A 72,089-nucleotide genomic window follows, 5' to 3' on the forward strand; every position below is an offset into this window, starting at 1 on the left:
TGGCATGGTATTCCCTCAAAATCTGCCTTCACCCATCTTGTTTTGCTGGATTTGCTTTTGTTGGCGTTAGAACTATGTGCACCTTTTCAGTGCCAAACAGTGCTAAAGTGCCTGTGCTCTCCCCTTCAAGTATGGTAAAATTGGTCTACAGCCTATTGGCACATTTCATTTACTTGTAAGCCCAAGGCCTTTACATTAAATGCAACTAGGGAACCAGCAGCAGTCATTGTGCCACCCACTGAAGTAGCCCTTTAAATCATGCCTCTGGCCCGCCACTGCAGCCTGTAGAGCAGCTTTAAACTGCCATTTTGACCTGGCAAAATAAAGGTTTTGCCTGGCCTAAACCTTCCTTTATCTTAGTTGTAGGTCACCCCCAAGATAGGTCCCAGAGGCTCAAAGGGCAGGGTGCATTGTATTAAACAAGCATTTGCAATGCAATAGGTCTCGCATTTACGAGAGTTTAAGATACTGGCATTGTAAATGACAATGCCTTTTATTTATATGTTTTCAAAACCAACACATAGATAAAAGGCGTAGTCATTTACAATGCCAGTAGCTCAAAGTCTCGCAAACGCGAGACCTATTGCATTGCAAATGCTTATTTTTATTGCTATCAGAGCGTGCAAGGTGAGCGCTGTAAATTCTGCTGCCCACAGTGTGGACTCAATCTGTGCTGCCAGGGAGGAGCGCTTTTCCTTGCCCTACCGCAGGGGCAGCGCTGCACTCTACTCGGTGGCCGAGCACCGCGTTGTTGCAGGCAGCAGCGGCCGCAGAAGGCCCAGGCCCAAGGTAGACCTTTACTCCGTGCCGTCCCGCCCCAAAAGGGGGCCCGACCGGAGTGCAGTTTTGTCCCCTGCAGCAGCTACGCGTGATCGTGGGCAGCTGCCTTTGCTGGGGATTACATGTGGGATGGGGGCGGCTAGGTCTCCCTGCAACGCTGCGGCCCCCTCACGTACTGTGCACATACCTTAGGGGCCTTCTCCTGTATGGGAGATTTATACCAGGGGAATCCTCGACGGAGGCCCCTACTTCGTGGAGTAGGGAGCCTTCCATGAATTACTACATTGCACCTAATAGGAGATTTAATGTTTTGGAGAAGAGGGGCTTGAACCCGCCCCTCTTCTCCCCTCTTCTCCATTGGCTGGCCTCTTGAATGCTGGCCAGCCATTGGAGAAGAGGCTTTGTCACTCCGAACAGGCCCCGTCCTTTTCGGATTCGGGGGCGTGTTTTTTCGTTACTTTTCTAATTATCTCCTCCAGCCAATGGCAAGAGGAGAACACGCCCCCGAATCCGAAATCGCTGCTGCCTTTCTCCGAGGCATTTCTGCTTCGCCTCGGAGAAAGGCAGTGGTGTGCTTGTTGTGAGATCTGCCCGGATGAACACCATGGAGCCTAATGTCAGCACATGTGTGGGAACTGTTTTTAAATATCCGACGTATGTATCACGTCAACATATGGCACATGCATAACTCACGGAGATTCTGGATCGGAAGCCGAGTGTGCAGCTCTTTGGGTGTGTCACGCACTTTTGTTTACGGTGGATTTGCGTATTTTTCTGTGTTTACGTTCTATCACTTGAGGATGCTTGATTTATTCAAGCCCCATGCCTGCTTCTTTCGAGACAATAGTAAGCTTCCTGCTTTGGATTTTCGCTTTGCCGGCCAAATTAACCAATCACTTCACCTGACCTCGGGGATCTGCATTTCAAAGACAGTCTAGAGACAGGCTTAGGCCTGCTGCAGCGAAGAATTCCAAAATACCCAATTACGGACCTCAGAAGGAGTCAACATTTTTTGAGATTAGAGTCAGACGGAGTTTGCTTCACAACCTCGCATCTAATCATATGCTGTGCTACACACACTTTTAACCTGCTTGTTTCAGTTAGCAGCTAAATCTTGGCTGGAGGCAAAATGGCGCCCATCCGTCAATGGACGGAATTACACCTTTAATTGGAAACAGCATCATTCTGCAGAGAAAAGAAAATACACGGAACTACAAAAGTATAATGAATAATAGTGGTGAAATAGAGAGGTACTTTTAGCATGCTATGAGATCACGGCTGCAGAGCAGACACGAGGGCACTGGTGATTCTGACGAGCATAGAGCCTTTTGAGGGCCAGGACAGCCACAGATGGTAAATGTTAGCAGACGTCAATTCATAATGTTGGCTTAAAGCCCGGATACTGGCTGTGGCTGGAGATGATATTTATCGTGAGGTCGATTTAAATTGTGGGGCCGAGTGATAATAGTCCAATTTAGGTCGAAGTCACATTTCGCATTTATTAATGTTGATATATTGGTTAAACCAAGTTTGCTTCCCGGCCCGAGTTTATGATACATGCCAAGATTTTAGAACAGGAAAGTTCGAGATTTTGAAAACAAAATCGGGGGAATGTTTCCCTATTGACTTCTATTAAAGTAGAGGCAATTTCAGGCGGGAGGCACCGAAAATAAGGCCATTTGTTCTGCTGCAATGGCCGGGAGTCTCCCACTGCAATCAGGTCTGTTGGCATGTATGGGTCCCGAGTGTGCTAAATGACGGAAGGTGAATTGTTTTTTGTTGCTCTGCATGATAGCGGGCATTTGCTACAGTGCCCCACATAGGGATGGTAAGCGCTATACAGGTACTGCAATGCACTGCAATTTGTTAAACTTAGAAATATTTTCATTAGAAAGGTCCATTTTGTTTTTGTAGTCTTCAGTGAAACATTTACAGTGGTTTTAAACTAAGGAAAAAGCATAGAGAGCATTGGGGCCTAGAGAGATGTTCGAGGTGGCTGGCTAATTTGGAATTGTCTGTAAAGGAAATAGCGATTTTTCAAAGAGAGTTTGTAATACACGCCAGAAGATCAGAATACATTTGTTACCACAATCTTGAAAAAGAGTGTGGAAGAAAAACATGCAACTGGAAGCCTAACAATTGTACAGAGCAGTGTCACATAAATGGTCTAGTGTCTCTAAATTTGGCTATTGTCATTATTGGCCAGATCATGTAAACATATGTGTCAGCTGAAAATTTCAGAGGGCTTGATGTTAGCAAAACATGACTCATAGATTGTCTTTCCCATTTTTAGGTCCTGCCCACAAACAGCTTTTAGCTGTCTGTTGTTGAAGTCTCATTGTGGATTGTACCAATATTTACAGTGGGCGTAGCGTCAGTCCATTACTTACTATTGGTTGGTTTTCTTGTGAATATAATATTTGCTTGCATCTTATTAAATGGTTTTCCTTCCTCTTCTTGTATTTTTTACTATTATGGGGTAATGCTTCTTTACCATCCTTTTGACAGGATGAAATGAAATGAAATGAAATGAAAAAGGTATTTAATAAAGCGCACTGCGACCAAGCGGCTTCCTGGCGCTAAAACCTGATCAAGACTCACATAAATCAAACCGAAGAGTTTAGGGAGAAAAAGCCTGAGAAAAAAGGAAGGTTTTTAAAGCTTTACGAAAATGGGAATAGATAGGGATAGAGCGGATGGATAGGGGAAGACTGTTCCAGAGCTGAGGGGCCAAAACCGAGAAGCGAGTGCCCCCGGTTCTGGATTTGCGGAAACGGGGGATGTACAGGAGAGACATGGAAGAAGAACGAAGAGTGCGACAGGGGGCATAAGAAGAGATGAGGGAAGTAATGAAGAAAGGAGCGGACCGAGAATGAGCCAGAAAGGCTAAACAGGCCAGCTTAAAAATTGAACGAGATTGGACGGGGAGCCAGTGAAGGGATTTGAGTGCAGGAGTGATGTGAGAAGATTTAGGGAGGGAGAGAATAAGGCGGGAACCTTCCACAGCTCCGAGGCATTTCTGCTTCGCCTCGGAGAAAGGCAGTGGTGTGCTTGTTGTGAGATCTGCCCAGATGAACACCATGGAGCCTAATGTCAGCACATGTGTGGGAACTGTTTTTAAATATCCGACGTATGTATCACGTCAACATATGGCACATGCATAACTCACGGAGATTCTGGATCGGAAGCCGAGTGTGTCACGCACTTTTGTTTACGGTGGATTTGCGTACTTTGCTAAGAAATGCTGCATTTTTGTGCTCACTTCCATGGCTCTCGGGTTAAAGAGAAGGGCTCTACACCATGCTGCAGAGGATCACACGTGCATGCCAGAGGGCCAGCCCTGCCTCGGCAGCAGTCCAGCGCGAGGAAGCAGATCCAGGCTGCGCCGGCGGCCTTGCACGTGCACTCACCGCCACACCGCTCTGCAAGGTTTCCAGAAAAATCGCATACCTAGTTTCCGCTAATACTTTGCAATCTTGCGACTCCACCTGTGATGCCTTTTCTTTATGTTCTTGGGCAGACAGAAATGACCAGGCAATAGGTGATAAAGGTAACTACACTTACTAATTTGAATGTTCAGGCAGTGCTTTCCTTTGTAAAAAGAAAATGACTTTATGAAGTAGTTAGTATAATGGTGCACTTAAAACTTCAAAGAAAACCTGAAGGTCCTAGAACCTTACAGGTCAGAAATCGAACCCTAAATGTTAATATAGCTCCCTCACACTAGGCACTAGAAACAGTTTAACAGTAAGCTATTTGGTATATTGTGTATGATTTTGAGTGTCTCGATCTATTTGTCTGTCCTTTTCTTTTTTTTTTAAGTTATCATGTTGCAAAAAGGGTTAATTTGGCTTGAAACATTTCAGACACTCACCCCCAGTCACAGACCTGGGTTGAATCCATCATCATTCTTTAGCTCACTTTGCAACCTCAGTTCAGACAAAGCTATATGCAAATCACTCTTGACCCTGTGCCTCACGGGAACAGTCCAGCCCTAATTGCCAAGCCAGGTCTTCCCTGAACTAGAAACAAGCATTCCTGGGACCGGTTTATGGGTAATTCAAATGGAGAGGGGGGGACTAGGAGCTATTTAGAGAAAGGTCCTGAACCAATGCTCCCAAAATCAGTACATTTAATCACAATGGATGGTTTCAGTTCCTATAGGTGGTGGGGGATACAGCCACTAATTATGTGCTGTAACAAGAAGGGGGGTAGTCTCCTGGGATAGGTGAGTGTGCAAAGAAAGAGGAAGGTACTCCTTAGTTTGGTACATAGTGCCCTCACACACCCTTACGAGTGTATAGCATCATCATCGGGCAAGGTTGCTCCTCGTGGGGGTGGCGCTGCAGTCCCGGCAGTACCGCTGGACGGGTAGGTTACCGGTTTATGGGTAACACCCTTCATCATCCAGGCTAGCTTGAATCCAGTGGCAAAGTGAGCAAGGGACCCACGTCTGGGTATACCCTGCCAACTTAGGGCAAACAAAGCAAACACAAGGAGATGATGGACGGAGCGCTGAAACTTTTCAGACACTCACCCCCAGTCACAGATCTGGGTTGAATCCATCATCATTCTTTATAAACTAGTCAATTTGTTGTGGAACCTAGAACTAATTGCAATACAATTTCTGTGAGTGGATTGTTATTGAAATTTTTCCGTAGAAAACGATGGTGAAAAGTCTACCACTCTATCATGACGCGTTAATCCAATATGGCGGATTTTTCAAAATGGCTGCCCATTATTTGAGATATAGGGTATAACTGTTTATATGCCCATGTGTGGTATCATTTTATATGTTTTTAGGGACGGGAAAGTCAAAAATAACATCAAAAATTGTTTCTGATGACTATAACATCAAATTGGGATTAATACAATAAACAACGATAATTATATGTTAATATGCCAAACATAGTTTTGACATTATTTTTTATTTACATTTTTTTAACATCATTTGAAAAGGATAAACAAATTTCAACTAGATAATATAGCACTTCTAAATATGACACTAACAAATGAAAATTGTTAAAGAGATAAATTCAAACAGCACTCCTCAGTATAAGAATAGTATGATTTCAATCATCGTCCATGTCCACTTCCATGGAATTGTAACAGCTTATTCCTCGACAATCCGTGCACGCATCTGTGCACACTATTCCCTGTCTTCTGCATATACATTGCAGAGTCGCACATTGACTCTTGCTACAGCCACATTTCACAAATTTTAATAAATGATCTGGTGCTGGTGCTTGACTCATTCTTAATGGGAGCCAATCTTCCATCTTTCACTTCAAATCCCCACTGTAATGTATCCATATGAATACCCATCCACTGCTGCACCTGATGATATACTCTGAGTGAATGAAATTTGCAGGCATCCTCTGTAGGAGTCAAGACTTCCGGTTTCACATGTATTGTTGATTTTGTTGCCTTTGAAGTGAAAGTTCGAAGTCTCATATCATGTAGTGTGCTGTCTCCTGTTATTCCTCCATACAACTCTATAATAGCATTAAGACCAGCATTTTCAATGACTTCTGTTGGTTTTTGTGAAGTTTGGAATACGGCAGCACTTTCTTTGAAGCTGCCTGATTTTCTTAGCAACTTTATGGAATCACGTTTTCCTAATCCAAATGATTTGGAGGTGGTATCACATCCTAATACGGCGTGAGCAAATAAGATGTGAGAGCAGACGTCATTACCTAAAGCTTTTACAAATTTCCTAATATCATACATAGTTATGTTTTTGGAAGATTTTTAGGTTCTGGGCAAAGGAAAATATCAAATTGGTTTTCTTGAAAATGATGAAGGAGTAGTATGAGAATGAGGTGTCCTCGCCAACAATGGCTGTAGGATGAGTTTTGGCTGACTCAATAGCCTCCAAAACGACCATGAAATCTGCATCACTATGAGCTTGCTTTGTTTTACACCCAGCTTCTTGTAACTTTTGCGATAATTGATCAATGAAGGCTTGTTTATTCTCATTATTACTCTGAAATAATTGTTTCTGGATGGCGATGGAGGTGGAAGTTATCAAATTTACTTTAGGTCCTACAATACCTCTGTTTCTATTTAGATGGGCTTCTGATTTTGTAGAAACCGTATCTCCATATCCGTTGAATACTATTATTGCCTGGCCATACTTTGTTAGCACATATCTCTCATAGGCACAAAGCAGCTCATGGAATGTCTGATTGAGACTCCAAGGAAGGCGGTGTAGTAACCACCCACCATCAATGACGAACTGCATATTTTCTGGCATGTTAGCAACGGCTGGTACTTGCTCTTTAATATAATAGTTCAGGATCCATAACAAAGGTTTCTTCTTTCAATTTAACAGATTGAACTGATTTCATTACCTTCACCTGGTTGCTTTTTCTGAAAGAGAACTCAGAGACTCTTTTGTCCGTCATCTCATTAAGAATTCTATTTCCAATTTCTTCTGCAAGTTCAGGATTAACATCACTGCCATAAGTAACACCCGTGACAATGTTACGCAGGTTGCTGTCTCGCTCAAAAACATTGAGCTGTTCTACATATACCAGTACTTTCTGTGTATCTCCTTTATCGCGTTCAATTCTTGAACTGGTCATAGTAACATGTTGCTCACTTGCTGCATGCTTCACTGAAGCAAAGTCCTGCATGGATTCATTCAAATGGGCGCAAATAGGGTGTGACATAACCCAAACAAGCTGCTGCTGTTCTGTCATACCTTTTCCATGGGTCATACCGCCGAATCCTTTTATATTCTTCATTAGAACTTGTTCAATTACCAAATCAGTGGAAAGGCCACCCCAAAACCTATCACTTCTTCGGACAACATGCAGACCATTTGTAAATGCCGTGTATACATCAGGAGCTTCAAATTCAAGCTCAACCATTCTCTCATAATACAGTCGTGCAGAACTGGCATATAAATTATGGCCACATGCTGCAAAAAAAGGTAGCATCTCCTTTACCATTGCAAGATGTAGATGCCAATTTCCTGTTCTTTCAGCTTATAAGAATTGTTTCAGGATGTTGATCATTTGCAAATATTGCAACCAAAGTCGAGGAGTCCTGTAAAATTTAAGTTCATCTTTGGCCTTCAGCAGTTTGGTTGCAATTTCGACAACAGCATTATGTGTAACATCCTCAACAGAAAGCTCCCCATTAAGAAGATTATTAAACAATGATCTAGCTGCCTGTAAATCATCGTTATCATCTAGGGCTTGCGTTGCTAAAATCGTGTTGAAAACTGATGAAACAATAAGATGACCACGAATCGCTCTTGCAATAGCTTTACCAGATAGCATGTGCTCTACAGAATTTCCTGCATATATGATCTCAAGTATATCAACCAAGCCTGCTCTACTCATCAAAAAACCGATGCATCCAAGAAAACTCATGATTGTGTGCAGGCATCCTAGTCTCAGAATGACCTTCTTCAAAGGACTATCCTGTGATTCATTGGCTATGATGCTAAGGGGCATATTAACAAGCCAGGCGATAAAATTATCGCCGCTTTAGCGGCAGAAAACTGCCGCTAAAACGGCGATAATGGGCTTGATAATATGCTCTATGGAATTCCTGAATCTTATCGCCTGGCTTGTTAATATGCCCCTAAGTGCTTTGTGGAAAAGAGGCTGGTCAAATGTTATAATAGGGGTCTGGCTGTATCTCTTGGCATGGTCAGAAACAAAAAACAGTGTTGAGAGAATACACGTCTCATTTGTTGGATCCATGTTAATCATTGGCAGAAAGATGACAGATGATACACCGGGATCTTTACCTTTATGTAGTAGTTGGCATATTCCTTGCCATCCTGGAACACTGTTGCTGAGTAGATGTGAGATGTTCAATAAAATATCCAGGTTTGCAGATGGGTCACTGTACGCGATTTCCTTAAAGGTATTATACTTTAAGAAACGCATCCCACTGGCCTGTGAATTATATGTTTTTATTGGGATTTGCCCCAACCTCCTCAGTTCTTCAAATGAAACTTGACGTTTCTTAATGACCGTTGAAAATTTTCCAGTTGGAGTCACAGTGGCGATAATGCCCATCCCATGAAAAGTACCATGGCCATCTATTGTAATAATATTGTGATCAACATTATCAGCTGCATATTGAACGAATTTCTGAGGACTTTCAGAAGGTTCCACAAGGACAGGTGTAGTATTTCCTCTTTCTGCTGCAGCTGACGTTCAAAACGAAGAACTTCTGAATAGGAGCTGCAGAATCCCATATGATTTACTGCTTCAACTACAAATCTCGAGCTTGTGTTGTCATGTAATTGAACTGCCAGCCCATCATTTGCCTCCGTTGTTCCATTTATTTAACTACTTGAAGAAAAGTTTCCTGGCGAACTGAGTCCTCTGGTCGACCTGAAGATATTGGAGGGTTATCAGTGAACTGCCTGGGAATGAATTTCCCAGTATAAAAATTGACGTAACACTGTTTGTGGTAGCATCCATCTACAGCATGTAAATCAGACACATTTTGGATACGTCTCTTAACTTTGTCTGCCCATTCATCATTGCGTTCGTTGCATTTTTGTAAAACCGATGATTTGAATTCAACTGTTCGTACATTAAAGCACGCATTTTTTTTCCTCTCCCTGAAGTATAAACTTAACTCAGTACCACAGAAAAAACATTTTTTTCTAAAATCAAACGGGGTTTCATATGACCATAGAACACGAGAAGTTGTGGGATCTGATTCTTTCTCCTGGAACGGAGTTTTCAAGTTAACAAAATGCGCTCTACATTTCTTGTGAACTTTCTGCCCAACACAAACGTGAAACTTAGATATTTTTCTCTCCTTGCATGTTTTTTTAATTCCAGTCACTCCTCTTTCAGTGAGTACAGATACATCGTCATCTTCTTGAAACAACACATCACAAATGAAACACTTTTCTACGTCCATTTTCACTGTCTCTCACAGCAACTCGCAAGAACCTGTAACACATAAATGAAACATTTTTGATTAACAAAAAAACAAACAATAACAACAAAGTTACAAAACAAAACACAAACAATAGCAAACTTTTTTATTTCAAAAGTTAATTGTAATATTTAAGTTCCTTCACACTTTGTCATATAAGTCACCGAAAAAATTATACAAACTTTGTCTATCTGACATATTCCGCGATTATTTGATATTATGGTCATCAGAAACAATTTTTGATGTTATTTTTGACTTTACCCTCCCTAAAAACATATAAAATGATACCACACATGGGCATATAAACAGTTATACCCTATATCTCAAATAATGGGCAGCCATTTTGAAAAATCCGCCATATTGGATTAACGCGTCATGATAGAGTGGTAGTCTTTTCACCATCGTTTTCTATGGAAAAATTTCAATACCAATCCACTCACAGAAATTGTATTGCAATTAGTTCTAGGTTCCACAACAAATTGACTAGTCTATAAAGAATGATGATGGATTCAACCCAGATCTGTGACTGGGGGTGAGTGTCTGAAACGTTTCAGTGCTCCGTCCATGATCTCCTTGTGTTTGCTTTGTTTGCCCTAAGTAGGCAGGGCATACCCAGACGTGGGTCCCTTGCTCACTTTGCCACTGGATTCAAGCTAGCCTGGATGATGAAGGGTGTTACCCATCAACCGGTCCCAGGAATGCTTGTCTCTAGTTCAGGGAAGACCTGGCTTGCCAATTCGGGCTGGACTGTTCCCGTGAGGCACAGAGTCAAGACTGATTTGCATGTAGCTGGGTCTGAACTGAGGTGGCAAAGTGAGCTAAAGAATGATGATGGCCTCCACCCAAATCTGTGACTGGGGGTGAGTGTCTGAAAAGCTTCAGTGCTCTGTCCATCATCACCTTCTGTTTGCTTTGTTCGCCCTAAGTTGGCAGGGTATGCCCAGACGTGGGTCCCTTGCTCCCTTTGCCACTGGATTCAAGCTAGCCTGGCTGATGAAGGGTGTTACCCAGAAACCGGTCCATGGAACCTGGCTTCCGGTTCAGGGAAGACCTGGCTTGGTAGTTTGGGCTGGACTGTTCCCATGAGACACAGGGTCAAGACTGATTTGCAAATAGCTGGATCTGAACTGAGGTGGGGAAGTGAGCTAAAGAATGATGATGGATTCAACCCAGGTCTGTGACTGGGGATGAGTGTCTGAAATGTTTCAGTGCTTCGTCCATCATCTCCTTGTGTTTGCTTTAGTCGTTGGGGCTAGGGCGCATTATGTGGAGAATTTTCTACAGGTGGTCGTTGGTCAGCCGAAGTATTACGACTTCATATCAATTGCTTGAAGCATCTAGTAGGTTTTTTTGCCATAAGGTCAATATCTCCCATCAAAAACAATTGCTGCATCCTCTTGCGGATGGACAATGTTTTGGCAGTACGATACATCAACCGCTTGGGGGGCACTAGATCACGCCTATTGGCCAACATAGTCCGAGACTTTTGGCTCTTTTGACTTTCTCAGAAGATCATGGTCCTGGTGGAATATCTTCTGGGCAAAGACAATCTAGTAGCAGACTGGAACTCCAGATTCCTGAGAGACTACAGCGATTGGAAACTCCATACTTCCATCTTTCAGGAGACAATGTCAACTCGAGGCCTGTGCCATGTGCATCTGTTTGCGTCCCAGCTCAACAGTTGGATACCTTGGGGACGGATACCTTTCTTCACTTCTGGGGAGCACAGACAAATGATGCCTTCCCTCCATTTGCCATGATTCCCAGGGTGGCGGCCCAGGTCAGACGTAAATCGACAAATCCGTTGTTAGTTACCCCTTTGTGGAAGACAACATCATGGCTTCCGAATCTTTTGGAATTGTCTGTGGCTCTTCCCATCCTCCTTCCAGTTTTTCCTCAGTTACTCCTGGATCTAGTAGGTTCACTGCATCCTTTAATTCTTCAGGATCAATTGACCCTCACGGTCTGGAAAGTGTCAGGAGACATGACTAGATTGAAGGAATTTTGCCGGCAGCTGCTAACTTTATACATCAAGCTTGGGCTCCTTCCACCTGCAAACTATATTCTTCTGCATGGAAACGTTGGGTAGGTTGGTGCCTTCAATGGGAGGTGGATCCCATGGGATCCAAATTGAAAGATGTCCTGCATTTCCTTTCCGAGTGTGCTGAATCTAGACTCTGTAACAGGTCAGTAAACAATTTTAGGTCAGCGTTGTCAGCTGGACATAACCCTATAAATGGCAAACCCATGGATGTCCACCCTATGGTGTGTAAATTACTGAAAGGTATTAGAATGGCTCTTCCCCCGAGACCTTAGTACACTCAACTATGTAACACATTTTTTATCTTCGTTAGAGTGTTGGCCTGGTAACGATTTGTCATTAAAACACATTTCTGCCAAATTGACTCTGCTTTTATGCTTGATTTCGTGCCGACCAGTGTCGGATGTACATGCTATGGACCTTGCAGGTAGGTTGTTTTCTCTTGATGGTGTTTTTTTTAAAATCTCAAACGAACAAAGACTATGTCACATTCTATTGACTATCCTGCTTATCCACACAATGCTTAGTTATGTGAAGTGAAATGTTTGAAGGTTTACAAAGAAGGCACTTTTTTGGTCCCTTACTTTCCGCCCGGTATCAGCGGCGACCTGGGCCCATTGGGATTGTTGGGTCATGTCTGAAGCTGGGATTGACATTTCCGTGTATGGTGCTCATTCTGCTAGAGGAGTCATGGCTTCCAAAGCCTTTGCTATGGGTTCTAGATAAGAAAATATTCTTCGAGCTGCGGATTGGTAATCTGATTCCATGTTTAAGATCTTTACAAACTTATTGTGCATGCTTCTTCTATTGTTGTTGGTGAGCTTTGAACCAGCATAATCGGAGCCTCCGGTCATGCCATAGAATAGAACATTTTCTAGCTCTTTCAACAAGAATTTTAGATTCTATTAAGGATACCGAGGCGAGGATTTTCCCCCCGTTGGGTCAGGTAAGAGTGAAATCTTTATGCTGTCATCGTATCATATGGTTGATGTATGATATTATTGTCCCTCGCTTCTTTTCATGAGTAAGTTATGTTGCGACTCGATGTTCTTTTTTCAGGAACAGATTCAAAACAGATTTCACGCTAATGGCTTGGCAGCTTCCAGCAGTTGGTGTTCTTTTTAAATTGGATCAGTGGATGTTGTACTTCTTTTTGGATTTTCTTCCTCTTGGATTCTGGGAACTCTCTGTTGGGAGTGTGGAACTGCGTGCTTGTTCTCTTTTGGACTTTGTCCTTTCTAGTGACTGCTTATTCGCAAAGAAAGAGGCAGGAAGATGGGCCTCTTTACTTTGTATGTAATGTTCACTGTTGATTGGTGGCTTTGATAGAGGCGTGGTTGAAAGCCTCATGGGAAAAGTAGTGTGCTATGTTTACTGTTTTTTGATTGTCTGCTGATGAAAACGAGTAGTAAAGATTGAGCAGCCTAATCAGAGTTGCCATATAAAACTGTCAAACAGTGTGTTAGGAGCAGGGGCGGCTGGTGACATTTGAAAGTGGTGGGGTGTAAAATGATTGGTATACTTCAGCGTTGCGAGCGAGCATAGCGAGCGAGCCTGAACCCCTATAAGGAGGGTTCGGGGGGTTCTCCCCCCGAGAAAATTTTGAAAAAAGAGAAGAGAAATGGTGCATTTTCAAGCAAATTTGAGAAAGCAGGAAGGTTAATAAAGCAATTGTGAAAGTGCAGTTATAACATTAATAAAGAGATGTCATATAACATAGGTAGCTGCTTATTCAGTATAAGGTCCCGGCCTGTGAAAAAAGCACCCTGACATTGGCATAACAATAGCACCCGCAGCACCCACGATGCTCCAGGGGACCCCCTCAAGCACTGTTCAGAATTGTGGTCTGAGACATCCTGACAGGGTGCGAAGTGTGGGGGCCTCCGCCATGTACTTTGCAAGGGGACCCACCTCTAGTTTCATTACGCCACTGCACTTTGAATACGTACCTCATTATTTAAAATTTGCATTATTGACAGTATAAAATAGGCTGCCATAAAGTGCACACAAATATGTAGTTTTAGATTTTAAAAAACGAGCTTCCAAAATATCTAAGTAATGTGTATACTGTACCTAATGCAAACAGTTTTATAACTGTCTATTAAAAGAAGCAGTCTACAGCTCATCTGATCACCTTCAATATCGCCGAAAAAGAATACTCTTTAAGTGACTTCATCAATAAAACCAATACGGGCTTCCAAGGAGCCTTTACATAAGCAGATTAACCAAAATAAAGCATTCACATTTGTTTCAGGGAGCAGACACCCTGACAAGAAGGTCTGTTCCATGTTCCTTCCCTGGGTTTTCACAGCACATGTGCCTCTCTCCCCTCCACTTCAAATCAGGCATCTCAAATGTCTGAATCAACCGTCCCAGGACGGTTGCATTTAATATAAAGTAGGGGAACTGTTTTCTGTCAACTTACTGAGTATGGTGCATAGCGTGCCCCTCCGATCCCACCCTCTTCGACCTCTGGTTATATACCTAAAGAGAACAAGGCATATCGGCCAGCATAGCAGGGTTTGCAACTGGGAAAAAAGGTTCGAGTCTCGGTGTTGGTTCAACATCTTATGATTCTAGGCAATCACTTAATCTCCTGTGTCTGAAAAATGAATATACCCTTTTGTAAATGTAACTGGTGCTCATGTAAAGACTCCAAATACCTTTGGGTTGAATGTGCGCTATATAAAACTGTAAAAAAAAAAGCTTTTGCACAAGATCATGCATAGGCACGAGACAGTTCGTAAACGCATGATGCTCATGACTCCTGATTTCAAATGTAACATTTCATAATATTTAATGAATCTTCACAACAAACGCGTCTATGGCCAATGCGCCTTAGGCTTCCTGATTTGATGTATCATTTATATAAAATACATCACATGGGACAGGGCCTATGACAAGGAGGCCTGTATTCCCGGAAGTTAATTCCGCACCAGGCATTACCGATTCCGGGGGTATTGTTACTACCAGGTCTTAGTTCTAATGTGCATGCTGATTGGAATCTCTGGAAAGCTGAATCGGCCCTTGCACTGCTTTATTATAGGGTTGATGGTTGGAATATGGAAATGCACTAGCGTCACAGACTTGCGCGCGCGTGTATTCTCATTCCGAGTGTCGTTAGAACGTTAATAATTTAACACTGATTTGAAGTGGCAGTCACGTCGGCCAATAGTGGAGGTCAGAGTGACGTGTGTAGGGCCGAGGTCGAGCTAGACGGGTACGGGCTATGGGGGCGTCTCGGATTAAAGTAAGCACATGAACCAAGATACAACACAACAGCATGACGGCAGCCGGCTACAAAATCTGGGGCGCACTATGGGGCATATATTATCAAGACAGGCAAATTCTGGAACTCTTAATCTGACCTTGCTGAGCCCTCGATCAGTGTTGCACGCTTCCTAGAGACGACACGACGGGTCCGGGAGAGCTGACACACACTGTATGCAGACCGCCGCCATGAGGTGTGTATGCAGCAGACAGTGGCACCGTGCGTGATGACGCGACGGACTGCAGAGAGTGCGCTGCGCACCTCATGGCCAATCACTGTCACTGTGTTCAGAGTTAAGCCACAGTGATTGGCCATAGTTGCGCGGCACCCAATACAGTTTCTTCATAGGCTGCCGCACGGGGTCTGAGACTGTCTCAGGCTCTCAGCCAATCCAGAGACGCTGCATTAGCAGCACCTGCCCTGGATTGGCTAAAGAGCACGGATAGGGCTCGCCCATACCGAGAGATGGGTCTGCTGCATGAGGCAACCCTTGGCCTCTCGGCCCCCTCCCTCTCAGTACATAGAAGTGCCTAGCTGGCTGGCAGACAGTGCGGCGAATGCGCATGCTCGTGCTTGTCGAGAGCCAAACTCGAACATGCGCAAATAAATTGCGAGCCGCTGTCAGTGCAGGGCGAAACTGAAACAAGTTGCAACTGAACAGACTGTCACTCAACCTTCTAGTGCTCGCCCCCCGGCCCCACCCCCTTCATGTCCCGACTCCCGGCTGGCGGCCGCTACACAGTAAGATTTGAATAAATAAATATTCATTGCTGGATTTGCTGCAAGCACACCGCGTGCGGTGCGTTAAGTGGGGCTCCGCCCCTGCGCCCTAATGGACGCACCGCCGCTGGTTAGGAGAGGGGCTGATGCGTGTTGTACCAGAATATTTTTCTCGACATACCATCTGACAGAAATATTGTGGCCAAAAATACTTTACAAGAACATCTTCCTATTGCAGGTAATAACGGAAAATCCAATCAATTAGCTTTATTCGGCAATTAAGTCATAAAAGCACATTTACAGACATTACATATAAATACATATAAATACATATAAATTACCTAAAAAGATAAAATTGCAATTAAATTTATGAATAGCCGACGAGCTTGGATTATAAAAAATAAAAGTTAAAAAAGCTAAACATGTCAATTTGTAGTATACAGAAAGTAACTAGACATTGCATTCACAACCCAGCTTTCCAGCGGTCGACATCAAGATATTTCTCCATGGAAAATTTGCAAGAATAGATGCTAGTTCAAAAGAAAGGAGCTGGCAGCTTGCCTCAGGGCTTTTGTTCTTATACTCCAGGCCCACCCTAGAAATTTGGCCACTGCTATACATGTTGGGGGAGTGGGATCGGTGCACAGAATGCGAAGAGCTATGGCATATCTTCTGATACCCAAAAACTTGCAGATGGGTTGTATCCATCTTTTGCGAGGTGCCACATACATTGGGCAGAAAAATAGTACGTGTCCGATGTTCTCACATATTTCAACACATCTGTAGCATTTATCATTATTGCTGCCTAGCCTCCCCCATCTAGAGGTAAATTCTGCTATGGGTAATGTGCCCACCCGCAGCTGGAAATATAGCTTACGATCAGAAGTTTTTTCAATAATATCCCAGTAATCCTCTAAGTGAGGAAGAACTTTTAGATCAAAAAACCGGGCTGTTAAATGGGTCGAAAGGCCTTGCGTGATTTCCAGCTTGTAAACCCATTCCCAATACATGTTTTTCAGATTTTCTTTAGATGGGAAAACGGTGTTTAATCAGTCAATCAATCAATCAAAGACACTTATAGAGCGCGCTACATACCCGTAGGGTCTCAAGGCGCTGGGGGAGGGGGGGTGCCGCTACTGCTCGAACAGCCAGGTCTTCAGCTTCTTCCTGAAGGAGAGGTGGTCTTGGGTCAGGCGCAGGTCGGCCGGGAGGGAGTTCCAGGTCTTGGCGGCCAGGTAGGAGAAGGACCTTCCTCCTGTAGTCGCTCTTCGGATGCGGGGGACGGCGGCGAGGGCGTGGTAGGCTGATCGAAGGTGGCGTTTAGGAGCGTAGAAGTTGATGCGGCTGTTGAGGGCTTTGTGTGCGTGGGTGAGGAGGCGGAAGGTGATTCTTTTGTTGACGGGGAGCCAGTGAAGGTCTCTCAGATGTCCGGAGATGTGGCTGGTTCGTGGGATGTCGAGGATGAGTCTGGCTGAGGCGTTCTGGATCCGCTGGAGTCTCTTCTGGAGCTTGGCGGTGGTACCGGCGTAGAGGGCGTTGCCGTAGTCCAGTCGGCTGGTGACGAGGGCCTGGGTGACGGTCTTCCTGGTCTCGGTGGGGATCCACCAGAAGATCTTCCGTAGCATGCGTAGGATGTTGAAGCACGCCGAGGAGACGTTGTTGACTTGCCTGGTCATGGAGAGGGAGGAGTCCAGGATGAAGCCCAGGTTGCGTGCATGGTCTGTCGGTTTGGGTGCGGTGCCCAGGGCGGGAGGCCACCAGGAGTCGTCCCAGGCGGAGGGTGAAGAGCCCAGGATGAGGACCTCCGTCTTGTCAGAGTTCAGTTTCAGGCGGCTGGTCGTCATCCACTCGGCTACCTCTTTCATCCCTTCGTGTAGGTTGGCTCTGGCGGTGGCGGGGTCGTTGGTCAGGGAGAGGATCAGCTGGGTGTCGTCGGCGTAGGAGATTATGCTGAGGTTGTGTTGGCGTGCGATGGCCGCGAGGGGGCTCATGTAGACGTTGAAGAGGGTGGGGCTCAGAGAGGATCCTTGAGGGACGCCGCAGATGACTTCGGAGGCCTCTGATTTGTACGGTGGTAGGCGGACTCTCTGAGTTCTTCCGTCGAGGAAGGAGATGATCCATTCCAGCGCCTTGTCCTGGATTCCGACGTTGCTGAGGCGCTGTACTAGGGTGCGGTGGCAGACAGTGTCGAATGCCGCGGAGAGGTCTAGGAGGATGAGGGCCGCTGTTTCTCCGTTGTCCATCAGGGCTCGTATGTCATCGGTGGCGGCGATGAGGGCGGTCTCGGTGCTGTGATTGGCTCGGAAGCCGGACTGTGAAGGGTCGAGGGATCCATTCGTCTCGAGGAAGGCGGCCATCTGCTTGTTGACGGTCTTCTCGATGACTTTGGCTGGAAACGGGAGGAGCGAGATGGGGCGGTAGTTCTTGAATTCGGTGGGGTCCGCTGTTGGTTTTTTGAGTAGAGCGCTGAGTTCGGCGTGCTTCCAGCTCTCAGGGAAGGTGGCGGTGTTGAAGGATGTGTTGATGATGTCTCGTAGGTGCGGTGCGATGACAGCGTCGGCAGGGTTTTTCCAGAGATCTATCAGGCCTATACTTCCCAAAATAGATTTTATTCCTGACAGCCATGGTATTTTTTGGGACCTGTCAGATTCTATGATGTCCATAAAGCCACTCCTATAATGAATTAATTCGTCGGTACACCAAAGACGACGCCAGTATAGTATTGGACGTAGCCTCGCCAGATGTTCCAGGGTTTTTTTGCCCAAGTCCAATAATAGCGGTTGCAGTGGTGTACTGGAAGGAAGGTTTGTGACTTTACTCAAAAAAGCATTTTCTAGAGCTTTCAGGCTATCAAGTTGTTAAAGCCCCAGAGCTCAGCCCCGTAGAGGCATGAGCCCAGGACCTTGGTTCCGTAGATTTCTAGAACTGGGGAAATTGGCTTAGTAAGTGAGGTTTTGAATCTAGCCAACAAGGCCCCTGCTTTTTGTTTATGTTGTAGGCCGGCACGATCTAATTGACAACCCCAACGCATGTCTTTTTGCAATGTTATCCCTAGATATATAAATGATGTCACTTCCTCCAAGGGCAACTTGTTCATGTATATTTTCCCTTTAAAGGTTTTTGATCCATTAAAAGACATGAACTTCGTCTTCCCCGTATTTACCTCCAGGCCCCTCTCAGTGCAAAATTCTTCGAAACACCCAACAGCCTTCTGCAAACCGCTAGGGGTCTTAGAGATTATCAGCGTGTCATCCGCAAACATGAGGATAGGGATACGCACTCCCGCCAGAATCGGCGCGTCGGTGGGGGTCCGCGAGAGCCAACCGGCCACCCCATTGACAAAGAGCGAGAACAGGGTCGGCGCCAAAACTCACCCCTGCCTCACTCCCCTGTCAACCGGGAAGTCGTCGGTCACCTCCCCCGGGCCACCCCAGCGCACCCTGGCAACGTTTCCCTCATGCAAGCGGATGATCACGGTGAGAAGTTCGGGTGCAATTCCCAGTTCCATCAGGACCTGCCAAAGCTTGCTTCTTGGGACCAAATCGAATGCAGCTTTTAGGTCCACGAAGACCGCATAGAGGGCGCCTTTCCCCAAGACCACCGTCTTCCAGTTTAGATTGACAAAACGGAAGACTTGGTCGATTGTACTTGTCCGGGAACGGAACCCTGCCTGGATAGGACTTAAGATGTCATGGTCATCCATCCAAGTTTGAATTATGTAAAGAAGCATACGGCCTACGATCTTTTGGACCGAATCAATCAAACTGATTGGTCTGTAATTACTTGGTATTGATTTGTCTCCTTTTTTAAATACAGGGACAATTTCAGCGCCCTTCCATGAGGGCGGGATTTCCGCTCCCTGCGCAATTGCATTGGCAAGTCGCATAATATAACTGGACCAGAGGCTTCTGTCATCAGTGAACACATCGGCAGTGATGCCATTCATTCCCGGGGCCTTTCCTCGGACAACTCCGTCTAGTGCTCTATCCACATCCTTAAGTGTAAATATGGCCTTTTTATAAAATACATGGGGAAAGGTCTCAGTAGGGGTATTTTGGGAGGGCGCGGCATATTGGGGTTTGAAGTGGTCTGTCCAAGCGTTCTGTGGCACACTGTTTTGGGGACGCTCTGCTATACCACCCCTATCCCATTTGTATGTGTCCCAGAAGACTTTACTGTTCTTGCTTTTTGAGGCCTCGAGGAGATCCTTCCAAATTTCGTTTTCCCAGGTTACCTTTGCCTCTTTAAGAGATTTCCCGTAATTGTATCTGGCAAATCTTACGAGTGTTGGGTCTTTCTGCTTTAGCGCACTACCTAGTTCGTCCCGGGCTTTCCTGCACTTGTTATTATACCAGCCCACTTTTCTTTGGGGCATGGAACTCCTTTTAGGGGCAGGTTTGAGGAAATATTTCCGCAGGCCCGCAAAAAGCCTTGCGTGAATTTCCACTATACGTTGGTGGGAGTCCTGACCCTCAGTTCTTCCAATGCAAGAGTGACTTCTTCTTTTATCGCTAATTGGACCCCTGGGTCTTCGGCGACCCGATCCCATTTTAGGTGGCGCATATCGTTAGACAGGTGATGCTCTGGCTCGTGTGTAGCTTGTAGCTGTTCAGTAACGCCAAGTAAAGATGAATTAAATGTTGAGACTAGCGGGTGATGGTCACTCTCAGTTCGGTTAACTACCTCCATATCTATAAAATATGGCCAGAGTTTAGCATGAATCAATAAATAATCAATTCTGCTTGCCCTACGGCCGTTATCAAATGTATTTGAACCGCATTTGTCAGACGGGCTCCTGCCATTGGCTGCCCTCAAATGACTCCCTAGACATAATCCGCTTAGCTGGATTGCTGCCCCAGACCACCTTTTTACTGGGGCAATCTCAAGGGGTGGAATTCCCCAACTTGCGTCTTCTTCAACAGTAAGCTGGGATATGTCATGGTCCAAGGGCTCAAACGAGGCATTAAAGTCGCCTTCTATGATGGGTAAATAGTTTGAGGGCAAGGAGTCGATTAATTCTTCCAGCAATTGTACTACTGGGGACTTTTTCCCCCCGGCAGACCTCGTGCGTAAACGTTAAAAATTTCGAGGTTTACCCCGTCCTTTGAAACAATCTTTACAGATAAGATATCTTCACTAATGTTAGAACTTTGAGTGACTCGACATCCTAGGTCTTGTTTAATCCATATAGTTAGTCCGCCTGATGGGCGACCTCTTCTTCTTTTTGAGGCTGGTATATAATAGTTAAGGAATCCACTGCATAACAGGGGATCTATCAGCCAAGTCTCTTGAAAGAGACACATATCAAATTTTGATATGAAACCCAGCCATTCAGGATCTACTATTTTTTGACCTAGGCCTGCTATATTCCAGGACATTATTAACAATTGTCCTCTTGCTAACAGTCCATCCTTGTAAGGTCTTGGGATCCCTTGTGATGGGCTTGAGCTTTCCCTTGCTAAGGAAGTCAAATTGTTAGTAATACTATTACTCACATTAGTTAGAGTGCCAAGCTCGACATTACCAGTTATACCAACTGCCACTGTGGCAGAACTCAGTGGGGCTACAAGTCCGATCCCGTTTGGTGACCGGTGTTTTTCCCCCACCTGGCGCAAGGCCGGTAATGTTTGGTTAATAATAATGTTTATGCCAACATTATCGTCCTCAGTTGGGGTAAAGCAAGCTACCTGTTTTTCTACAAGGGATACATCTGCGTTGCTTAGGTGTTTCCTTGACCTACAAGAGTTTGGTCGTCAATCGCAGTCTTCCAGGCCAGAGGACCTGATACCGTCAGACTGCATATTAGGGCGTCTGTTATTTCTAGGCCACGTATCAATGCCTCTGTAGCCGAAATCCACTATATTGGGCTGTTGGCAATTGCCGTAAAAGAATGACAGAGGCAGAGAAAGAATAGGAGTACAAGGGTTTGTGTTCGGCCAATGGCGAATGTGCTCAACTGCCCTTAAATCTCTAAAGTTGATTATTACACAATCTCCTTCTATGTTTTTCTTTTTGGGGCCCACCCAGTTGACTCGGCGCACAAAGAGGATTTCTGTTGATACATTCTGGGGTATGGGGCGATTGGAATTTAGCCAATACACACACTTATTCTTCAGGTCCCTGTGGTCCTCCCTAGAGTCTAGACCCAAGGGCTTAACTCCTTCCAATATTATCACATAGGGGCTTGACTCAGGGGGGAGGTGTATGTTTGGATGTTTCCTTGTTGCTAGGAGGCTATGAGCTTCCCTTTCTGCTTCTTTTGTCGCCTGTTATGTTATGTTATGTTAAATGGGACTTTTATAGCGCAACGGCTACTCCAAAGGAGTGTCCCGGCGCTTTTGTGCTCCAGACCAAAGAAAGAGCTGGAAAACATAACAGTAAAAAGAGCAGGGGCCTAAAGAGGGGGCAGATTATCCAGTGAACAGCCAGGTTTTTAAGTCTTTTCTGAAGGCAAGCAGGTTAGCGGTGTTTCGCAAGGACACCGGTAAGGAATTCCATAGCTGCGGAGCAAGAAAGCTAAAGGACCGGCCGCCTAGCCGAGCCCTTTTGATGCGTGGCACCCGAGCCAAAGCCAAAGCTTCTGACCTGAGGGATCGTACAGGTCGATAGAAGTCCAGCCTCCTCTGAAGATATTTGGCACCATTGCCATGCAAGGCCTTATGAGCGAGAGTCATGGCCTTGAAAAGTATCCTCTTCCGCACCGGAAGCCAGTGAAGGGATACGAGGAGATTGGAGGCACTGGTGCGGCGGTGCAGGCCAAAAATTGCACGAGCAGCAGCGTTCTGAGTAACCTGCAAACGCTGGAGGAGGTATTCAGGCAGACCCAGATATAGGACATTTGCATAGTCCAATCTGGACCCTATGAGTGCCTGAACAGTGATCCTCCGATGTTCCTCCGAGAGAAGGGGAAAGAACTTGCGCAACATTCTGAGTATCCCAAAGCATGTTCCCGTAAGAGTGGAAACCTGGGATTTGAGCGAGAGCTCGTTGTCAATTTTAACCCCCAGGTTCTTAGCCCACTTAGAGGACTGAGTGGGAGGGAACATGTCAGCAGGCCACCATCCCTGCCAATCTGGTTCTGATGGGCATCCGAAGAATAGTATTCCGGATTTGTCCGAGTTGCATTTGAGGCTGTTGTGTGAAAACCAGCTAAAGACAGCCCCAAGGCACTCGCAGATCCTTTCTCCATCGAACTCTTCGCTCTTACGACAGGTGAATAGAAGCTGGGTGTCGTCAGCATAAGAGACGATCCGGGCCCCATAGGACTCCGCCAGTGTCGCCAGAGGGGTCATAAGGATGTTAAATAGAGTGGGGCTCAGTACAGAGCCCTGAGGCACTCCGACTCCCAATGGCGGCATCTCGGCGGACCCGGGTGGGACCCAGACCGTCTGCCGGCGGTTGGCCAGAAAGGAACGAAACCAGTTGAGCACCGTCCCCCCTAGACCGATGGCCTGGCTACTAAGGATTATCACTTGTGAATTACCCCCGCTCTCTTTGTTACCTACATAAGGGGTGTGCCTTGTATTCCCAGTTGCCTTGTCAGGCGGGTTAGTTTTAGCAATGGTTGGGTTAAGAATGGGTGCAGTATCAATGGTTGGGACATTTTTGTTTGGAGGTTTCTCGGTAGATTTTTCGCACCCCCGGCAGTTGGTGGCATATTTCTGCCGGGACTGCGATGATGAACACATCAGCTCCAAACAGGTCAGTCTATTTTCTATACTATCCAACCTATTATAGATTGGTTGACAAGTTTTATAAAAGATTGTCTCCAATTTCCCCCAAAAATCTTCACCCAGATTTTGCAAGTCCTTAAGCGGAATCAAAGAGGGCAACGTTGGAACGTTCTCCTTCCCACTGACTGAGGTTGCTCCTTTGGGATCAGGGATGTTCTCACATGTGACCCCGAGGCTGATTCTTCTAGACTTCGCTGTATGACCGGCATTTAGCGGTTCATTCCGCTTTCTCTTGGGTTTCGAGGTTTTCAGGCCTTCTTTGTTAATCGAAGTGGGTGCTTTAGCCTTTAAATTCGTGGCAGACCTAGTCATTACACTCTCCGACACGCCAGTGGTTTGTGGTGGATTTAAGGAACCCTTTTTTGATCTGGTGTTGAGGTTAGCTCCCTCAGATTCTGGGATACAGTACGTTGGTGAGTCATGACAAGGGGAGATAATTCTAGGGGCGTCCAGCACAAGGCTTGCGTCGCCGATATCAGTTCCCGGTTCCATATTGCGAGCAGGGGAACGTATTTGTGACAAATAGCCCAACGAGGAGCGTTTGTTGTTGAGAGATCCCAGCGACAGTCGCTTCTCAGTAACATCTATCTCTCTGTCCAAAATAGAAGAAGCTCTTACCAAAAATTGATCTAATGTACCGACAAGGGACTTCCGACCTATTACTGGAGCGGTAGTCATCGTTCAGGGACGATTATTTAACTCCTTGCATACAGTCTCAATTGACCACCAAGTGCTTCAGATTGTATAAATATAGTGCATTGGGGGCTAAGCCCACTATATCCGAGGATGATATGAACAAACAACTTATAAATATCTAGCGGTAACAGACCTTTTAATGGAGATCAACGAGGGAGGGCCCGGCCCGGCCTTGCACGGGCTCAAACGGGCCCGCCCTTGGCCCGGGCTTTGCCCGGGCGCCGCCCGCGCGCATCCCGCGCTGCGGAGGCTCCTGTCGCCTTTTGTGGGGCCCCGGCTCGCTCCGATGACGTCGAGCGATGCGCCGGGCCCTGGTGGTGCTGGGAAATGTAGTTTTCAGCAGCCGTTCCCCTCACAGCGTTGACGAGCGTGACAAGGAGCAGGAGCAGGAAGATTCGTCCCCTAGGCACTACGCCCTTCACGGCACTCCAGTCGGTCAGTTAAGCGCGTCCCGCGCTGCGGAGGCTCCTGTCGCCTTTTGTGGGGCCCCGGCTCGCTCCGATGACGCCGAGCGATGCGCCGGGCCCTGGTGGTGCTGGGAAATGTAGTTTTCAGCAGCCGTTCCCCTCACGGCGTTGACGAGCGTGACAAGGAGCAGGAGCAGGAAGATTCGTCCCCTAGGCACTACGCCCTTCACGGCACTCCAGTCGGTCAGTTAAGCGCGTCCCGCGCTGCGGAGGCTCCTGTCGCCTTTTGTGGGGCCCCGGCTCGCTCCGATGACGTCGAGCGATGCGCCGGGCCCTGGTGGTGCTGGGAAATGTAGTTTTCAGCAGCCGTTCCCCTCACAGCGTTGACGAGCGTGACAAGGAGCAGGAGCAGGAAGATTCGTCCCCTAGGCACTACGCCCTTCACGGCACTCCAGTCGGTCAGTTAAGCGCGTCCCGCGCTGCGGAGGCTCCTGTCGCCTTTTGTGGGGCCCCGGCTCGCTCCGATGACGTCGAGCGATGCGCCGGGCCCTGGTGGTGCTGGGAAATGTAGTTTTCAGCAGCCGTTCCCCTCACAGCGTTGACGAGCGTGACAAGGAGCAGGAGCAGGAAGATTCGTCCCCTAGGCACTACGCCCTTCACGGCACTCCAGTCGGTCAGTTAAGCGCGTCCCGCGCTGCGGAGGCTCCTGTCGCCTTTTGTGGGGCCCCGGCTCGCTCCGATGACGTCGAGCGATGCGCCGGGCCCTGGTGGTGCTGGGAAATGTAGTTTTCAGCAGCCGTTCCCCTCACGGCGTTGACGAGCGTGACAAGGAGCAGGAGCAGGAAGATTCGTCCCCTAGGCACTACGCCCTTCACGGCACTCCAGTCGGTCAGTTAAGCGCGTCCCGCGCTGCGGAGGCTCCTGTCGCCTTTTGTGGGGCACCGGCTCGCTCCGATGACGTCGAGCGATGCGCCGGGCCCTGGTGGTGCTGGGAAATGTAGTTTTCAGCAGCCGTTCCCCTCACAGCGTTGACGAGCGTGACAAGGAGCAGGAGCAGGAAGATTCGTCCCCTAGGCACTACGCCTTTCACGGCACTCCAGTCGGTCAGTTAAGCGCGTCCCGCGCTGCGGAGGCTCCTGTCGCCTTTTGTGGGGCCCCGGCTCGCTCCGATGACGTCGAGCGATGCGCCGGGCCCTGGTGGTGCTGGGAAATGTAGTTTTCAGCAGCCGTTCCCCTCACGGCGTTGACGAGCGTGACAAGGAGCAGGAGCAGGAAGATTCGTCCCCTAGGCACTACGCCCTTCACGGCACTCCAGTCGGTCAGTTAAGCGCGTCCCGCGCTGCGGAGGCTCCTGTCGCCTTTTGTGGGGCCCCGGCTCGCTCCGATGACGTCGAGCGATGCGCCGGGCCCTGGTGGTGCTGGGAAATGTAGTTTTCAGCAGCCGTTCCCCTCACGGCGTTGACGAGCGTGACAAGGAGCAGGAGCAGGAAGATTCGTCCCCTAGGCACTATGCCCTTCACGGCACTCCAGTCGGTCAGTTAAGCGCGTCCCTAGAGATGACACAACGGGTCCGGGAGAGCTGACACACACTGTATGCAGACCGCCGCCATGAGGTGTGTATGCAGCAGACAGTGGCACCGTGCGTGATGATGCGACGGACTGCAGAGAGTGCGCTGCGCACCTCATGGCCAATCACTGTCACTGTGTTCAGAGTTAAGCCACAGTGATTGGCCATAGTTGCGCGGCACCCAATACAGTTTCTTCGTAGGCTGCCGCGCGGGGTCTGAGACTGTCTCAGGCTCTCAGCCAATCCAGAGACGCTGCATTAGCAGCACCTGCCCTGGATTGGCTAAAGAGCACGGATAGGGCTCGCCCATACCGAGAGATGGGTCTGCTGCATGAGGCAACCCTTGGCCTCTCGGCCCCCTCCCTCTCAGTACATAGAAGTGCCTAGCTGGCTGGCAGACAGTGCGGCGAATGCGCATGCTCGTGCTTGTCGAGAGCCAAACTCGAGCATGTGCAAATAAATTGCGAGCCGCTGTCAGTGCAGGGCGAAACTGAAACAAGTTGCAACTGAACAGACTGTCACTCAACCTTCTAGTGCTCGCTCCCCGGCCCCACCCCCTTCATGTCCCGTCTCCCGGCTGGCGGCCGCTACACAGTAAGAGTTGAATAAATAAATATTCATTGCTGGATTTGCTGCAAGCACACCGCGTGCGGTGCGTTAAGTGGGGCTCCGCCCCTGCGCCCCAATGGACGCACCGCCGCTGGTTAGGAGAGGGGCTGATGCGTGTTGTACCAGAATATTTTTCTCGACATACCATCTGACAGAAATATTGTGGCCAAAAATACTTTACAAGAACATCTTCCTATTGCAGGTAATAACGGAAAATCTACATCAAATGCAGACAATATTTTTTGCTGCTGATTATTACGTGTAGGAAAGATTGAGAAGCATAATCCTTGCCTCTGTGTCATTAATAGAATATAACATTCTCTGCCTTTGCCTCACTGTTGCCTAACCCCTGCTTCTGACTCACGTGTGACTCTCCTCGACCTCACCTCTGCTTCTGCCTCACGTTTGCTTCTGTCTCACCTGTGCCTCTACTCGGCCTCACCTCTGCTTCTGCCTCATCTCTGCCTCACTTCTACCTCACTCTGCTTCTCCCTCACCTCTTCCTCAACCTCTGCTTCTGGCTAACCTCTGCCTTTGCCTCACCTCTGCCTCATCTCTGCTTCTGTCTCACCTCAGCTTCTGCATCACCTCTGCCTCACCTTTGCTTCTGCCTCACCTTTGCTTCTGCCTCACCTCTGTTTCTGCCTACCTCTGCCTCACCTCTGCCTCACCTCTGCTTGTGCCTCACCTCAGCATCTCCTCGGCCTCACCTCTGCTTCTGTCTCACCTCTGCATCTTCCTCACTTCTGTCTCACCTCTGCTTCTGCCTCACTACTTCTTCTGCCTCACCTGTGACTCTCCTCGGCCCCACCTCTGCTTCTGCCTCCTTTCTGTCTCACTTCCGCCTCACTCAGCTTCTACCTCACCTCTTCCTCAACCTCTGCTTCTGCCTCACCTCTGCCTTTGCCTCACCTCTGCTTCTGCCTCATCTCTGCTTTGTCTCACCTCATCCTCTGCTTCACCTTTGCCTCTGTCTCACCTCTGCTTCTGCCTACCTTTGCTTCACTTCTACCTCTGCCTCACTTCTGCTTCTGCCTCACCTCAGCATCTCCTCGGCCTCACCTCTGCTTCGGCCTCACCTCTGCTTCTGTCTCACCTCTGCATCTGCTTCACCTCTACATCTGCCTCACCTCAGCTTCTGCCTCACCTCTGCCTTTGCTGCACACCTGCTTCAGCCTCCTCTGCCTCTTTCTTCTGCCTCACCTCTCCCTCACCTCTGCTTCTGCCTCACCTCAGCCTTTGCCTCACCTCTCCTTCTACCCCACCTTAGCCTCTCCTCTGCCTTACAACTGCTTTGGGCTCACTTCTGCTTCTGCCTCACTCTGCCTCACCTCTGCTTCTGCCTCACCTTTGCTTCTGCCTCACCTCTGCCTCTCCTCAGTCTCACCTCTGCTTCTGTCTCACCAATGCTTCAGCCTCACCTCTGCCTCACCTCTGCTTTACCTCTGCCTCTACCTCACCTCTGCCTTTGTCTCACATTTACCGCTACTCTGCCTCACTTGGGTGGGATGTGTGAAGTCAGTGTTCTTCACTACGAAGAAAAGAAGTAGCTGTAAATATACTGGGGGTGGGATATGTGAAGTCAGTGTTCTTCAGTACCAAGTACCGAAGTAGCTATAAATATACCCGGAGTGTGATGTGTGAAGTCGGTGTGCTTCAGTACCAAGAAGAGAAGTAGCTGTAAATATACCAAGGGTGGGATGTGTGAAGTCGGTGCGCTTCACTACCAAGAAGAGAAGTAGCTGTAGATATACCTGGTGTGGAATGTGTGAAGCTGGTGCACTTCACTACCAAGAAGCGAAGCAGCTGTAAATATCCCCAGCGTGGGATGTGTGAAGCCGGTGCGCATCACTACCAAGAAGAGAAGTAGCTGTAAATATACCCGGAGTGGGGTGTGTGAAGTCGGTGTGCTTCACTACCAAGAATAGAAGTAGCTGTACACGGAAGAACCAGGCTGAATTAGGCCTGGCGGCGCAGGGTACGCCTGAAATCTTCTGAGTTCGCCTTCTAAATGTACAGAGACACGGAACACTCTGTTGGCATAGGAACTTCAATTTATTAGCTGCAGCTAGGTACAGTTGTCCTAGAAGTACATCAGTGGTAGGTTCTCAGGAGACTGCCACTTCAATCCGTGGCTCACAGTCTTTTATAGCGCTTGAATCCCCTAAAGCAACAACCCCCTCAATGTGCAATAAAAACAAACAAATCATCCACTAGCAAACATTCTTTGTACAAGATACAGGATAATAGGTAATAGAGATTCCTTCCCTAGGGTCGTGTTCTCTACCTGACCCTATAGGCCAGGTGGCATGAGCATTCCTAAGTTAAATTAATTTACAACAGGACGTGTTTGCGTGTTGCAGGTGGTGATTCGTAAAACAATTGGAGAGGCAGAGAAGGATCACCAAGGGTCAATAGATGGTTATCACGGGAATTAGTTGCTTCGAGCCGGGTCTCAGAATGTACTTTGCTCAGAGAGACAGGAAAAGGTAGTTTAACATGTTACAGTACAGAGTATGAAAGAAACGCTACGAAGGTCGTCGGTGCCTGAGTGAGGGCAAAATCACAATGGTGTCAATACGCAAGATGGAGCCGTAATCATATTTCCTCAGACCCTCCTTTTGCCATTACTCAGGCAAAAACACAGAGGCTGTTGTTAATCAGAATCAACTTCAATAGCCATGAAATCTACAAGCTGTTGTTGCAGCATTATCTTTGTGTTCTCTGCCTTCTGGTATACAGGATTTGGAACACACAGAGTGGCGCAGAGCCCGCATATAGCGGGACCACATTGTAGGCAAAGGCAACATGAGAAGAGAATAGCCAAAGTCGCTCCAACAAAGGTAAGAATCTTCCATCCCCATGTAGACAGTAGTCCCCCAAACCAACCCATCAGAGACCAATTCCCTTCATCCTGGTGAACGGACTCAGCGATCTTATGTAGTTTAGAGATGACTTGGTATACTGTAGGGGCGTTGTCTGGAATATAAATGCAACAGCTAGATCCGATCAATTTGCATACGCCCCCACGGTCAGCAAGAATAATATCTAATACCATCCTGTTCTGAAGCGTGACAAGGCGGTCAGCAACGAGTTCTGCAGTGAGATTACTCAAAGCTCCAGCTGTTTCATTGACAGTGGCTTCTACAACTCGAATAAGTTGTCTTATGTCTCTACTGTTGGCTATTGGACCCCAGAATGGAAGAAGTCCTTTCAAGACATCCCGACTTCTTGTCCTGACGTATCCTGGTCTGACGCCACCCTTCTTTTCTGTAAATGATGCTTGGCATCTGCTATATATGTAGGGGGCAACAACCAAGCAATATAACAAGTGCCTCTCCAATTACCAGGTAGAGAAGTGTAAGCCTTATTTCCACACACGAAGTATGTATTACGTGAGGGAACCATGCGGGGCCAATCTGTCCCATTCAAGGTCACAATATGTTGGCATTTGCTTGTACCTTTATATTCTAACCCTCCTTTCCTAAAACAGAATGGTGCTTGTCCAGGTACCACTAGAAAAGTTTGTCCTTTTCGAGAGGTTTTATTAGAGGGCAGGAAATACAAATCCGTAGATCTGGTTTGGCGATCAGCATATTCTGACTTCTCACTATTCGTCCCATATATCCTTTTTCTGTCCCGCCAACATAAATGGTATAGATGTACTCCCAAGCTCCTTACGTCTCGGGTATCACCATCTCCAGAAAATACCCAACTGGCACTCAATTCCCACCATGCACTACACGAACCATTAAATGAAAAATGAAGGGTAATGTATGGTATTCCAGTATTCACTGAACTTGGCAGAAGACCACAAACCCAACAGTTCGTCGCATTAGTAGCCAATTGATGTTGGTGTAGCATAGAAACAAATGTGTTGTTACGGAATTCACTCCTTCTCGACTCAACATGAGGGGGTAGAGCGACATGTGTATGCATTTCAACGGTAACTTTGGGAATAGGCTGCGTAAAAATTACATGTAGTCCCCATCCTATGCAAGACAATATAATACACATTAAAATCAATAATATTAAAGCCACTACAAAACGATTATGCAATAATTTACAATGCTTCGTGCTCATTGTTTGTATTTTGTCCATTCCCTTTTGAACAGTCATTTCCATCTCTAAATGTTGCCCGTGACGGGAGGTTGCTTCACTCAGCTGTGATTGTCTGAAGTTCTTTTTATTTTCCTACAAGTCCCACAGGCCTAGAGCCACACCTTGGGTCACAATTCTGAGACTACGATCACGGCCCTGCAACATGTGGAAATCGGGATAAAGACAAAGTCAATGAGGCACTATTGAGGTATTTTTGTTCAGTCTGGGCCTCAAATCGTACCTCTGGGAACCAGGTACAGTTTGTTCTTGGAAAAGGAGATGTGGTTTAGTAGTGTCCAATTTCAATGCCGGTGGTATAGCTGCTTGGAGGACCTCGTCGTCGTCTTTCTCTGATCTGGCAAAGTCTAGGTGTGCATCGCTAAACAGTCCAAATCTTGGTATTCTTTCGCTTTCAGAATCGCTAATTGGGTTACGAACCCACTGATCATAAGGCAAAGGTAGGGGCACTTTCTTGCAATGTTCCCCATGTACCCAGTTCTTTTTGCCGACCACCTTCAATGCAGTACGTGTCGTTAGAAGTACTTGACGAGGTTCTCTCCAGCGAGGTTCCAAGTTCTTCGACCTCTGGAAGTTTTTAATGCAGACCCAATCTCCGGGCCGTATGGTATGACCAGGATCCGTTGAAGCCTGAGGCAAAGTATCTTGTACCTGTTGGTGAAGGACACGTAACTTAGTGGTGAGATCATGCAAATAGTCAATTAACAATGGGTGCTCTATCTCGGAGTATTTCTTTGGCCTTGGGACTCCCCAAACATTTGCAGGGCGTCCAAACACAACCTCATAAGGACTAAGCCCCATACGGGAATGGGTGGTTGTTCTGGTGGATAAGAGAGCCAAGGGCAAGGCATCAGGCCAAGCAAGACCTGTGCTGGCTTGTATTTTCGCGAGTTTAAGCTTAAGAGTGCCATTATAGCATTCCACCAAACCTGCTGACTGAGGATGGTTTTCTGTGTGGAACGTTTGTTTAATGCCAAGGCCTGTACATACTTTCTGCATGATCTGACCCACAAATTCACTTCCGTTGTCACTCCAAATAATTCTGGGTAACCCAAACCTCGTCAGAAACTCCTTCAAAAGGACTTTTGCCGTGGATAGAGCAGTATTATCTTTCAGGGGATAGGCCTCTATCCATCGGGAGAAGGCACATACCACAACAAGAACATACTTCAGATTGTTACATCGTTCCATGTGAATGTAATCTATTTGCAAAACCTCAAAAGGGTACGTTGGGGGAGCAAAGTGGCCTGCCGGTGTTGGTGTTCCCTTCCCCGGGTTATGCATCAAGCATATAATACAATGCTTAACCAGATTGTCTGCACATTTAGGGATCCCCACATTCTGCCATACCGGAGCCAGAAGTTTGCATAAACCTTTAGCGGTAATGTGGGCTGGACCATGTGCCATGGTAACTACTGGGAGTACATAAGCATCTGGTAACAACCAGCGTTGATGTTCCGACAAGTCTGTCCAGCACCCTGTCACATCCAACCTTCCTATACTCTCTTTCCACGTACTCAATTCTTTCTCTGTGGCCTCTGCCTGGATCATTTTCACACTGTCCACAGTATTCTCACACATCCCTCCTTGTGCAACCCATCTAGCAGAGCCCGCAACATACATGCGGCTTGTAGTGTCTCTAGCTGTCTCTTTCGCTATCTGGTCTGCGAAAGCATTTCCTTGACCTACATCATCAGTGATCTTCTTATGTGCACTACACTTCACAATTGCTATCTGAGTGGGCACTGTAAGTGATTCAAGAAGGTAATTTTCCAATTGGCCATGCTGTATCTTAGTGCCATGGGATGTGAGAAACCCTCTTTCCTTCCACAGGCGGCCAAAACTATGGGCCACTCCAAACGCATACTGACTATCAGTATACACATTCACCCTTTTTCCTTCAGCCAACACACAAGCTCTAGTCAGTGCTATCAATTCAGCTGCCTGGACTGAATTATGTATAATACGCGCTGTTTCCATGACAGTGTACAAGGTAATGACTGCATAGGCTGAGGTCGTTTCACCATTGGGAAGCTTAAAGCAAGAACCGTCTACCGTGCGGAGGAAGCAGTCGTGTTGCTCCTGAGTGTCATTTTCTACTGGAATTGGCAGCAATGTTGATGGGTTCAAGGTATTACATCGCTTAATGTGTATGTGGCTAGCCAAGAGCGTCAATTCGTACCCCGAAAGGCGGGCACTCGTGAGGTGTTGACTCTTTGTTCTATTTAGGAGGGTGTCTACTGCATGCGGCACCATGACAATGAGGGTATTATCTAATACCAATCCAGCAGACTGGCGAATGGAAACTGCCGCTGCTGCTGTAGCCCTCAAACAGCTAGGTAATGCCTTGGCCGCTGGATCTAACGTGGCCGAAAAATAGGCACAGGGACGTTGCTTGTCCCCAAATCGTTGCGTTAAAACTGCTAATGTGCAACCTTCTTTCTCATGAACATAGAGTGTGAAAGGCTTACTGTAATCAGGAGTTCCTAACACAGGAGCAGAGCACAAGGCAGTACGTAAATCAGTGAAACTTTTCTGACATTCCGCAGTCCATGGGAGAGAGTGCGGTGTATCTTTAAGAGTAAGTGCCAACAAGGGTTTCGCCAGAAGGGAAAAATTGGGGATCCATTGTCTACAATAAGAGGTAATACCTAAAAAGGCACGCACCTCTTTTTGCGTACATGGAATAGGCATTTAGGCAATTGCTTGGATACGTTCTGGGGTCAATCGCAGTCCCTCCTTTGACAAGAGATGACCTAGGTAGGTAACCTCTTGGCAGCAATATTGCAATTTTGATGGTGAAACCTTGTGGTGGTGGTCAGATAAGTGGCGTAACAGTGAAATGGTAGCCTTTTTACAAGTGTCCTCAGAATCTGCTGCAACCAACAGGCCATCCACATATTGAATGAGATTGGCCCCTGGTGGTAAAGACATAGTATCGAGCTGTGATTTTAATGCTTGACTATAAATGGAGGGGCTCTCGCAATAACCTTGAGGAGCCCGCTTGAACCGGAAGCTTCGGCCTGCTAAGGAGAAGCCAAAAAATATCCCTACTTTCCTCAGCAATGGGAATGCTGAAGAAAGCATTTTTGAGGTCAATGACAGAAAACCAGGAAGCTGAGGCGGGTATCATTGTCAACAGGGCATTAATATCCGGGACAACAGGGAATTGAGGTACTACAATCTTGTTGACCTCTCTGAGATCAATCACAAAACGATAGACAGGTGGCTGAGAGGGGTCGGTTCATTTAAAAACAGGCAGAACAGGGCTACTGCATACATTTCCCCTAGTCTCTTCAACCACACCATTTTGTACCAAATCATGAACTATAGTCAAAAGAGCTTTTTCGCCGTCACTGGAAATTTTATACTGTGGAATGCGAGGAAATTTAATATTAGGCTTGAGGGTTACAATGTAGGGTGGGATCCGCAGGAGGCCCACATCATTGGGGCCGGTGGCCCAGAGGGTGGCGGGAAGAGATTGTAATTCAGGGGGAAGCTGGTCTTTAGACAAGAACATCGGTGAGGTCAATTTCTTACCTAAGGTAAGACGTACCCCAGAAGGGGAACAGTGTAATGTAGCATACAATCTCTTCAATAAATCCAAGCCCAACAAATTTTCACCACAACCAGTTGTTAGAAGGAGCGGGGCCTCCAATTTGTAAGGACCTATTGAAATGGGCAAAGGGCGTGAAACTGGGTTTTGAACTGGGGCGCCAGAAAAACCTACAGAAACATTCGTACAGCCAGACAAAGGTGCCCCAGGGAGTTTAGAGTGAATCATAGAGCTCTTCATCGCACAAGTGTCTAATAGGAATGGCTCTGTAACACCTAGTGCTACCACATCAACATAAGACCCGCTTTGGTCCACTGGAACTGATACTACTCCCTTACTTTGTCCATGGCTGTCCTAGCTAGATTGGGAATTCTGGCTCTCATCCTCGGTATAATAATCATCATTGTAATAGTTGGTAGACTGAACATTTTGCTGATCAAAATAATTTGTGGAGTTTCCAGGGGGCATGGAACGTTGGTTATTAGGCGGCGTACCCCGTCCTCTACCTCTGGGTGCTGACTGATAACCACCCCGGCCTCGTGACCCGGGAATGCCGCTCGTACGCTGTAACAAAACCAGGCAATTATACTTTAAATGGCCTTCTTCTTTACAGTAGGCGCATTGATTCTGGCCCAGTGGAGGTCGGGGAAGAAAAGGCCCAGGCCTCTGCAACTGTCTCTGAAATTGTGGAGGCGGCTGATATTCACGTTGGGCAGGGCAAGGATGATAAGCTTGTTGCAAAAGAACTTTTGTTTTCAGCTCTTTAGTCTTTTTATCAAGTTTCTCTCTTTCCTCTTTATCCCTATTTTCATAATACTGAGCAGTAGCCAATATCTGGGCCGAAGAGGAGACCGCCCACGCACTTTCGGAATTCTTCAATTTATTAGATATTTCCGGAACCAAATTTGACACAAATTTGTCTACAAACAGTCGTTGGCCACCTTCCGTGCTCATATCCTGACCACTATGATCGATAAACGTCTCCTCAAAACGAGTGAAGAAATCAGAGACGTTTTCATCCGCTTTCTGCTTACAAGCTGCTAACTTATCCCAATTAACTCGCAGAGGGGGCATCATAGTTTTCAGTAAGGCAATGATCCTAGCTGGGAGTTCTGTAATTAAAGCCTCAGGTTTGACACCACCCACTTGGAGTCTGTCCGCGGCAAGTATGGCAGCCCAATCACCCCCCAATTCCCCGGGATGGTCCTCCTTTCGAATCCTAGCCCATAATGGTTGTGGGACCACATTACCCATTAGCATGTCTATATCGGCCAAATTCATAATACATGCATCGACAGTTTGGGGCAACTCTTTGTAGTACCCAGCAGGATTTTTACGGGGGTCCGGTAAGGACTGTTTAAGGGCCAATACCTCAGATCGTTTCCAAGGAACGTGTACCCACACACGTTGAAAGTGAGCAGGTATAAGAGGATTACCACCCTGAGCTGCAACCTCCTCTCTCCACACTGGGGGAACCTCTCTCATAGGATAGTGTTTTAATTTTCGTCTAACAGAGGAATCGCGTTTTGGCAAAGACCGGCAAGCAAACATCATTCTAAATGTGACAAGCGTCCTTACCGCATCCTCAACCTCTGCGCCCACAATCAGCCCTTTATCAAACTCGGCCTGAACATCTAGCAGGCCCTGAGGGGCTAATCCCAATCCCATATCCTCCCACTCTTGACCTAAAATGTTACACATAGTATCAAAAACATATCTCTGCGTTGGTGCCTCCCACTGTTGAAAGGTGACCATAATGTTTTGCACACTATACTGGGGGCCATTCGTGATCCACCTTCGGGCAAGGAGATCTAGCACTTCCCGTTCATCTGGACCTGGGAGCTGACTACGAGTTTGTCTACGAGGAGGAACAGGGGTCATTTGAAGTGTCCCAAAGAGAGGGGACAAAAGGCCAGAAACGGTATCAACCATTCGCCTCCGAGCGGAGGGAGAATTCGTCATTAGGACAGGAGACAGAATATTAGGCGGGGCAGAAGAGGGAGTAATAGGTACAAAGGGAGACGAAGGTAGGGGAGAGCTCGGTAATACCGGAAGAGGCTGGGATGGGGGTGCAGGAACCGATTGAGGAGCGACAGGTGGAACAACAGGTGGAACAGGTGGAGCAGGTGCTAATAATAAAGGTGCATTCGCTCCCGGGGCAGGCGGTAGTGCAAAAGGTACATTAGCCCCCTGCGCATAGGGCGGAGGTAATCTCAACAGATGGGACATTAAAGGATCCTTCTCAGGGTCCACATTTTTCTCTGTAGGGGAAGTTGGCAACACTGGATAACATTTATCTACCGCCATACGATGTTGCCTATCTGAAACCTCAATCGCACGATCGGTCTCATTATTTTTAAACTGTTGGGCAGCTTGTAAAATAGACATATCCCTCCTATCTCTTTTAGCTTGTTTTATTTCTTTCTGTTTGGCCTCCTTACGCCATAAGCGAAAAGAGTCAAACATAGCTGGCCGGGCTTTTCGTTTAAACAAAGTGTCCTCCAAATTATCTAAGAAATTGAGCTCAAAACTGCCATTCTGCGGCCACCGTAAAACACCATCTTTCCTAGTATAGCGAACCCACGCCTCATTAAAGGCTATGGGGCCAATACCATGTTTAGAATATACTTCATAAGTGGGAGTCCCGGCCGGAGGAATTGGACAAGAGTCCTCCAGTCGGGAATCCCTATCGCAACAACAACAAAACCATCTTCCAAACTTAGTGAAACCAGGCATCGCTATCACACTAGTTTATTTACAAACTTCAAGGGGTTAATTAGTCACTTTATAGTACAAAAACTGCACTCACCCCTCGGTTTCGGCTTTTGCAAAAGTCGAACAAAGACAAAACAAAGACAAAGGAGTGGCCACTATACTTAACTTAACCAGATGTTTTCTTACGCCGACAGAGGTCCGTCTAATGTCTCGCAATACCAATCACCAAGGGAGCCAAAGCGTGGCGTCAGGTCTTCGCAGCCGTTGGAAGGGAGTGTGGTAAATAAAAATTCCTTTACCGGGACTGAATTTGATACAGAAACATTATAAAATAGCTCAGTAAAATGAGAGGCAGAATCCGTGATATTAGAGTTTCGGAATGGGCTTTATTCCAATAAACGATTATAATCGGATGCCTCAAGTTCCATCACCACGGGGGTTCAGGAAGTGAAGTACATACTTTATTGACAAGAAGTAACTTTTATAGTCCATACATTATAATGAAGTGAATACAGTAGGCGTAACAATTGATAAGGAAATTGACGTTTGGGCTGCGTAACCGAAAATGGGTGTAATAATGAGTAAAAAGGAACATGATTGGTTGTGATGTCATGTATAGGTGGATCTATAAGATAATACTTGGCATGGATGCGCGCGCAGCAGTATGACGTGTAATTGATGTGTAACTAGGGGGTGACGGGGATTTGACATTTAGCTCTATATGTGGAGACGAGAAGTCTGGGGGGTCAAGTCAACCTAATCCCAAATCATATCTAACATCCTATGTTTAAAGAACTATGTTATCCATAAAAGAAGGACTCTCGGACAGAATCTATTCTATACTGACTGTGCGTGCGTGTACAAGCGTCTAAGTGTCTACACTGAATGCGAGGGGGTAGGAATATTCCATGGTAACAGGGCTATGAATTACTTGCATGAGGACAGAGAAGATGGGCCTTTTTGCTTGGTAACTGGAGGAATGTTTACTTAAACTACTAGGCAGGAATGCATCGGCTGAGGGGGAAGCAGATAATTCGAAGGTGAAATACAGTTCTTGGCAGAGAGTAGGCTGATGTCAGGCTTCGTGAGCCGCGCAGAGAAGGAGACAAAGTTCATGGTCACAGATGCAGGCTCGGACTGGAGCTTTCAGAGGCAGAAGGCAAGAGGAGTTTTGATGACAGAATCAGGGCCTACTTGCCTGGACTGTAAAGTGGCATAAGTGAACCATATAAAGCCGGTGGCCTTTCATATTTAGGAATGGAATATCCGGCCTATTCATGGCGGATCTGACAGAGGACATGTTGACGGTGGAAATACATGTATTTGCGTCTTCATAACTGGAACTGGAGGGAACATACATGTACTTGTGACATGCACATAGAACCGTTGGGGTCCAAGATAGGGGACATAACTGACCAGAGAAATCCACATTTCCACATTCCCTCCTTGTCCCCTCCTTGCCCTTCAAGAGATATCAATCTTCATCAATCCATTGATCTGTTCATATAGCATCATTTGTTCTTCTTTCTTCTTCCGGAATCTTGAATGAAAATCTTGATGTGGAATACATGATGTGGCACACAGACCACAAATCGCTGGTCCACATTGTAGACATAGACAGCAACTGAATAGTATGAGAAGGCCAATACCTAGGAAGGATAGAACTCTCCATCCCCAGGCTGATACCGCATTCCAAAACCAACTGGACCAAGTCCAAGTGCCTGGGTTCTGGTGTATCTGGCTTACAATCTTATGAAGGCGAGTGATGGCTTTATATACAGATGGCGAATTTTCTGGTATGAATACGCAACAGCTTGATCCGATGACCCTACAAGCTCCGCCCCTATCAGCCAGGATGACGTCAAGGACAAGACGATTTTGAAGCACAACAATCCGCATAGCAGACTGCTCTTCCGTTAAATTGCCTAAGGCGGAAATAGTCTCATTCACTACTGCTTCAAGGGTTCTAGTTAATCTACGTATCAGCTTACTATTAGTAACAGTACCTATATAGGGAAAGATGCCTTTATTAAAATCTACATACTTATCCCATGCCGTCTCAGTGTAATCGACAATGGGGAGATCTCTCCGTTCTCTGTTGTGTACTAAATGAATATTTCTGTAATAATCAGGAGGAGCTAGGAAAACAGGTGGCAAAAGGAATGCTATGTAGCAGGTACCATCCCAATCTAGAGGTAGACGCATATATGCAGTCTGACCACATATAAAGTAGGAGTGGCGAGAAGCTCTGAATGAAGATTTTCCTTGATCACTGAATTCTACTATAGTAGTGCATTTACTATGGCCCATATGTATGGAACCAACCTTTCTTACACACAATTCACCTTTTGCTGGGAATACTGACATGGTGGGTAAGACTAGCTCAACTTCGGATACGACATTTAGAATCATGAGATTAGGTGTAAAATTACCTAATCCATACACTTCATTTTCTAGATCAGTTCCTGTTCTTTTGGGGCGACCCTCCTTGTCAGGGTAGCAGACTTTGAGTAAAACTAGGTTCAGGTTTCCCCATATCCAATGATCTTGGTAAACTGCTGTGTCTGAGTCTATGGAATTGATTAAACTGAACCATGCTCCACAGGAGCCATTATGTGTAAATGGATGTGGAAAGAAAGGCAGGACTCCTTCATAATTCTGATAGGGAGGGAGTCGGCCACACACCCAACAATTGGTGGCATTACTAGTCTGATGGGAATGATGTAACATACTAATGAAAGTGTTATTGCGCAGCGCAAGTCTATAAGACAATTCATGCGGAGGTAAGTCACTAAAAGAATGTTCAGCAGCAACATTATAAACATGTCTAGAAATAGGGTAATATATGTGCAACAACATACTTGTAATAATTATTAAAAGACTCAATAAAAACAAAATTAATAATGTCACTATGCAGTGGCTACGCAGTGATTTACAATACGCCTGTCGTTTCAACATTCTTCGGGTATTTTCTCTACTCAGGTCCAAGGGATACATGTCAGAGACAATTCAACCGCTTCACCTTGGAGAGGACTTAAACAATCAAATTGCTCGACTGGTTGGGCCTAAGCTTTAGTTTGTAATTTTCAGATTTGTTAGGTTCAACAAAAGGGAGTTTTGTATCAGTCTGTGAGGGAGTGCAGGGCACAATGTCTATATCCGAAGATAGTCCATGAAATTTCTTGATGTGGCTTGAATGAATCCAGCCCTTGCGGCCCTCGATCTTCACGGCTGTTCTTGTGGTCAACAGGACCAACTTGGGTGCTTTCCACCTGGGCTCCAGCTGAGTCTTTCGGTCGAAATTCCTCACAAAGACAAGATTACCCGGAACAACGTCATGGGGTTTCACCTCAGTGTTGTCGGGAAAGGCTGCAGCTACCTGTGAACGAGAAGATTGTAGTGCAGACATCAAGGAAGCCAAGTAATCTGTCAGCATATTACAGTCAATATCAGTTATTTTGCGTGGTACGGGCGTCCCCCACATATTTGGTGGTCTACCGAAGATCACCTCATACGGGGATAGCCCTGTTCGTGAATGTGCTACCATTCTCATGTAAAAGAGTGCAACTGGTAACGCTACTACCCAGTCGACACCTTTCTCTCTGCATATTTTGGACATTCTAATTTTCAGTATCTGGTTATGTCTTTCTACGAGACCTGCTGCCTCGGGGTGTCGGACACAGTGGAATTTCCACTGATATCCTAACAGAAGTGAAACGTGTTTCATTAATTCGGATGAAAACGGCTGGCCGTTATCTGAGTAAACAGCACGTGGTAAACCGTATCGTGGGAAGAATTCTCGAACCAACTGTTTGGCAGTAGTCGGGGCAGTGTAATCTGAAACCGGGTATGCCTCCGTCCAACGGGACAGAGCGCAGACAACTACGAGAACATATTTGAATCCTCTGCATCGTTCCATCTGGATATAATCCATCTGGAGTACTTCAAAAGGATGATTAGGAGTATGAAATCCACCCTGTTCTACGGGAACGCTTTTTCCTGGGTTGAACTGACAACAGATCATACAGGTACGAACCTTTTGTTTTGCTGCTGCTCGTAAATGTTTATTGAACCAAATGTGTTGAATGCTGTCCAGCATAGCTTTTTCTCCTAGATGTGCTGGACTATGTATAGTGTTAATTATAACTTGGACCATTGAATCAGGAAGGAACCATACAGACTTTTCCTTCATCATCCATCCTTGGTCCGTTTGGATCCCTCCTAATTCAGTCCATTTCTTTATTTCGTCTGGTGTAGCATGTGTCTGTATGTCAATTACGTCAAGAGTAGGATCTTTAACTGTCATACAACGTGTCGGTGTCGGGACTATTGTCTTTGTCATGTCGGGGGTTTGAGTTTGAGCAGTCAGTTTAGCTGTTCTGTCGGCTAGATCATTGCCTTGGGAAATGATATCAGTAACCTTTGTATGGGCCTTACATTTCATAATTGATATTTCAGTGGGTAGATGTATTGCATCTAATAATGCATGAATGAGGGGTCCGTGCTGAATGTGGGCACCGTGGGAAGTTAAATAACCTCTCTCTCGCCACAGCACGCCGAAGTCGTGTACAACTCCGAATGCATAACGTGAGTCAGTGTATATGTTGACTTTTTTATTCATGGCTTGAATACAGGCTTGTGTCAGAGCGATAAGTTCTGCGGCTTGAGCTGACAAAGTGTTTATGCGATTAGTTTCAATGACTTCAGTATCTGTTGTGACTGCGTAAGCGGCTACTAACTCTCCTGTACTTGTTCTCATGCATGAACCATCTACATACAAGGTCAGGTCTGGATCTGGCAATGGGACATCGGTTAAGTCTTGTCTGGGTTTTGTTGTTATTGTAATAACTTCAATACAGTCATGGGCTAGTGGGTCTGTTCCGATTACAGGTAGAAGTGTGGCAGGATTCAATGTGTTACAGCGTCTGATTTCTATATGTGGCTGAAACAATGTAAGTTCATATCCTGTAAGTCGCGCTATAGTCAAGTGTTGTGTTTGCGTTCTATTTACAAGAACCTCTACTGCGTGTGGTACTTGAACTGTCAATGGATGTCCTAACACTATGGCATCGCTTTGTCTGATTGCTAAAGCTGTCGCTGCTACTGATTTCAGGCACGCAGGCAAAGCCTGAGCTACGGGATCTAATGTACTAGAGAAATAGGCACATGGTTTGTGTGCTCCTGCTTGATCCTGTGTGAGTACTGACAAAGCAGTACCTTCGCGTTCTGTAACAAAGAGTGTAAACTGTTTTCTGTAACATGGTGTTGCTAAAACGGGTGCTTGACATAAAGCTTTCTTTAGGCTTTCAAAAGCTTGTGTGTGTTCCTGAGTCCAAGGGAGAACAGTTGATGTGGCTGCCTCCTGTGTGGTTAACTGAATGAGTGGTTTTGCTAGAAATGCATACTGAGGGATCCACTGCCTACAATATGAAGTGAGGCCTATGAAAGCCCGTACTTCCTTTTGTGTCTTGGGTATTGGCATGTTAGCTATTAACTGAATGCGGTCGGGTGTAAGCTGCCTTCCCTCCTTGGACAGCGAGTGACCAAGATAAATAACTCGCTGGACACAGAATTGCAGCTTAGAAGGGGACACCTTGTGCCCCTTTTCGGCTAGAAATTGTAAAACTGTCAGTGATGCTTTCTCACATTCCGGTTCGCTTCTCGCGGTGATCAGCAGATCATCGACATATTGAAGCAGGGCAGTGTTAACTGGCATGTGGATACTGTCGAGTTCTCGTTTCAGTGCTTGGCTATAGATGCTGGGGCTTTCTGTAAATCCTTGAGGTGCGCGGGAGAATTTAAAGCTACGCCCATTTAAACTAAATCCGAACAAATATTGGCTTTCCGGATCTATTGGGACGCTGAAGAAGGCATTCTTGAGGTCAATTACAGTAAAGAATGTTGCTTCGGAATCAATAGCTGTCAATAATGACGAGATATCTGGAACCACAGGAAATTGTGGCACAATGCATTTGTTTAACTCGCGCAGATCAATAACCAATCGGTATACTGGCGGAGCTGTAGGATCTGTTCGTTTAAGAATCGGAATTATTGGTGAATTACATACATTGGAGTCTGTTTCTACAACTACTCCTTGGGCAATAAGCTCTTCAATTATTTGTAGTAAAGCCACTACAGCATCTGGTGGTAACTTGTATTGTCGCATTCGTGGTAGCACCACTCCTGCCTTTAGTGTGACTCGATATGGTGTAATATTCATGCAACCAACATCAGTAGGGCCTTGTGCCCATAGATGTGTAGGTAAAGTCTGCAGTCGGGGATCCATGTCTCTAGATACATAGTGACCTTTAAAATCACGTAAAAACAACCTTACTCCTTCCGGAGAACAACATATTATGGCTCCTAGGGCTTTCAACGTTTTTATTCCTAACAGATTTTCTGGGCATGATTTAGTAAGCAATAAATCTGTAGTTCGGGTCAGAGGTCCTATCGTAAGTGGAAGAGGCTGTGACACTTCATTAACAATAGGTTTTCCTGAAAAACCAAGGGAAATATTCTGTGAGCCTGAGAGGGGTGCCCCTGGAACTTCACTACGTTTTATGGTCGTTCGACTTGCCCCTGTATCGAGTAGAAATTTTCTATCTTGGCCTAATAATTCACTATGTACATAAGGTCCTTCTTGGTCTACTGGGATTTCAATAAGGGGTAAGTCAACTTCCCTCTCTAGGCTTGTTCATGCGTAACGCTGATACTCGGGATATTCATACTGTGCGGTCTGATACATTTGTCGTGTTGTTGTCTGTGTGGCAGCAGCAGGCAACGGTGGTGCAGCTGGCACAAACTGTATTGGCTGTTGTGCGGCTGGCATGGCCTGGGCATGCTGCGTAGCTCCTTGTTCATTCTGATCTTGTCTTAGTGGCCGTGATCTTTCTTGTGTTTTACCTATGGCGATATTATGTTTTAGCACTGGACAATCGTGTACGTAATGACCTGGCTTTTTACAATAATTGCATGTCCCTTTTACAGGTCCTGCTGAATCGGAATGTGTCATACCCTTTTTATGTCCTTCAGCTGGAACTGTCTGGGAAACTAGCATTTTCATTTTCGTGTCTTTCATGCGTCTGTGTTCATGTTCTTGTTCCTCTTTAATTCTATTGTGGTGGTACTGTAACATTTGTAACATTTGTGTTGGAGTGTTACCTTGCCAGGTACTCTCGAATTTTAATACTCTATTCTTTACTGGGGGCAGGGCATTTTCCACTAATTTTGTTACAAACAGATGCGGGTATGATTCGCTACTTGCTTTTATGCCACTATTTATACCAAAACATTTTTCAAATCGGGCATAGTAATCACTAGTGTCTTCATCTTGCTTCTGCTTACAGGCTGAAATTGTACCCCAATCTTCCTTTTTCGTAGTTAATAAACGTGGCAGTACCTGTACTAGTAGACCTGGTAGTGCTTTAGTTTTGTCCCCAAGCCCCGAACCTGGACCTCGGGCCCTTTCTTCTGCTTCTAATGCTGACCATTCTATCTTTTGATCACCTACCTCCCACTCTTTTTCCTTGAGTTTCTCATAAATGCCAGCAGGCATCAACACCTTTAATATTGTCATAACGTCGGGGTAGGTATACTCTCCCATGAGTAACATGTCTTTGATTTCTCGGTGAAAACCCGCTGGGTCTTTGTCATGACTGGGTACCACTTTCTTCATTTCTAACAATTCTATTTTTGATATGGGCGTATATACAAATACACGTTTAAACTGATCGTCCTCGCCTTTTATTGGGTGCACTTCTCGTAAGGGATTCAGTCTATCCATGTGATATGTAGTTCTTTCCTTGACAGGCAATGAGACATGCTCTGAGCATACAAAAAGAATATACTGCTTTCTTGATACCAGAATTTCTTTAATTAATTTAGTACCTGGACCTCTCCATTTATTCATAAGTAATTCAGTTAATATGTCAGGTAAAGGACCAGGGTCCGAATGCTGACTCTGATATAGTATAATGAGTTGTTGAATCATATAAATCCCAGCTAACCTCTGCTCATCTGGGGTTAGATTCAAAAATGTGCGTACTACTGTCTCATCACTATATTTTCCGGGACTGTCCACCCAGTGGACAGCTGCCCTTGCTAAATCTTGTTCATCCATAGAATCGAGAAAATGATAACCCCTTCGTTCTCGGAGTAGTTTGTCGGCGGTTTGGAACGAATGCTCGTTAGACCTTATATTAATTATAGGTATTTGAAAATTCCTGTTATTATCTGGACATATCGGATGTATTGAGTCAGTATGATATCTAGTCTGATTCCTATTACAAGATCTTCCTCTACCTACATAGGCTATGGTGTCCGACTGTCCTGTGGGCAGTCCTGACCCTTCTTCCTCGTTTTGTTCGAACTCGTCTATCTCTAATCTCTCCTCGTGTAGGCGTTCTATTTCTTTACGGATCTTTCGGCACATGGCTATTATACAATTTTGCTTATCGTGTCTCCCTTCTGATATATTCTGGCCCCATTTTGTAAGAATTTTCATTGCTTCCGGATCTACCCCCGGTCGGTCTTGATTTCTGATCACACAGTTTATGAGGAAACGTAACAGTTCCCCCTGTATCTCTACTTTCTGGTATTCCATAGCTCTGTTAATACATTCTGGATCTCGCCCTGTTTGAACAAAATGGTATATTTTATCTAGATGCGTAGTCATTCCTGGTAGCTTCGCTAAATACCCTGCGGCTCGTCTGATACGTAATGATGCCAGGATCATTTCGTCCTCTTTGCCGAGCACCGGGTCATATCTACAATCTATAAGAAGTTCCTTAAGCGTACGATCACTTACGAATTTGGGTGTACGTGAATGCGCTGACTCTTGAAAAATAAGTTTATTTATTCTAGGTGGCGTAGAAAAAATATTGGTAGCACCTCCCGTGGCCCCGTCTGGGGCGTCGGGTGTGAAAGGATTCGTCGAACGTGACACAGCAACTATAGGTGTGGACTCAGCTATAGAAGTACTTGTAGGAACAGATGCAGAAACAGATGTGCTTGCCGGAACTTGTGACTCGATTTGTTGCTGCAGGGATACGGGTGCTGGATCTTGGTGTTGGACCTCCCTGGTATGCGGTCTACGTGGGGCGGAATTAGCATACTCGGGTGCTGCGTCATCTAAATATGAGGAAAGAAAAACATCTTCTGCGGTTCTAGGATGCCCCTTAGGATGTACCTTGATTGGGAATAATGGGGGTGGCAAGTCTTTCGGTATCTCTGGAGTAGCCTTAGGTAATCCTTCGGCCAGAAGGGGATACATACCATTCATAAGGGCATTTCTTTGTCTGTCTACTTGTTCTGATTTTACTCGGATACCTTCCTCAATTAATAGATTCTCTCGAACTTTATTGGAATTCTCTTTACTCTTCTCTTCCTGTCTACGTGCTTTTTCTGTTCGTCTATGTGATTCTTTACGCCATAATTCAACGGCGTCTTTCTGTGACTGTCTGACTTTTCTTTTCCATAACTCTTCCTCGACTTTCATGATGCACTCTGCATCCCAGGTTCCCGCTGTGGGCCACCTCTGACTTTCTGGTAATCCCTTGGTATAGTCTACCCATAAATCAAGAAATAATATAGCGTCTAAGCCATGTTTGTGATACATAAAGTGCCCTGGAGTGTCCCTAGGAGGAATAGGGACGGCTTCTTCGAGAACCCCTTTTCTGGTAGTGATCTGTCTTAATTTCGAAAAGAGCGGCATATTGAGAACTGACCTTATACTTGATTTTGACCTGATACTTGAATTTGAACAGACTTAATACAATAAACACGATAATGAACAGTCATTCATACCACGATATACAGAACATACTTAAACACTTTAAACATTTAACATTAAACCTTTAACTGAAACAACAATGATGATCGTCTGCATAACTAAATCACCATGCTTAATTCTTGACACTAACTAGACAATAACTAGATACTTCGGAATACTTCGGAATACTTGATATACTGCTAAACAGTACAGATACACTGCTAAAACAGTGCAGACCGGATTTGTGTACCCAAACCCGTCTTGACCGGCACAACCTATGTGCACGTCAGAAATGCCTCCCCAGCAATGGTACTCACCGGGTAGCTTCGGAAACGGAAGGCCTCAGTAACTTGAACTTGAACCGGACCGGACTCGACTCGACTCGACTCGTCGGACACTGGGCTTGACTTCGGACTGGTGGGTCTCTGTATACCTCGGATCTTGCTCTCTCAGCTAGGCTCTGGTCGGGATACTTCGCACTTCTCACCGCCTCGTCTGGGTGTTGATCGCAGTCTCAGTCGCCCCCGCTTGACCGGAGGGAGATACAGGAAATCCTGCTGGTACGCGTTATTGTCCGTCCAGCTGTGGCAGGAGACCGGGCCTGCAACGCACCGCCGGCACGTGAGATGAGAAAGTGTCCCTGTTCGGGCGCCATCATGTGGTAAATAAAAATTCCTTTACCGGGACTGAATTTGATACAGAAACATTATAAAATAGCTCAGTAAAATGAGAGGCAGAATCCGTGATATTAGAGTTTCGGAATGGGCTTTATTCCAATAAACGATTATAATCGGATGCCTCAAGTTCCATCACCACGGGGGTTCAGGAAGTGAAGTACATACTTTATTGACAAGAAGTAACTTTTATAGTCCATACATTATAATGAAGTGAATACAGTAGGCGTAACAATTGATAAGGAAATTGACGTTTGGGCTGCGTAACCGAAAATGGGTGTAATAATGAGTAAAAAGGAACATGATTGGTTGTGATGTCATGTATAGGTGGATCTATAAGATAATACTTGGCATGGATGCGCGCGCAGCAGTATGACGTGTAATTGATGTGTAACTAGGGGGTGACGGGGATTTGACATTTAGCTCTATATGTGGAGACGAGAAGTCTGGGGGGTCAAGTCAACCTAATCCCAAATCATATCTAACATCCTATGTTTAAAGAACTATGTTATCCATAAAAGAAGGACTCTCGGACAGAATCTATTCTATACTGACTGTGCGTGCGTGTACAAGCGTCTAAGTGTCTACACTGAATGCGAGGGGGTAGGAATATTCCATGGTAACAGGGCTATGAATTACTTGCATGAGGACAGAGAAGATGGGCCTTTTTGCTTGGTAACTGGAGGAATGTTTACTTAAACTACTAGGCAGGAATGCATCGGCTGAGGGGGAAGCAGATAATTCGAAGGTGAAATACAGTTCTTGGCAGAGAGTAGGCTGATGTCAGGCTTCGTGAGCCGCGCAGAGAAGGAGACAAAGTTCATGGTCACAGATGCAGGCTCGGACTGGAGCTTTCAGAGGCAGAAGGCAAGAGGAGTTTTGATGACAGAATCAGGGCCTACTTGCCTGGACTGTAAAGTGGCATAAGTGAACCATATAAAGCCGGTGGCCTTTCATATTTAGGAATGGAATATCCGGCCTATTCATGGCGGATCTGACAGAGGACATGTTGACGGTGGAAATACATGTATTTGCGTCTTCATAACTGGAACTGGAGGGAACATACATGTACTTGTGACATGCACATAGAACCGTTGGGGTCCAAGATAGGGGACATAACTGACCAGAGAAATCCACATTTCCACAGGAGAACCCACACTGTAAAAACCTTCGGTCCACTTACGACATGCAGGGGTCGATCACGTGGTGCGCGTCCTCCGGAATTTCCTTGCGGGGCTCCTCACGATCCTCGGGCTGGACCCACGATCTCTGAAGCCGCCTCACAGAGGGCACCATTTGAAGAACCAGGCTGAATTAGGCCTGGCGGCGCAGGGTACGCCTGAAATCTTCTGAGTTCGCCTTCTAAATGTACAGAGACACGGAACACTCTGTTGGCAAAGGAACTTCAATTTATTAGCTGCAACTAGGTACAGTTGTCCTAGAAGTACATCAGTGGTAGGTTCTCAGGAGACTGCCACTTCAATCCGTGGCTCACAGTCTTTTATAGCGCGTGAATCCCCTAAAGCAACAACCCCCTCAATGTGCAATAAAAACAAACAAATCATCCACTAGCAAACATTCTTTTTACAAGATACAGGATAATGGGTAATAGAAATTCCTTCCCTAGGGTCGTGTTCTCTACCTGACCCTATAGGCCAGGTGGCATGAGCATTCCTAAGTTAAATTAATTTACAACAGGACGTGTTTGCGTGTTGCAGGTGGTGATTCGTAAAACAATTGGAGAGGCAGAGAAGGATCACCAAGGGTCAATAGATGGTTATCACGGGAATTAGTTGCTTCGAGCCGGGTCTCAGAATGTACTTTGCTCAGAGAGACAGGAAAAGGTCGTTTAACATGTTACAGTACAGAGTATGAAAGAAACGCTATGAAGGTCGTCGGTGCCTGAGTGAGGGCAACATCACAATGGTGTCAATACGCAAGATGGAGCCGTAATAAAATTTTCTCAACACGTACCCGGTGTGGGATGTGTGAAGCCGGTGCGCTTCACTACCAAGAAGAGAAGTAGCTGTAAATACACCCGGGGTAGTATGTGTGAAGCCGGTGTGTTTCACTATCAAGAAATGAAGTAGCTGGAAATATACCTGGGTAGGAATGTGTAAAGTCAGTGCGCTTCACTGCTAAGAATAGAAGTAGCTGTAAATATACCCGGTGTGGGATGCAGAGGCGCAACTAGAGCCACATTTCGGGGGGGCTAAGAAAAAATTTCGGGGGGGGGTCTGAATCTTTAAGAAATGGGCAGAGTGGAGCTGCAGGGGCTCTTAAGAAGGGGTGAAACAACAGCAAGGCCTCATTAACATGCAAATGGTCTTTTAAAGACCTGTGAAGTGCTCGGGTGCGGCTGTGTGTGTGCCCGGGAAGCTGTCTCATCCCGGGCTGCCACACACGACGGGGGTGGGGGCTGGAGCCCTTTGAGTCCAATGGGTGTTGCGCGCCTGGTGGGATGTGTAAAGTCATTGCGCTTTACTACCAAGAATAGAAGTAGCTGTAAATATACCCGGTGTGGAATGTGTGAAGTTGCTGCGCTTCACTACCAAGAAGAAAAGTAGCTGTAAATATACCTGGGGTTGGATGTGTAAAGTCAGTGTGCTTCACTACCAAGAAGAGAAGTAGTTGTAAATATACCTGGCCTGGGATGTGTGAAGTCAGTGCGCTTCACTACCAGGAAGAAAAGTAGCTATACAGATACCTGGCATGGGATTTGTGAAGTAGGTGCGCTTCACTACCAAGAAGAGAAGCAGCTGTAAATATACCCGGCATGGGATGTGTGAAGTTGGTGCGCTTTACTACCAAGAAGAGAAGCAGCTGTAAATATACCCGGAGTGGGTTGTGTGAAGTCGGTACGCTTCACTACTAAGAAGAGAAGCAGCTGTAAATATACCCAGAGTGGGGTGTGTGAAGTCGTGCGCTTCACTACCAAGAAGAGAAGTAGCTGTAATTATACCCGGAGGGGGGTGTGTGAAGTTGGTGCTCTTCACTACCAAGGTGAGAAGTAGCTGTAAATATTCCCGGTGTGGGATGGGTGAAGCTGGTGCGCTACACTACTAAGAAGAGAAGTAGCTGTAAATATACCCCGTGTGAGATGTGTGATGTCGGTGTGCTTCACTACCAAGAAGAGAAGTAGCTGTGCACGTACCCGGTGTGGGATGTGTGATGTCGGTGTGCTTCACTACCAAGAAGAGAAGTAGCTGTACACATACCCGGTGTGGGGTGTGTGAAGTCGGTGGACTTCACTACCAAGAAGAGAAGTAGCTGTACACGTACCCGGTGTGGGATGTGTGATGTCGGTGTGCTTCACTACCAAGAAGAGAAGTAGCTGTAGATATACCTGGTGTGGGATGTGTGAAGCTGGTGCACTTCACTACCAAGAAGAGAAGCAGCTGTAAATATCCCCGGTGTGGGATGTGTAAAGTCAGTGCGCTTCAGTACCAAGAAGAGAAGTAGCTGTAAATATACCCGGAGTGGAGTGTCTGAAGTTGGTGCGCTTCACTACCAAGAAGAGAAGTAGCTGTAATTATACCCAGAGTGGGGTGTGTGAAGTTGGTGCTCTTCACTACCAAGGTGAGAAGTAGTTGTAAATATTCCCGGCGTGGGATGGGTGAAGCCGGTGCACTACACTACCAAGAAGAGAAGTAGCTGTAAATATACCCAGGGTGGGATGTGTGAAGTCGGTGCGCTTCGCTACCAAGAAGAGAAGTAGCTGTAGATATACCTGGGGTGGGATATGTGAAGTCGGTGTGTTTCACTACCAAGAAGAGAAGTAGCTGTAGATATACCCGGTGTGGTATGTGTGAAGCTGGTGCGCTCCACTACCAAGGTGAGAAGTAGCTGTAAATATACCCAGTGTGGGATGTGTGAAGTCGGTGCGCTTCACTACCAAGAAGAGAAGTAGCTGTAGATATACCTGGGGTGGGATATGTGAAGTCGGTGTGTTTCACTACCAAGAAGAGAAGTAGCTGTAGATATACCCGGTGTGGGATGTGTGAAGTTGGTGCGCTTCACTACCAAGAATAGAAATAGCTGTAAATATACCTAGGGTTCCTTTGGTGAACTTGCAGCCCTCCTCAGCAGCAGTTCACATCCTGATTTTGATGCAGCCGTAGAGCACGGAAGAGGCCAAGGTTTCCACATGCAAGGGGGAAAGGGTGTATAAATTGGACGCAATGTGTTGACAACAAACTGATAATGGCAAAGATCAATGTTTATACTCTTTGCAGGTGAAGTAATTGGTCCAAATATAGGAAAATTCTGGCAAGCTGTCGTGATAATGATGCTTCATGTGTGGCAGTCACTTGGGGATCCAACCACCTTGTTGGAGGTATTCACAATAACTAGATCTACATCCATCACCGTGACATAGACACACTGTGGAGTAGACTGATCCAAGCCCTCCCTGTGAGTGAAGCACTATGAGAACATTGGTCTGTTGTGGCAATGGGGGGCACCAGTAAAACTATGAAGGGTTCATGTTGTCCTATGGGCTCTAGCAGGGTTAGCTGTTCAATAGCAAAGCGCTGGGGCACTCTACAAGTGTCAGATTGAGGGTGCAGAGCACTCAAGCAAAGAGATTTTTAGGATTGTTAGATCCTTCACCAACCCTTCTGTGGCCGAAGGAAAAATTATGCCCTCCTTAGCTCGATGTTCCAATCTATCCAACTTCTTTGAGAAGAAGATTCAGATATGATACTCCTCTTTCACATCTGAAAAGCCATTATTGGCTGCTCAGGCTCCAATAATGTGCAAGACTGAGGGCACCTTTATAGAGTTTGCCCATATAACCTTGCAAGACTCTTTGGCTGAAATCTTAAGGTGCAAGTCGTTCTCTCCCGCTGACCCTTGTCCTCCTAAGATTTTCAGATCACTTGCTCACTGAATTAATCCAGTACTGAATTATATCTGGAATGTGTCTCTGCCCTTAGGCATCTTTCCTGATGTCTGGAAGCAGGCTCTCCTATTACCGCTCTTGAAAAAATTCCAATGCCGACCCCAAGGAGCTTGGGAACTACCGTCCTATTACTTTGCTAACTGCTCCGGCAAAAATGTTGGAAAAATTAGCGCAATGCCAACTCTCCACGTACGTCGACTCTCATGACATCTTACACGACACTCAATCAGGCTTCCGAACAGGATAAAGTACTAAAACTACATTGGTGGAGGTGGCATAATCCATAAAAATTTCAATGGACGCGGGAGCATCGGCTATGTTGACCCTGTTGCATTTATCTGCGGCCTTTGACACGGTCGCTCAGCCCATACTGCTAAATAGAGCTCGGCATTAAGCCCTTTGCTTTTTAACATCTACCTGGTACCACTCTTCAATCTCATTGACACCTGGGAGTTAAAGGCTGTTTTGTATGCAGACGATACCCAGTTGATATTCTCCTTTAAGGATCAGTCAAAGGACCCATTTGCCAGATTATTGAGTTGCCTGAAAGACATCACTAGCTGGATGAACAATAACAAACTGAAACTAAATGCGGACAAGATGGAGATCATGTTCTTTGGTCAGGCCTCCCCCCCTTCCGCAGGACTTTGGTGGCCTTCTGAGGTGGGCACTCCGTCTTGTCCAGCAAAGACAGCTAGAAATCTTGGCATCAAGTGGGACTCAGATCTATCTTTCGAAACCCACACACGCCATGTTCCATCAACCTGCTTTGGTAAATTAAAAACTTTAAAAAAATTCCTCCACCGCTTGCCAGAGGAGGGCAGGAGGACTGTGGTTCATGCGGCGGTGACATCCCATCTGGACTATGCTAATAGTCTATACCAGTTATCTGATTCACAGACTTCAGATGATCCAGAACGCGGCTGCGAGGCTTATTCACAGAGTGCCTTTCCGCCAGCACATTTCCTCTTACATCAGGCGCCTCCACTGGCTCCCGGTTGCAAAGCGCATTGAATTTAAGGCCTTGACCCTAGCTTTTTGGGCAATGCACAACATAGGGCCGAGATACCTCAGAAAAAGACTTCTTCCATACCAATCGGCCCGCACTCTGAGATCCAACTCTAAGCTCCTACTGTGCGTCCCCCGGTTTGTCAAGGCCAGAAAGGGAGGAAGGGCCTTCTCAGTCAGGGCAGCTATGCTATGGAATGCTCTACCTCTGCAACTCCGCATGTGGGGTTCTGAATCCGAGTTCCGAAAGCAACTTAAGACGTGGCTCTTTGGCTAGGTTAGCTAATGCCCTTATCTACTCCTGACTGCTGCTAAGCGCCGGGACACTTCTGTTTGAGGTAGCTGTTTACGCTATATTAAGTAACTCTATTATTATATAAAGTGTCAGTCAATGAGGAGGCGTAGGCTTATTGAAGCTCTTCACCACTCCCCCTTGGGTGCAACCTCTGAAATCAGCAAAGGAAGAGGAGAGCTGGAGGCCTCAGCTGGGCTTCAAGCCTCTTGAAGCAGCAGCTGACAAGTCCTCATTTCAGGCCAACCAGCAGTTAAAGAGAAAGAGAAACGCCCTCTAATATAACCCCTGCCCCCAAGAGATGGCTGTCAGTGTTGCAGACAATCCCCCAGGACGCACACAGAATATGCACAAATAGGGACTATTTACAACACCTGGGCTTCCTTTCCAAGGAGTAGAAGTCTCATCGTTTCCAGAATATTTTCAACCATTGTCTGGAGCGTCCCCGGCCCACCTGTCCCAACAAGCCAAGGAAGGACGATCATCCAGTCCGTGTTTCCCTTTCCATATGCGTCACTTCCTGAGATGTAGCTGCCTATGTGACCTCCATGAAGGCACGGGGTTTAATAATTGTTATAAACCACCCAGCGATCAAAGCTGCCAATGAGGTACACTGGATCCCAATCCAGAATGGTGCTGTGACACATGCCTTCTCCTTGGAGACAGTTGGGCAGACCTCCAGACGTCTCTCAGTCTTGGCCGTCACAGCCCCTCTGCAGTGCTCAAAGCCGGGGGCTCAATGGCAAATTTGGGAATTTGGTAAAGACAGTCTCCCACAGGCCTTCATTGTCTCTAAGTCATGTCCTTTCTCATGTTTAGCAGAAAAAGCATAACTGCTGCCTAGTATGTAAAATAATGTACAGGAATGACTAATTGCTGTGAATTAAGGGGGTTGATACCACTTCTGTTCATACTATAACAATAGCCAAACATGTCAAATAAACAATACAATAAAATATAAGACAGAACTTCAGTGGCCGAAGAAGCCAGGCAGATTTTGTCAAAACAGACGCAAAGAGCCTGATTGACAAACGTAACTTATACTTTTGAGTACTTTACACTTTTGAATAAGATTCCTACTTTCTTGGCTATTCACAAAACCGAGAAGTAAATTTGCACAAAAAGTGTAACTTACATGTCTCCACCAAACTGAAGGACCTTTGAGAATCAGAACCCTAGAGTCTCCTAACAATGACTTACAATATTGGTGGGAATTTGGCTTTTCAAACAAACAAGAGAGCTGTTTTTGAAAAAACAGACTTTACAAGTGTGTAATAATAGCAACGGAGCCATGGTGGACTCCCAGATTCCCATGGTCTATACCGGATGTCCCAATGTTAAATAGCGATGATGGTGACTCGTTTACAATTCCCGTTAAGTCTGCTAATGACTGTAGAGGATGCAATGACATCAGAGGGTGTGTCCAGGGTAGCCATCTGTCTGTCCTAGCAGAGGACTGGTGATGCAGCGCCTGGATACCATCACGGGTGATTAGCTGCACTCTACAAATTCACATAACAAAACAAGTAAGCTAAAGGGACAGAGATGTTAGAAACACTGGCACAGACCGTGGCCATAAGACAGCGACAAAGCACTCCCCACCTGTATGCAGAGGATTCAACTCAACATAGTCACAGTGGAATCACAGCCCAGCAGCCCAGCACAGCAATGTGAGAAAACAAACTACTGAGAAGTAAGTCCCTGAGAATGTTTTACCGCAAATAAGCACAATTTTGGTACATTTCAGCACATCATATTCTGACTATATGGCTTTTTTAGGTCTCGCCTGAGCCAGCGCATGCGTTGCTCTGCGAGAAATTTAGTACATGGGTTTTCAAAGTGCTACCTCGCTGGCCTAACGCTTGCGTTCACGCGAGCGTGCACGCGCGCAGCTGCCATCTGCCTCCCTTCCAGCGCGTTCGCTGCTGCGCGCGCACCACTCACGATCACTTTCGCTACTCTCGCTTTGATCACGATCGCGATCACTTTCGCTTTCACGGCCGCGCGGCCAATGCTTGTTAAATATTACATCTTTTAAATAGGAATACATGTGTTGCAAATAGAACTACATAATATTGCTGCAGCATACACTCAGGCTTGTCCTAAGTTAAAATCAATAATTCAGAGTGATAAAGTTGTTGGAATGTATGATAAATATAATTTGTTGAACTGACGTTATTCACCTGAAATACAGCTCTTGCAGTCACTTCGTGGTAATGGTCCAAAGCCTAAATGACAGTGGTTTCTCAATTTGTGCTCAGTAGCAGTACCATAGCACCCACTCAGTCACTCCTTGTGCATTTTAGAGATGCCTTATCCCTGCCTTGCAGATAGTACCTGGTTAACTTGAACTCGTAGGATATTATTAGACGCGTCAACTCAAAGCCAATTGTTTCAAGAAAGGGTTTATGCTACTTAACAATATCCTGTGATTCAAAATCGGAGAGTAAAATTCATAATTCAAACCTTACATTATAACTCAGAATGATACGTGCAAAAAAGTTATATTCTACAAATATATGTATCCAAGCCACTGGGTGTCAACTACTACTATGGTGAAATAAAAGCGTCTATCTACCTGTAGGCTACTTACAGACACTGAGCGTCCGAACATCAGCCTAACTTCAATTGTCTGTAATTTTAGTACTTCCGGGTCGCATAACAACCAATCACAATTTACAGCTTACTTTGAGAGTCTGCTTGGTAGTGGAAAGTAATGCTGATGTATAAAGTGAACTGTGATTGGAGCACCCGTGAAACCTCAGCCAATCCTAGTGCTCCGCACAGGATTCCAACCCGAGTACACAGTATAGTGCGGAAGTTACTATTGAGGCCGCGCTGCTTTTATCCAAGACATCCTCTTACCGTTGGTGCTAGCCCGGCTAGTTTGGAGCAGGGTCAGCTTGCTTGATGGCCACCTGGGGTGAATTAATTGTAGTTCAGTCGATGGCACCCTGTGTCAGCCCGGGCCTGCCTAACCAGGCATCTGTAGCCTTGGACTGGGGAGAGGGAGCATTGCTGACCCTCAGTGGTCAGAGTAAGAGATATTTGGACTCTGTACAGGGTCCAGTAGAATTACGGAGGGTGTTCTTCACAGATTACAGCTGACTAGGGAAGGACTGTAGGCTGCTGCACAGTTCCTCTGCCTTAGTCCACTGCACATCGCGATACGTGCACAAAGCAGTCCGAGGTTGGTTGGTAGTTCGATAAAAGGCACGTGCAAAATTTTTAGAATTTACTGAAACGGAATGTACCCTGGTCACCTCGAACTCTGCTGGCTTAAGTGTAGAGCATGTCAAACCACATGTTAAACTTTGTGAAATGAAAGAGTGGGCAGGCCCCATTTCTTATGCCAGCCAAAACGATATAAGCAGGGCTTTAGGTTGCCCGAGTAACATATTTTAGAATGGACATTGAAACTGGTCCCTACGCCATGCCCTATATTCATGTCCTTAACGTCACTGGGAAAACACTGATTATGTCTGAACAACGAATGTAAACAAGCATTGGCATAGCCAATAGGTCTCACTTTTGGGACCTTATAAGTATTTAGCTATGCAGCACAATATCCTTGGTGCAACAACATCAACTGTTGCATGGCGAAACACTTATAAGGTCCCAAAAGCGAGACCTATTGGCTATGCCAATGCTTGTTTCCAGTGACAGCAAGACATGAATCCATCCAAGTTCAGGTGAGATCACCATGGTGATCTGCTCGGGGTGATGGGAGTGCAGTGCTAAATAAACAAAGGTCCCTGTTACCAACTCTCTTTTCTTCCTCTTTCTAGTACTTAAGAGGTACTAACAGGCTGGTACATAACAACATCATTTTTTCTAAATTCTGTTTAAAAAGTATATATTTCGACGTAAGGAGTACTCAGATAATTACTTTGCATCCTAGGGTTTTTTAATTTGTGTTCCTCGAAAAGGAAGTGATGTGCTGGGTGTTCCTGCATTTACAAAATATTCATTGTCCTTTGCCCGGGACTGCTCTCAGCAGGGCACTGGGTATTGTTTTACTCCTCGCACAATTGTCACACTGTTATTTTTTCAATTCCAAATGTATATTTATGCATGCAAAGTAGGTGTTCCAAATGTTTCTTGATTAATGTATGATGTTAATACGAATGATGATTTTATGTTAGCCCTATATTCTCACTTCACACCAGAGTGTGCTTTTCATTGTCTCAAAACCTATAAATGACCTTTTTGGCGAGTGCGTGAATTTTCTTGCATTTCAAAACAGAGCAGACCCTTTGAGTCTAGTTTTCTGAACTGTGCAGACCCCACTTTTGTCCGTCTGCTGAGTTATAGTTACATTTATTTTGCCTTTCTAAACCGCGCAGACTCCACGCTAGTCTTTTATTTAACTGAGCAGATTAATGCTAGTCTTATGCTTAACTATATTTTGGTTCTGTCTATTTATTTGCTTTGGAGAGTTACCGGAGGTTTTGGCACTTGCCTAGTGTTTGAAGGTGTATTAAATGACTGAAGATTAATAACTCTAAGTGATTTGCATGCAAGTCATGGTTTTTATATAATGTTTGTCAAATATATAAGTACATACATTTTTTTATGTCAACACATGTTTTGCTACATACGTGTTACATGTTGTGTATTTGTTTAATGGTGATAATCATGTTCAAACACACAAAGTGTTTCCTACCTAAGGTATTCTGTATGGAGTGTTGGGCTATTATAGTCTTTAGTATGGCACTGCCTTCCTAGGAGCGGGGAAGGAGAGGATTCCGTTTCTTTAAATAAACCTCACACACCCTAGTAGTGTCATGCTTCATCATAGAGATTAAGAATCCTTCAATTTACTCCAAGGAATCCCTTTCTCTGTGGAGTAACTAGATGTGCCTAATGTACCTAGCATGCATGTGGGTGTAAAGCCAAGAATCCCTCTAGAATAAAGTCAACCCCATTACCTGAAGTGAGAGACTGTGGGACCCCGTCTTGGGCTTGAGCTGAACACCCTGCAAGGAATGTCAGATCACTGCGAGCTAGAGAGTCTGCATGCAGGAGCCTCAGCGCCTCGCGTCAGTGTGTCAGCATGGAAGTCCTTTTCTCCTCTGACTACCTTAGCAAGAGATGGTGTATATATACCCAAAGTGATACCCCCTGGGGATATACCTCGCTGTGTCATGTCGGACTGAGCTGATGGAAGGAATGACCCTTATACATAGGTATTATGCAGAAGATGGTAGGCCTGCTGTCCGGCAGTGATTCCAAGAATCCTCATGCATAATGAATGAGGCTTAAGCTTTTCGGAGAAAACCCCATGTCATCTTTGGACAATACCGTAACTAGGTAAAAGGTCACTACTAAGAATCGTTATGTAATGTAATATCAGGGGACTGTAGGTGAAAGGTTCATTCACTAGCGGAGCCGATATTGAGGTACCTATATGGGACATAACACTATCATTGCCCGGCACTCCATATGGAATACCTTAGGTGGGATGCTCTTTGTGTGTTTAAATAATTAGGTCTAACCCTCCTGTTTTTCGGAAGGGCCTCTCTACTCTCCAGGCTTGAGAGAAGGATAACCCCTCATTTCTCAGATCCTAATATATAAGATAATCCTGTTCACCTAAATGCTAGTAAATTTAAATGCAATGAATATCTTCTGCATAAATTAACATGATGAATAAAGTCCACATGTTGATAGCATAAGTAAACTTTGGAATTGAATCTATGATTAGTGTGGTTATCACTTTTGATAATAATGTATTTGGATCCCTCGTCACAATGTTCTCAATAGGTTCCACCCCGGGATAAATACTGACATTATAAGTCTGGCCAAATATTCTTTAACTTTCTCACAGAGCTCAGCAATTTATGCAGCAGGGCATCAATCTCAGTCACTGGCTGCTATTTCATTTCTCACATTTTCCCCTCATTGGTGGATTGTGACTTTCATTCAGGGCATGTGGAGTACTGCAGTTGCACTAAGGTGTATGACCATTTCATTGGTGACCGAAGTTTTATGGGGAGGGTATGTGGCATAACGGACTAAGCTGCTGACTGGAGATGGTGGGAACCAGGTTTGAGTCTCGGCATCAACTTCCTCTGATTCTGGGAATATCACTTAATCTACCCGTGCCTATAATTGGGCGTTGAGACCCTCACGGGTGGTTTGGCGCACTTTACAAATTCCGAATTATTATTATTATTTGTGCAGCAGCAGTTAGGTGAGTCAACATATGGAGGGGGAGCTCTTTTTTTATTTAGCTCTTTGCGTACTTGCTAAAATATAAATTTACAGCATAGGCGGCAGTACCTGTACAGAACGCTACATGTTTAATACATTTTTTCTTGACATGGATGGCTTGAATAGTACACACAACAGCCACATAAGTTAACTTATTCTTGTTTACTCTGTTGGAGGCTGCTTGGCACACAGTTTAGTAGCTGCACTGGCACATTTTTGAAATGCAGTTTTACCAAGCAGTTCTTAATGTTACATGATGACACATTTGTACAGGAGGCTATTATAATATGTCTGGTTCAACATACATTTTCTAGACAATACTCATCAATATTCAGAAGAACCACAGCACTGAAATAGCACTCATCGTGGCCACTGACAACATTCAAACCATCCCGTTCCGAGGAGAAACAGTATCCCTCATCCTGCTCGACCTCTCTGGGGCCTTCAACGCTGTCTCCCACAACACCCTCATCAGAAGACTTCACGAGATTGGTATAGAAGGATCCGTTCTCAATTGGATCTGACCCTTCTTCATGGGAAGAACGCAAAAAGTCTGGCTGCCACCTTTCACATCAGAGACCAATAAACTGATATGCGTATTCCCACAGGGATCGTCCCTCGTCAACATCTCCTATGACAATGAAACCCAAACCATCCTCTCCCAGATGGATAAGACAACCACCACCAGGACCAACTTCACCAACTGCATGACCATGGTAGCAGATTGGATGTGAACCAACTGCCAGACGCTCAACTCCGAGAAGACAGAAGTACTGATCTTTGGCAACAAGGCCTCCCCATGGGATTCCACCTGGTAGCCGTTGGAGTTAGGACCAATACCCACACCCACAGACCATGCAAGAAATCTAGAGATCATCTTAGACAACAAACTCAACATGATGGCTCAAGTTAACACAGTGAGCGCCACCTGCTTCCACATCCTATACATGCTGTGAAAGATCTTCAGATGGTTGCCTCAGAGTATCACCCATCACGCATGCAGTCATCACCAGCAGGCAGGACTATGGCAACACTCTCTATGCAAGAATCTCCAAACACCTCCTACACAGACTCCAGACCATTCAGAACGCTGCCGCAAAACTCATACTCGAACCCCCATGCTGCACTCACATCACACCGCACCTCAGGAAGCTTCACTGGCTCCCAATTCACAAATACAGACAATTCAAACTTCTCACACACACATGCAAAGCCATACACAACACAGGATCAGAATACCTGAAAAGCCGTAGACACTTTCTCAAACCGACCAGACACCTATGCTCTGCCTCACTCACACACACTCCCAGCATTCGCAAAAGCAAAACTGAAGGTTACTTATTTACCTACATGACACCCAAGACATGGAACAACCTCCCTCAACACATCAGAGCCTACTCCTCACTTCTTGAGACCTCCCTCAACACCTCCAAGCCTCCTCCTCACTTCTTGAGAGCTCCCTCAACACACCAGAGCCACCTCCTCACTTCTTGAGACCTCCATCAGACAGCAGAGCCGCCTCCTCACTTCTTGAAACCTCCTTCAACACCTCCGAGCCTCCTCCTCTCTTCTTGCGAACGCCCTCAGCACAGCAGAGCCTCCTCCTCACTTCTTGAGACCTCCATCAACACAGCAGAGCCTCCTCCTCACTTCTTTTTGAGATTCCCTCAGCACAGCAGAGCCACCTTCTCACTTCTTGTGACCTCCCTCAACACAGCAAAGACTCCCCACTTCTTGAGACCTCCCTCAACACAGCAGAGCCTCCTTCTCACTTTTTGAGGCATCCCACAACACAGCGGAGCCTCCTTCTCACTTCTTGAGACATCGCTCAAAACAGCAGAGCCTCCTCCTCACTTCTTGAGACCTCCCTCAACGTAGCAGAGCCTCCTCCTCACTTCTTGGGGCCTCCCTCATCACAGCAGAGCCCTCCTCACTTCTTGAGACCTCCCTCAACATACCAGAGTCTCCTCCTCACTTCTTGAGACCTCCCTCAACACACCAGACCCTCCTCCTCACTTCTTGAGACCTCCCTCAACACACCAGAGCCACCACCTCACTTCTTGAGACCTCCCCCAACACAGCAGAGCCTCCTCCTCACCTCTTGAGACCCCCTCAACAAAGCAGAGCCTCCTCCTCACTTCTTGAGACGTCTGTCAACACAGCAGAGCCTCCTCCTCACTTCTTGAGACCTCCCTCAACACAGCACAGCCTCCTCCTCACTTCTTGAAACCTCCCTCAACACATCAGAACCTCCTCCTCACTTCTTGAGACCTTCCTCAACACAGCACAGCCTCCTCCTCACTTCTTGAGACCTCACTCAACACAGCAGAGCTTAATCCTCACTTCTTAAGACCTCCCTCAACACCAGAGCCTCCTCCTCCTCACTTCTTGAGACCTCCCTCAACACACCAGAGCCTTCTCCTCACTTCTTGAGGCTTCCCTCTACACATCAGAGACTCCTCCTCCTCACTTCTTGAAACCTCCTTCAACACATCAGAGCCTCTTCCTCCTCACTTCCTGAGACCTCCCTCAACACCTCCAAGCCTCCTCCTCACTTCTTGAGACCTCCCTCAGCACACCAGAGCCTCCTCCTCTTCTTGAGACCTTCTTCAGCACAGCAGAGCCGCCTCCTCACTTCTTGAGACCTCCTTAAACACCTCCGAGCCTCCCCCTCCCTTCTTGAGACCGCTCTCAGCACAGCAGAGCCTCCTCCTCACTGCTTGAGACCTCCATCAAAACAGCAGAGCCTCCTTCTCACTTCCTGAGACCTCCCTGAACACAGCAGACCCTCCTTTTCACTTCTTGAGGCCTCCCTCAACACCTCAGAGCCTCCTCCTCACATTACATCTTGAGTTCTACAAAAAGCTGAAGACCTGGCTCTTCATATAAGCAAACATTTTGGAGACCACACACCCACTAACCCTGGGTGGACAACTGCGCTACGCTCACGAAGTTTGCGTAGTTTGTGCTACTTCGCGCTACGCGAATTGCACGTAGCACAGTGCAAAATCGCTCAGCATAGCGTAGTTGCCATTTTTTGCTCGCTCGCGGTCCTCAACGTCAAGTTGGCAACCGCAAGCGAGCAAAATGACATCCCGGCGAGACTTTTTCCTTGCTTGTGATCAGCAACATCAAGTTGCCGATCGCGAGCGCGGAAAATAAACCTCCCGGCAAGATTCTCAATGTGGGGAGGTCAGGTTTCTCATTGCGAGTGGTCACGTATGCTCGCGACTCTTCGCGACGAGAAACTACCAGTCCGCGTTGAGAAAGCTGCCCCTCGAGTAAAAATCTACTAGAGGGGTAGAAAACGACAGCTTGCACTGTGCAAGATGCCGTTTTCAATGATTGCACAGTGCGGAGAAGCATCCGGCACTGTGCAATCATCGCGAACAGCGCACTACGCGCTTCGCGTGGTGCTACGCGTATCACGTAGTGCGAAGTGCACTTTGCATAGCTACGCGTAACGCTACTACGCGACCTACGCCCAGGGTTAACACCCACACATCTGGCTAATTGCCTGGATACCCTCTTGGGTGATTAGTATGAACATAACATAACATAACTTAACATAACATAACATTTTATGGCATCTTATAGTTAAACAATTTGTCAGTAGCAGAGAAGGCTAACAAGCACCTGCATTAACTAAGCTCACTTCAGATAACTTCAATTTATTTGTTAAGTTTCCACCTCTGTGGGGGTGTGGCCAAGCCGCTGACCAAGATGGCTGCACGGTGTTGAAGCTCCGCCAGTCGACTCCAGTGCAGCAGCAATTTACCCCACATATGCTGCCTGAAATGTATCCAGTCTAACACCATCGGCTTGCCCAGAGAGTGCTGAGCTCAGCGCTACCATCCGCATGCAGATCCGTGCCACACGAGTTAGTTGTCTAACATCCGGCAAGACCTGAGACGGAGTGAGCATCGGCCATGTTTGGAGGCCCTCCCTATGGCGCGCTGCTAAGGAGGAAGTGCGGCCGAATATCAGAACCTGCTGGAAGCACTTGATCCTACCGGATGTGAGTGTACCGGGCGCGGGTCCACGGTAGCGTACACCTCCCCCCACTTTACCTTCTACCCCCTCTGGGGCGCGATCACGTTCGACTGCTCCTGGTTCGCTCCGCAAATTCCTGCCTTCTCCCTAAGGCCCCGCGGGGACAGGGCCCGCGGGCGGGTCTGGGAGGCAACAATCCGGTCGCTGCGGGCATGGAACCGGGGGAGGGGTGAGTGGAATCAATGCTTCATGCGCCCAGTGCCTCCTCCTGTGCACTTGATACTCTTCACGGCCTCCTGACGCAGCACATAAACTCCTGGCACACTGTCCCAACTACCCTGGGCAGCACAGGGTCCCCAGCCTCCTCGCTCACAGCGCATCGACACACAGTGCTGGCTGCAATTTGATCATTGCACTTTGGAACTGCAGCACTCCCCAGCGGCCGCCACACTTCCTGCCGCCAGCCCTCCGAACTCATGCTTGGGGACCTCTCGCCCCTTGCTGTGAAGGAGTTCACCTGGACACAACCGCACACTCTGGAGCCCCGGTCTATATGCTTGCCCTTCCAGGTCACACCACATTCCCAATATCTGGCTACTCAAGGGAGAACACCACCTGCTGCTTATACACCCTGGCCCTGCCTCGCCTCTCATTTTTTACTAGACAGTTGAAGGTTCGAACTGACCAGTTGACTACGAGACATCAAGGTGTTGGCCCTCTGGCGCCGTCCCCTCTCACATAGATGCTCAGCGGCATAGGCCACAAAGACCCTAAGCAGAGAACTCTCCTATTTGAAAAGTTGGCTGACAGAATTCCGGAGGGCAGCTCCAACATGGCAGAGGGTGGGCAGGGCACAGAACATGGCGATGATCCCGCCGCTCCATCTGCAACCCTACTACATGAGATGAGGGCTGGTTTCAGGGGGCTAGATGGGCAATTTGACGCCCAGGACAAGAGTCTTGAGAGCATGGGGGCTAAGATCCAAGTCCATGACCAGTGCCTCGATGTACTGGAGGCCCGCATCTCCAACATAGAAGACGGCACTGCGCAGTCCCTTAAACGCCTAGACCAAGTATTACGCATCCTTAAAGAAGTGGCAATCAAGAACGAAGATCTCGAAGCTCGCAGTAGACAGAACAACATCTGCATTTTAGGGGTGCCGGAGACAACCGCCACAGGCCTCCTAGACGTCTTTGTGGAATCCTTGCTCGCAGACCTCTTTGGGAGGGAGTCCTTTACCCCAGGGTTTGTGGTAGAGAGCGCCCACCGCACACAGGGCCCTCGGCCCAACCCAGGCCTTCCTCCGATACCCATCATTGCACATCTCATGAACTTTAGAGACCGGTACACTGCGCTCCGCCTCGCCGTGGAGCGCGGGAACACCAAACGGCAGGGCTCTAAACTATCGCTATACCCCGATTTCACAATTATGGTCCAGGAAGCCCATCAGAAATATAACGGGGTCAAGGCCACCATACGGAACTTGGGACTGAAATACGGCATGCTATACCCAGCTAGACTGAGGGTGAATGTCAACGGCAGGACCCACATCTTCGATAACCCCACGGAGGTGCAAGAATTCTGCCGAGCACACAGGCAAAACAACACCCAGACGATTGCAGATGGCGCAAGGTCCTCTCCCCCATGCAGCGGCTCCAATGCAAGCATAGACCTCTTTTCAAACACAGAAACTTGCTGACTTTATTCAACTGGTTGTTGCTTCTTTGTTCAGTAAGCTATCTGGGGATAATAGTATCTAACTGCACGAAATGTTTCAGATGGCTGGTCGACTGACATGGCGTTGCCACCCCCCATGGTATACATGTTTGGTCTGTTTCTAGCGATATGGATATACCGCTTCAGGGGTTTTTCATTACTGCTTAAGATTTCTTGGTATATCATGTCCTGTTGTATACGGGGGTTTCTGCTTCGCCTTTTTCGTGGTGAGGGTGGGTGGGAGGTGGGGGAGGAGAATTTTCTCTGCACAGATCTGTTGAGTTGTTTGTTGTTGTGCTCATTGCCCAATTTCACATTTGTCCACGATGGCCCACACTGGTCATAGCCATCATGACCGCTAGATGGCCCAGCTAGGCAATGTTAGTGGTCCCTGTGGATTGTACCTATTATCCTGGAATGTCAGAGGCCTTAATGATAACCATAAAAGGAGACATGTTGTACATTATTTGTTGCATCACAAAATTGACATCGTTTTTTTAAAGGAGACTCACTTGCCCAAATCTGATCCCGCACGTTTTCACGTTTTGCCTCTAGCTGGGGTGCCCACAGATATTTTTCCAATTTCAGCAATTATTCCCACGGCACAACAATACTTCTCCACAAAAGGGTGCCCTTCAGCCTCCATTCCATGACTGGTGACAGTGAGGGCAAATACACAATTGTCACAGGGTCACTAATGGGTCACAACATCGCCCTGGTATGTGTCTATGCCCGGAACACTGACTCCCCTGAATTTTTTCATTCCCTACATTCCCAACTCGCTAAGTTAGATTATGACTTCTTGATAGCAGGGGGCGACTTCAACTTGCTCCTCAACCCCGCATTAGACAGCAACGTCCAAACTCCTAGCATACAACCTCGTGCGCAACAGGCACTACTAGACCTTTGTGAGCAACTCCCACTTCTTGACATCTGGCGCAACCGTAGCCCTTCCACCACTGAATACACAGATTACTCTGGCCAACAAAACCCATGGACGAGGATAGATTACTGACTCATTTCCCCTGGTGTGTCCTGCTGGTACCAATCAATTACGACCTTCCCGAGAATGTATTTCGACCATTCCCCAGTTCAGCTTCGACTTGAGGTGCCCAGACCAGATGGGTGTGAGCGACAGTGGCGTTTTCCCGGCCGAGCCCTAAATGATGGCCTTTTCTATTCCGAGGTACACAAGGCTATTGAGGAATACTTAGCCATCAATACTGGCTCGGTAGACTCCTGGGCAGTCCTGTGGGAAGGGTTCGGGCATACATAAGAGGAGTGTGCATTGCCAAACATGCCAAACAAAGGATCTTCGGACAACGCTTTCACACTTGGAGTGCGAGCTGAGGGACATCAACAGTGACATATTTCACGGCTCAGACCCCGAAATAGTCAAACTCTGATTCGCTCTCCTCACTGAATACAGGCAATCCGCGGACCGTAAGATTCTATTTTCTGAGTAAATATAGCACAGCACGGTGCTATGGTGAAGGGGAGCGTCCAGGCTGAGTGCTAGCACAAATGCTTTGCCCTCCATACAGTAAAGCTTATATCACCGAATTGAGATCTCCCTCTGACCAGATCCTCACTGGCACCTCGGAGATTTGCAATGAACTCACGGATTATTACACGTCCCTATATACATCAAGGGTGGGACGCAACCTCACTGCTCAGGAAGCCTATCTATCCGAAATCGCTTTGGTCTATTTGAAAAAGCACATGCAGGACTTTCAACCAATGGGGATGAGGTAGTTAACGCCATATCAGCCCTCAGAAGCTCTTCAGCCCTCGACCTGGACAGCTTCACAGGAGACTTTTATAAGTCATATAAAGACCTGTTGGTGCCACAATTGATTGAAGTATACGCAGAAACCCTTGAAAAGCACATCCTACCCCCTACCCTTCGTGAAGCAGTCATTATTCTATTTCCCAAGTCTGGCAGGGACCCGTCACTATGTGAGTCATACCGACCACTGTCCTTACTAAACTTAGACTATAAAATCCTGGCCAAGGTTCTATCAATGCGCCTATCTCTCTTGATGGAATTTATAATTTCCCTGGCGCAGTCAGGCTTTGTCCCACATCGGTCAACCTCACTAAATCTTAGGACGCTATTCTCAATTTTGCACAGGATTAACCCAGAGGTCCCGGCCGCCGCCATCCTGTTAGACATGGAAAAAGTGTTCGACTCTCTGGAGTGACCCTTCTTTATATCCGTTATGCGCTGCATGGGAATGCCTAAGGGATTTATTGCCACCACTGAATTACTATATAGTCACCCCACAGCCAGACTACGACTGAACGGTACACTCTCCCGACCCTTCCCTCTATCCCGCGGTACTCGTCAGGGCAGCCCCCTGTCTCCCTTATTATTCATTCTCGCCATGGACCCACTAATCCGGCACTTTCAAGAAAAACATCTCCAGAGAGGTCTCCAATTCAACACTGGCCCCCTGTTGGTCTCCTTATACGCAGATGACACCATTCTTTATGTACTGGAACCCCAAACTAATCTTGACCCCCTCATTAGGGAAATAACTAGATTTGGACAACATTCTGGACTGGGCATCAACTGGCACAAATCAGTTATTTTCCCCTTGACTTCAAGCAGACTGCAGTGGGAATGTGAATTCCCCCTTGAGTGGTGTACCGATTCCGTTAAAAATCTGGGCATTCAAATCCACTTAGACACAGCACACATCCTTCGTCTTAATTATGGTCAAGCAATCTCCGCTTTTGAGGCTCAGGTGGAGAGGTGGCTGCGTTTGCCACTATCCATCGCTGGCAGGGCAGCCATCATCAAGATGGTTGTGCTCCCCAAATTTTTATATCTTTTTAATAATATCCCCATACCCCTCCCGAACAGGTTCTTTCTAACACTGCACTCCCATCTTATGAGGCTGATCGGGCAAACAGCCCCGCGTACGCTGGCAAGTGCTGACACTGCCATACGAAAGAGAGTAGGATTTAGCGATCCTGATTTTCAATTGTACTACTTGGTGGCCCAATGCAGCTACGCCTTTGCGTGGTTCCACCCAGACGCTAGGATCCCATTTCTCCGTCCCGAGGCAGATTTCGTGTTGCCTGAGAAACTCTCCACAGTGCTGCCCAAAGGCGTACCTAGAGACCCCACTGACATACGGACAGGTTCCACCACCAGCTGGGCCTGGGAAAAACTAAGGCGCATTACAGGCACTGACATGCTATATTCCTCAGCGCTGCCCATTCCCAATGCCCCCTGGCTGCCGATCACAGGGGAGCAGCTGGTACAACGCACCTTGAACAAATTCAGCATCACCAAAATGGGGGACCTGTTCCCTAATGGAGACGTCTTTTCTGTGACAGACGAGGAACGCTTCAGTCACGCCTCGTTTATGGCCCGCTTCGTAATGGGGCGCATCCGTTCAGCACTGCAGGCTTCCCTACCCAGTTTCCCTACCGAACCCGACCCATTCTCTCCCCTCTACCATGATCAGTGAGAATCAGAGAGGGACTCATCTCGTGTCTAAACTTTATAGGGCATGCTCAGACATTATCCCAGTCACAGACAACAAGATTCCCAAAGTATGAGAAGATGACCTAGGGCGCACCATCACCACTGGGAGGGGGCCTCCCTGCAAGGGACGTGGAGGGGCCCCCTCCGGGTTCAATCAGGAGCTCTGCAGCCCAAGTGCTGTGCTGAGGGGGCCCCCTGGACCTTAGGGCCCCCGCACCGCGGGGGCTGCAGGGGCCTGTGTTATGCCCCTGACCATGACGGATGAGCAATGGCTCAAATGTTGCACAGGGACAAAGGAGGTCTCACTCAGTAGTCAACACAAACTGCTTCATTTTAAATTTCTGCGCAGAACGTACATCACCCCGGCCAGATCATATTGGGAAACAACACACAAGGCACTGGGAGATATAACAGAATTGGCATTAGTCCCCACGCCCGAAATCGCACTCCTGGGCCATGTGGTAAACTTCCCTAAAGGAATACGGAGATTCGCCTCCCTTAGTTTGCTGTTCGCCAAAAGGGAAATCGCACTGCACTGGGGCCGCAAAACAGTCCCCACGCTAAACACCTGTCTGGATAGCCAGCATACTGCAACCCCAACAGCGACGCTCACCCCACCACATTACCGCGCTCCTCACGCCCCAAAGACATCTGAGGACCATTCGGGGCTTATACCGGGAATACACGTCAACCCGCCGCCTCGCCACTCGAAGTCGGCATAGTCCCGACCGGAGTGGGATCAGGGGCGTATGCAACACAATAACCTGTTCCTGAATGTTGAAATGCACTTTATTGAGATTGACTGTCGTGTTTTTATTCAATTGTTGAGCATTGCTTTTATTTGGTGGGAAGACGTGGCGTTGTACTGGGGGAAACGTGCTTTCTCTCCCCAGGGACTCGGACATCCCACTGGGACTGCATTTATTAGCTATATTCTACGTCTTCCTTATTATCGGACTTTCGCTACATTGCCTTCTATTCGGTCAGTATCGATGCATATTCTAGTTAAATGCACAGATGCCAGTGAGTGCCCATGTTTCTATTGCTGTAACGCACTAAAATGATAAATAAACAGTTTTAAAAAAAGTTACCACCTCTGCTGTGTGTGTGCTTGTAATGTTGACAATCCATGCAGCCTTCATGCATGTTGTCTGTGTGTGCTCTAACACAAAGTCTGACTTACTGACTTTGTTAATACTTTTTTAGGAATTAGCTTTCAGTAATAGCAAGAGTGTACAGTGGGATTGTTGCGCCATCGTGTGGAAGAAAAGGGAAGAGTGCCTTACAGAGGCACATTAAAATGGATTGTGGTTGACATTGAAGACAACAGAGGAAGGGTGGACATTGAGGTGGGCTGAAGCTGTTGAATGCTCGAGCCAGGCTTGAGTCTGATGTCTGGCTCTGTCTTTGGCTCAGCTTGATGAGGTCCTGTTAACAAGCTGAGCTTTCATGTGGCTTCTGCCTGCCACCCTTGCTCGACATCATGCACAAAGTATTAAAGTTTAAGGTAAAAAGGAGAGATCAATAGATACGCATTTAATGGCTGATTTGTACAAAGTGAAAGCTGGATTACTCCCAGCGTCGCTGCTTAACTAAAGTGTGTGATCTTAGGCGAAGATTTTATATTACCAGTCCTCCTTTTCCTTTATTGACGCATATAAATGCACGTTCAAATACATGAGTTTAGAATACCGGCTACATAAAAACCTATTCTGTTTGATTTGACAGACTATAATGTTGCTCTCTTTATTAGCAGAACCCTGCTATCTCCTGAGGCGGAAGCCGGGAGACGACGGAATCTTTTTAAATTTTGAATCATTCTTGTGTCACTTGTAAATACTTTGTTCTTTTTAAAACGCGCACTCACCTGGTTGCCACCTTCATAGCGGGCCAGTGATACGCTTAAACAGCGACTCCTTCGCTGCAACGACCCACTTCAAAACAAATGTTTTGCCGCCATTGACGGCGAGGAGTAGAGGCCACGCCTACCTCTAGGCCACGCCCACCCGCCGCACTATATAAACGCTGCCTCTAGCGCTACATTACCAGAACCCTGCTATCTCCTGAGGCGGAAGCCGGGAGACGACGGAATCTTTTTAAAATTTGAATCATTCTTGTGTCACTTGTAAATACTTTGTTCTTTTTAAAACGCGCACTCACCTGGTTGCCACCTTCATAGCGGGCCAGTGATACGCTTAAACAGCGACTCCTTCGCTGCAACGACCCACTTCAAAACAAATGTTTTGCCGCCAGTGACGGCGAGGAGTAGAGGCCACGCCTACCTCTAGGCCACGCCCACCTGCCGCACTATATAAACGCTGCCTCTAGCGCTACATTACCAGAACCCTGCTATCTCCTGAGGCGGAAGCCGGGAGACGACGGAATCTTTTTAAATTTTGAATCATTCTTGTGTCACTTGTAAATACTTTGTTCTTTTTAAAACGCGCACTCACCTGGTTGCCACCTTCATAGCGGGCCAGTGATACGCTTAAACAGCGACTCCTTCGCTGCAACGACCCACTTTAAAACAAATGTTTTGCCGCCATTGACGGCGAGGAGTAGAGGCCACGCCTACCTCTAGGCCACACCCACCCCCCCCCTTTCCCCTTCTTAGGGATGTGCAATTACCGTACGCGCAGCGGACGGGCGCAGCGGGCGCGCCGTCAGCGCGCCGAAGGCGCGCCCAAGGCAAGCCCGTCTTCGCCCGTCCTCGCCAAGTCCTCGCCTCTCGCCAGACCCCCTGCCCAAAAAATCGTCTACGACAGTAACACTCTGCGGTCGCTTAACATCGGCCCCAGATGCAACAATATAGAAGGTTGCATTGGTCGTACCTCCCTCTACTGCAAGCTTTGTAATCTGGCCATACCGGAACCATGCCTGACAAGC

This window comes from Triturus cristatus, chromosome 4_1 (genome assembly GCF_964204655.1).
Source record: "Triturus cristatus chromosome 4_1, aTriCri1.1, whole genome shotgun sequence".
NCBI lineage: Eukaryota > Metazoa > Chordata > Amphibia > Caudata > Salamandridae > Triturus > Triturus cristatus.